Source organism: Glycine max, chromosome 18 (genome assembly GCF_000004515.6).
Source record: "Glycine max cultivar Williams 82 chromosome 18, Glycine_max_v4.0, whole genome shotgun sequence".
Lineage (NCBI taxonomy): Eukaryota > Viridiplantae > Streptophyta > Magnoliopsida > Fabales > Fabaceae > Glycine > Glycine max.
Window position 1 is genome coordinate 9,436,479 of NC_038254.2, and position 72,089 is coordinate 9,508,567.

Below are 72,089 nucleotides of genomic sequence, written 5' to 3' on the forward strand. Positions count from 1 at the left end.
ATTAGCAAGAGTTGAAATGATTTTCAGAAAATAGCATCTTTGGAAGGCTTACCTTGGTATAATATCTGCAACCCTCTGCACCCTTCGGTAACTAGGAGTAGCTTGAGGTTTGGATGGAATAGTTTATGAATGACAGCATCATCATATGGGTCCTCACCTTTTGTAAGAAAAGAAATCTCGTTTTCACCTATCTGATTTATATATTCAAATCAAAGGATTGGCAAAGCGATTATTAAGGAGTGTGTGGTTACCTTTTGGATCAATCTACTTTCTAATAACACAAATAATGCTTGTCAGTGTATGTGTCCTTATTTTGTGTATATTTGTACCAGTGTATATTTGGAATTATGTGCTCTTGATTTGATAATAATAATAATAATAATAATAATAATAATAATAATAATAATAATAATAATGTGAACATTGCATAGTCCCACACTAACAATTGCACTGATGACCCACCAAACCCTGTTTTTGGGAGGGAGAAGGCTACCATGTTTGTGGTTATTGCCAACACTGCGACGTCCTCGAGTAGAAATTTCTGGGGATATGCCGGCAGCATCACCACAGCTCCTTCTCTGGGACAGTTTTGGTGAGTTGGGGCGAGTCAGTGGCAGCTGCTATCAAAGGAAAGGGAATGAAGAGTTTTACTAACTGATTAATGATGGCTATTAGCAAATTTGGAAAGAACTAAATATGACATGATCATGACAGGGCAATTTTGCATTCATGATTTTGTCACTGAACTCAGACTAACTGATTATTATTCTTTTTTGAGAGATTCTCTTAGTATATTATATAAAAGAATAAAAACATAGTATATAAACCTGAGACTAAGTAAAGTTTAGCATGACTGAAGCTTGGACAAATGAAGACAATGATATAACACTGACTGTTAGGAATTAAATATGGGTTTTTAAGATTGAACTAATAAGTGAGATTTAAAGAAAAAATATTAAGGTTATTACTTGCTATGTGAATAAGCTATAAATTTTCATAGAAGAACACACAATAAAAGAAGTGTAACATCATCATGATTGGAAGAGAGTTATTGTTGCAATATAACCATTCTTCATCACCTGCTAATATCACCAGAATATAAGTGGTCTCTTCAAAACATCATAGCAGACTAAACTATTAAAATAGCATGACAATATAAGTACAAAGAAGGACACACCTCAAAGGCAATATTTTGATAACCATATACAAGAGTAGAACCAAAGGGGTTACTTGCTGAGCCTTGTGTTTGGATTGCAACTCGCCCACAATCCCCAAGTATTTCCTAAAAAACTCAATTAGAAACTATTATATGATATAAACTAATATTAATCATTATAAGAAATTCACATCAAATGCCAGTCACAATTTTCTTCTAACAAATTATAAGTAAAAATCATTATAAGTAATAATCATTATAAGTAAAAATCTTTCATCACTCCAAACTAAACACTGCAATGCAAATAAGAGATTGCTTACAATCTAAACCATAGACAACAAAGTTGCACTTAATGTAAGAATTGAAATCAGCATGACCAGGGAAGTTGGTGTGTAACACAAACTTCTTGATTTTGTGAGTCTGAAAATACAACAGACATGTGGGAGTTTCCATTATCAGTTGTGCTGTGGCACATTGTATAGAAACAAAAGCATGATGTAAGTTACAAACCTGTCCATCAAATAATATGTCCAGACCACAAGTAAAATAATTATAAAAGTAGTCTCCACAGAGAATTGCCGGTGGCCGAAGATCTGAAGCAGAATGAATAACCATTTGATCTACCTATAGAATTACAATTAAGAGTCAGACTTCGTACAAAGCCAAACTCATTCAAGTAGTTTACTAGCTTAAAATATTATGAAGTTGCTTTGTGCTCAAGGTAAAATTTAGACCTCCTTAAATTTTTTTGATGATTAGACCTCCTCCTTAAATAAATATATATTTGGACAAAAACAATACTTCTCCATGAAGAAAGTAACAAACAAGATTTTCTTTTGACTGTCCTTGTTGGAAAGCCACCTTAATTGTGGTACCTCTAGCCGCCCTTAGTTGCAGCCTCAACTTTAGGATGAAATCCTCAAATCTTTCTTCCAATTCCATTAGGCTATTAGAATTTTGATTGAAAATGACAAAAACATCATATAAGTATTAATCAATTTACAAGAAAAATGACTTATACCTACAGACAAAAACTGTCACTATAAATAAAAAATCCGTAGGTAAATGTATAATAGACTTTGTCCTACGGACGTTTCTTCCGTCAACTTTGAGGGGGTGTATAATGACGGCTAATTGTCTGTCACTATAGGTTTTACCTACTATGTATAGTGTGTAGGTAAAAGTCATTAACTTCTACTTACATCTCCTAACTGTAGGTAAAAGTCTTTAATATGTATCTATCATCTTCAATTGTAGGTAAATGTTTAGATCTTAGAAAGAGCTTAGAACATACATAATTGAATGTGGGCAGTGCAGCAACCCAACGATCCTTCTAGCTCCAACTCCAACTAGCTTTGCCAAGTAGTTCATAATTACCTAGGCCTTGGCTAGAGCAGGCCCCCCACTATTTTTCATAAGATATTCATATGATTTTAATTAGAACCAAGGTGAAACATGGTAATGTGACTACTACTCATGATTAAGATTAACCTACCTTGATGAGAGAAGGCATATGCCATGGTTCTTTCCCTCTTGACTGCTGCTTCTACTACTCATGAGGTTTGCCAATTGGATAGCACCATATTACTAAAGACACCAATAGCAATCACCTTTGCAAGCATCAAATGGAACTCAGCTCATCCACAAAGACACAAATTTCAATTCTTACTATAAAAATCATTGTCTATCTCTTTGTTGCTGGATATGTAAAATACTTAATTGTAATTTGTAAGTAATAACATACTGACAGACAACAGTTATTGTGTGTACAAACTTACTTGTGCTCTGATTCATCTTGTATGAATGCATGAAGTGCCTCAACTGCTAGGGAGAATGACATAATCAAAATAAATAGCAGTCTACACAAGCAGCAGAACAAGAAAATTCAAGATGTTAGTGCATATGATGTAATGTACCAAACAAGAGAAAATATTGAATTAAGTTTGCCATAGTTAATTCAAAACAATGTCATACATAATTCTTTTAGCCTCATACAAGCAGTCATTTAAAGACTCAACATTGTAAAATTCAAACCAGAATGTCATGTATTATCCCTTCTTTAACAAACTAAATTGCCTTGGTAAAATATATATATCTTTGGGCAACTCAATATAGTTAAACATGCCAATTCAGAATTTTTTTTTACCATTTATTATGCAATATCATTTAGCATTTTACAAGATTTTTATGAAAAATAGTTCTACATAAATATAAAAATTCTGTTTTGTGGATATTTACATTCGGGATAAAAATTACATGTCAAGTTGTCAAAAACCTCTCAAAAGGAATCAGACCTGATTTGTAATCAACTGTAACACTGAGAATCTCTACAACTTACTTTTACTTTGGTTCCAGCCAACATATATATCAGCCAATGGACCAGCATATATATCAGCCAACATATATATCAGCCAATAGACCAGCATCAATAGAACATAATAGGTTGGACTTAAGTGCCTAATATTTTAGTGAAGTTAAAATATTTAGATTATGAAAAATGTAAAGTTGATAAGTTTTTATTTTAAAAAAGTATTTGCTAATTATATAAACAAATTGAATCTGAACTTGAATATTTTAATAAGAAAGATTTCAGATTTGAGATGGAAAAGAATGTGACTAAAATAGGAGACATTGAAGATAGCAATTATAGATGCTTCACAACACTAACAAAGGTGCCTAAAAAAATACCAATACCAGGAGAGAGAAAAAACAAACATAAAGAAAGAAATAGTAATTAGCTCTACTCAGCAAGCAAATATCATAAAAGAATGAAATAGTTGTTTTCCATCATCAGTTATATATATCTATAGAACAAAATAAAAGAAATATATCAGTGAAAAAACCGCACTTGCTCCGACAATTTTTTTGTTCTGTACATTGTATCCATACACGATAATATAATTGATTAATAACAATGGATTTTCTTCCCAAAATTGGAATGACAGACATATATACATTGAATCGTGTTTCATTTGGCATTATATTATTTGAAAATTTTCAAATAAAATGGCACTGCAACTTGTAGGCTCCTGCAACTATATTTGCTAGAAAATTTGAGTGGAATAAAGATAACAATAACATTTTTTTTAGGGAAAGAGAACAAGAACATAAAATCATTTAATTGTAACTACATAATAAGCATAAGGTGAGAATATAATTGGTAAACGGGTCAGCTCATGCTGTTTAAGATTTGTTACAAGTGATCCGTATTTTAATTGGTCCACATTGTAACGGATTAGGCTAGAATACGAAATAAATTATTTTTATTTTCTTAATTTATGCCTGCTAGTATTCTTTATATTGATTATTACAAATATTTACTTATTTATTAACTCATATAAACTATTTTAATTTCGTTCTATCATTTTTCTATTTAGTCTGTCATATCCTCCTCATTTTCACATCTTTTTGTAAATATAAATTTTTAATATATAATAAAAAATAAAAATGTGGACAGACATGTGCTTGTCTCTCCACTAGTTTAATTGGAAAAAAAATCATTAGAGCAACAAAACTAATTAAATATAAAAATTAGACACCAATTTTAACAAACAGAACAAGATCGCAATACAAGCTGATTGTAATTTCTGATGTTTGGTTTTGTTTTTCTTTCGTCCAACTAAAAAAAAAAAACACAAGCGGATTGTAGCCAGCCTGGCCCACTAGTCTCCTATCGAAGTTTCAGTTGTTTTAAAACGACGACGCATATTTTAGAATTCTACCTTTCGTATTGATTCAAACTGTATACTATTTTAGACGAATGCTTATTACTTTGACGTTTAGCTCTCATTGAAGGTTTTACTTTTAAATCTTAATTTACAATTCAAACATTTATTAGTTAACATAGAAAATATGAGATTCAAATACATGCATGTTAATTACTTGAAAATCCTAACATTCAAATAATCCCAAATTTCCAAAGAAGGATACAGGTTTGACAACATCTCTAAATAATTATTTTAAAAGTGTCTAGTCATAAAACATAGTTTAGTTTGACACTAGTTTTAATTTAGCTTAAATTTAGTTCGGCAAAAAATTAAACCAATTTAAATTGAAAAAAATATGTATAATTAAATGAATGATTTCTTTAAGTATATTTTCCCCAATATCAATGAATGTTTCGCTCTTTATTATTAGAAGATATTTATTAGTTCAACAAATAATGTGAGCAACAACCCAAGATTCACTCATTTCATTCTTCTCTATTTTCGCCACCAATAATTCCAATTGCAAAAAGGCAACTTGGCATGCACAGACTCACACAAACATACATATTTGGAAACAGCAAGGTGGCAGTTTTGTAAATTAAAAGTGAAAACTGAAAAGGAAAAAAAAGTAAACAAAATGAACTCAATAGCCTTTGGTTTGAAATATCTAAAGAAAAAAAAGAAACAAAATAACATCTGATTACCAATATTTGTTGGATTAAATAAAGAGTCTAACCGGTATAGTTCTGAGTTTCTATACACATTGGTGAGGTTGACCTTAAGAGATGCTTCTATGCCTGCTGATGTAACTTCCAACATCCAGGTTGCAGGATTATAACCTTCTTTGATCTTAGGAACTCCTTGAATAGCCTACATCAATCATGCACTATAGTGAATATGCTAAATTCCCAATGCTACAGAAGCATCATATGTTATATGTGTTAATCTTGTTTACACTAAATTCGCCTCATAGCACTGAATCAGATCAGAACAGTGGTGGCCTAATGGACCAGCATATATTTGCTCCCCTGCCAACTTCAAAAGTAACATCCATTAATGTAGTCTTACCGGCACCACTTGCACCCATCAGAGTTGTTAGTACTCTTGGCCTAAAGACACCACTAACACCCTTCAAAAGTTCTCGACATTCCTCAAAAACTCCTTGCTTTTTCATTTCCTACAATCAAATAAACACTCAAATATATTTTAAATATAATCAATACCATACAAATAGAAAGATTACATCTTTTAAAAAAATGTGTAAAGTACCTTTGGCATGTCTAAAGAATATTTGATCTCATCAAATGTGAGAGATAGAGGTTGAAAAGGAAGAATCATACCTTCCTTCCACTTCTGTTAGCTTTATCATCACTAACTCTTCCAGAAAAAGATCTGGATGATAAGTTTGCTTCTTCTACAATCTTTGTTTCAAAATCATCATCAGATTCAATTGGTTATGAACATAATAAAAAAGCTCAAGCTAAAAATTTAGAAACTATAACTAGAGCTCAAGGACTCACCAAAAGAGATTTTTCCATTTGGTAACTGAATCAACTCTTCAGCTGTTGAAGCATTTCTCTCAATCAATTTCTCAATTAATTAAGGATATTATAAGATAAAAATAATTAATGCATCAGACTTTTAGAAAAGAATCTTATAAAAAAAAGGACAAACAATTGAGTAAAAATAATCTTATACATAAGAAAGGAGGTAGTATATTAAGATCTCAACTAGAAATAAAGTTAATATAATCCTTATAAAACTAAGCCAATCCTAGAAGCCAGTTTTTTTGAGATTGATTAATCCATAAACTCATTCTAAGAGCACAATCCATTTTTGTCTTTGTGAACATAAAATAAATCAAGAATATCATGCAAGCGATAGATATTTTAACCATAAAAAGTTGCTACCCAAGAAGCTTGGCCAATTAGAAATCAATGTCAATATTATTGACAAAGTAAAACATCAACAATACAATTATTATAACTCCGCAAATGTTGATCTACAAATAATGTCTCACCAGTCACCATGTTTTACCGTTTGTCATTCTGTTTATAATCTCACATGGTACGCTAGTCATGATGCAGGGATTATTTCTCCTGAACACGATCTTGCATCTCTACTTTTACAGTTTAGTTACCAACTCGTTTATCTCTTTAAATCAAAATAAATTGCACTAAGTCAAAACACTAAAAAAATTGCAACATGAAATACAGAAATACCCGATAAACTCATGCATATTGAAGAACATGCTAAATAAGTTCTAGGATTAGCAAGTTAATGAAGATTCAAAATTTTATGTAATATATTGAAAAACAACTCTTATTGTACAAAAGGAATCCCGCATTCTGGACTGCATTGAATGGTCGGAAAAAATATAACCACTGAAATACATCTTCCCAGGAAATCCAATTTTCCAGCATTCTGCTGCAAATTATCTGCAGTCGGCAACAGAATAGATGGACACTATTGGGCTAAACTTCTAAGCTTGCAGGGATATTAGCTTAAAATGCTTACAATTAGTAGACCAAGGAATTATGATTTAGGCTTTTTTGGGGTATCCGAGCTTGATGGTTCAGCTTTCCTCTTAATTCCCAGAAAATGCTCTACCTGAATCAATTAAAAAAAAAAAGATTTTAACAGAAAAATGCAAAGCTATTCCACGAAAGCACTTTTTATAAAGCTTAAACACATCCTAAATTACCTTTCGATCACCAAGCATAGGTGTCAAGCCCCCAGGAAGATCCTTCTCAACAGTTGCAAAACCACTTTTTGGGTTGCCAATAAAAAAACAGTCACATACATTGGTATATCAACTAAACAAAAGGAAAGAAGAGAAGATAGAAGAAACTACACCGAGCCATGCTTGCTATATTTATTCAATTCTTTTGATATTTTCAAAGACTTGCACAATTTAGTACAAAACCTATAATTTTTACTGGCATAATATCATAAGGAGAAAAAAAGGTTTTGTTATGCAACTCCTAACACAATACAATGTTCCTACTTCCACAGTAGTTATAATCTGGATAGGAATGCAAAATGGCCAACCCCAAATGCTATGAAGGATCACAAAGCAGCTACTATACTTAAGATGGTGAATACAGTGCAAAAGGTCACCCACCTTGGCCACAATCAGCATCATATGACAGTCCTATGGCGGCCAAACCTAAGCAGTTTTAACATTTTTAACATTAAACATAATTACTTACTTCTTAGCATGCCAAAATCACTTTTTGCCATAATCAATTTAAATTTTTTTTAAAATAGGTTCTGAATGCTGCCATAAATCAACTCTCTTACATCATCTTTGGTCAATTTCCTTCTCTCAAATTCAAACTCAAGTTTTGAAATGGGTTGAGTGGATGGTTCACAGTCATGTTCGCCAAGCCAGTGAAGTAAGGATCAGATAATGCCTGATATCACAAACATGACAGAAATAATGAAATATACTCTTAGGTAATTATCAATGAAATTATATATAGGTGATAGGAGATCAACCTCTTCAGCTGATGGAAGGTCTTTAGGATCATTAGGTAACTTTCCTTCTCCAACATAAGTATAACATGCAAGAGTTTTGAAATACTCCAACTGTATGCTTTGAACGTTGTCGTTGTTTCCACATACAAAAACTCCTCAGAAACACTAATAAATTGAATTCTTTTTTCAACGAATAAAGAAACGCAATGACATCGATTCAGAATAATGACTTACACAAAAACTTCGGTAAAAGCACGCGAGAAGACGCAAATTGAAATCCGTGTAATTTGAAAATCGAAAGGAGGCGCTCTTGCTCGTCGATTTCCTCGAAATGTCAGTGCCAGCGATCCTAATCCCAATCCTCGTCGCCACCGCCGACGCGGACGCGATCGTCAGCGGCGGCGTTCCCGAGGGACTTCCAGTAGGAATCGACTCGGTTGGCGACCTCGGAGAACTGGTGCAGCACGGAGTCCTAGCCGCTGCGTTTGGCGCCGGCACTGCGGTCGTCGGAGGAGGAAGAGGCGAGGCAGCAATAGGGGGGTTACGATGGGAACGAGAGGAGCAAGGGCGTCCGTTGTGCGGGGAACGGAACGGAAAGCTTCTGCGTCGGGAAGGTGAGCGTTGGTGCGGAAATGGAAGAAGAAGCCATGAGAGAGAGAATGAAAGAATGGATATGCTTGTTGTTGAAGAAGAAGGAGATTGGGAATATACTATGTGTGTAGAGAATGTGAAGTGAAGGCGATGGAACATGAGGCTGGGAACTTGACTGTGAAAATTTGAGGGATGGATCTTCTTAGTGCCTCAATAGATTTTTTATTTTTTATTTTTTCTAGACAAAGGGGATAAGGATGAAATGAAAATTTTTATTCTTACCTTATCTTTCCTTCTCTTTATGAATCAATGTCATGTAACTTCCTTTTATTTTTATTGATCGGTTTGGGTTGCCATTCAAAAAGGTGAAATAGGTGGCACTAAACAAATTATTTTTTATCAATGTCATGTAACTTTCCTTTTATTTTTAGTCTTAAATGGATTATGTCAAAGAACATACATAAATAATTTGAAGTGTAGTTCTATTAGTCTTTCTTTAGTATATTAATAATTATTTTAATATGATAAAATAATTATTTTATTATGATAAAATAATTATTTTAATATGAGAAAAATAGTGAAAATATTGTATATTATCGAGTTTCTGATTAACTTTCTTAAAATAATTATTTTAATATGTATTTGTTTTATTGTATTTTACTTACACTATTGTTTGTAGGTAGAAACTTTTTAAATTTTATCTACACCAATGTACTGTAAGTACAAGTTTTATAGAATTTTATCAACACCAAATAATCGTAGGTATAAATTTTTTTAAATTTTATCAATACTAAGCATTTGTAAGTAGAAGTTATTTTGAGTTTTACCTACACTAAATAATAGTAAGTACAAATTTTTTAATTTTACCTATAACAAACAAGTGTAGGTATAAGTATTTTTTGACTTTTACCTACACTAATTTATGTGTGTAGGCAAAAGCCTCCATAGATATATGTCATTTTTCTTGTAGTGCTGCAAGTATCTAAGTCTGTAAATGTGTATCGGTATAAAAGAAAACTTATATTTATGTATAAGAGTTTTTGTTTTCTTCTATTGATTGTTTAGCAGAAATTGATTTTGCATGTTAATCATAGTAAAAGAAGAAATTCCCATGCTCCATAGTCTTTGAAAACACACAACTAACTACCTTTTCTTTCTTGATAAAAATAACTCAAATTTTGAGCTCGATTGAATTCTTGAATATGGCATTTGAATGTGTCCAAGTCTAACCACTAAATTTATATTAGGTGGAGAATTAAGGAAAATAATAGAATCCAATAGCATAGTCATGAGATACATAAAATTTGATTCCCTTTAAGAGTCACTTTGTAGGTTTTGGTGATTAAAGTAACACATTTAATACTAAATTTATTTTCTCTCCCAATGCTTTTTTGGGTTAAATTTATTATTAAAGTAACAATTTTGCTTTATTAAACTAGAGGTACTTTTTTTTGCTTGTTTTTTTTTTTCAGCTTATATCATAATTAGATATCTTTTATTAAAATATGGTAATAATTTCATTTGTAAATAATAAATATTTTAATTAATTTTTTTTCCAAAAAAATGAATTGCTCATCTGATTTGTTGATTAGTATTATTGAAGACACAGATTAATTCACATACCAAATCTTCCATTATTTTAAACACAAAGGACAACTCAAATTTTCAAACTTAATTTTGTTTAATTCGGAACCACTTGTTCTGGTGGGAAACAAAATAGATCCAGTGTTGACCTTATTCATGTAAAAATCACATTGACTTGAATTTGTAAATTATCGATCAATAGAATTAAAATTTCCACAGAAAGTGAAAAGTGGTTCTGGGAAAAACAAGATAAAAGAAACATAAAATTAAAGCATTATTACGAACTTTACTTACCAGGAAAATTGTAGGGAAAAAACAAGAATAATGCAATGATACAACAACAAACTTACATCTTTTGTATCAGTAAAAACAGACAAAAGAATTGCAATTCCATAAAAGTACAATTAATTTCTACAAGAAGAAAAATTGTGGCATATACGGATGCCTTTTGATCAAAGTAGGACCTGATGCTAGACAAATTGCTGGGAGTTTAATTACAAAATGCTATTTTGTTTCCACTTTGTTTGTTAAGTTTATAAGTTTGAATAGAAAATTGTAAAAACAAATTCATTATTTTATGTTTTCACTATTTTCTATTTGAAAACAGGAACTCTGGAAATAAGGTGACCTCTAATTAACCCTCCATCTTTTCGTTCTTATTTTTTTCTTACTATAAACTGACCCAACCCAAGTTATATTCGGATATCCAAATAATTTTGACACGAAGGAATCAAATAGGATATATTTTTTGGTACATGGAAATGGAATCAAATAGGATAAACATGTTTCTGATCTATACTAAATGCTCAAAATTTGAGTTAGGTCCCCAATACGTTTTTTCTTTGCATTTGATTCTTATATTGATATTTGAAAATTTTTATTTTAGGTCTCCATTGTTAGCATTCCTCCATCAAGTGATGTGTCCATTAAATATGATTTGTAGTTATTTTTAAAATTGTTAGTATTTATTTTGAAACTAAAATTACAATTTGGCAAATTTTTTATGAAAATATTCTTGGACTTTGGCTGTGGGTTTAAATAATAATAGGCCCATTGTTTTCCTATCCCTGAAAATACATTTACTTCCTACACTTGATTTTTTGCTTTATGTACCTTTAAAGGACAAAAATACCCCTAATCTTGTTCACCGACACCCGATACCAGAGAAAATCTGCAATGCCTGCTCCGCTGCCATGTCCAAGGGCTACGACGGCAAAATGCTCAACGACTTCAAGAATTGCCTCGTCTTGGAGCTCAACAATAGCAAAATGGTCATATTCAATGTCAGGAACTTGATGAAGGTGTAAAACATGCCAGCATTCCAGAAACCCCTTCCGAAAATATTGAATTTTCCGAAAATATTGAATTTTTTTAACATTCTGTAAATGTGTTTTTAAAATTATGATTTTACCATTTCGAAAAGAGATTTCCAAAAATTATGACCTAATTCTAAAAACTCTTTTCCAGAATGACAAATTCCAATTCTAGAAACATCTTTCTGGAATGTTGAAAAAAAACAAAACTATTCTGGTGTAACGTGGAGACTAATTAGAAGTATGCAGACATAGTAATTTCATACCATACAACAATTTCTATACTTATACCACTGACATTTGGTGGACAAACATACCTAATTAGCAAAAGGGTAAGTTGACCCAGTCTTTGATATTCTTTTCTAGTTAAATTAAAGTTTTATTTCAATAATCAACATAATAAAAGTTCATTATCAAAGTAAAACTCTAGTTTGCATTCAAGACAAACATACGTTATCAAAGTTTTGCATTCAGTTTCTATTTAGATGCATCATGTTTGCACCAAGTTATGAGAAATTCTCTTTCACGTATTTTAATACTTTTTCCATTGAAATTTGTATTCTATTTCTGAATAAGGAGAGAAACTAACTCCGTATAACTTCTTTGCCTTTTATAATGTTTCCTTCCTCATTTTAATTTTAATAAAATTTCCTCTGCTTGTGGTTTCTCTTGTAGGCTTCCATTCATTCTATGCACCAAAATCATGGTAACAAAATTAAATAAAACAAAGGATCAATTTATAGATATGATTTCCAATTCCAGGATCTTGATCATTTTATTCTTTTATTTTCTGTGGTTATACTCAAGTTATGAAATGTATATTGATCTTCAATCTTTGCCTATCCCTTAATGACTAATTCTGCAAATGCTTTTACTCTATTATGCCCAATTACCATTTACTATAACGTTACCATTTTCTTCCATTATTTTAAACAAAAAGGACCCGTTCAATTTTCAAACTTAATTTTGTTTAATTCGGAACCACTTATTTTGGTGGGGAAAAAATAGAACGAATGCTGACCCTTTTTGTGTAAAATTCACATTGAATTAAACATGTAAATTGTCAGTGGAATTAAAATTTCCACAGAAGGTGAAAAGTGATTCTGGAAAAAAAAAAAGATAAAAAGAAACTTGAAATTAAAGCATTATTAGTAACTTTACTTACCAGGAAAATAGTACGGTAAAGAACAAGAATGCAATGATACAACAAATTTACATTTTTAGTATGAGTACAAACATACAAAAGAATTGCAGTTCCACGAACCAATTAAGTGTTGGATGATCACTGCATGAAAAAAAAATACAATGAATTTCTAGAAATACAAACAAAAAAAAAAGTGAATATGGGGATGTCTTTTGATCTAAGTAGAACCTGAGGCCACACAAATTGTTGGCAGTTTGATCTTATGTGAAGTGAAGTCTCTGATGTCAAATTGATCAACTGCTAATCATACTAACAACAGCTGAATTAATTATGCTCCTGATATGTTGCTCCAAACTCTCCTCTCCACGCTCGATTAAGTGATCATCATCCCAAATAAATAAATTTTACGTTGCTATAGATGTTTTCAGCTAAATACGATGCATTGAATAGGGAACCTCTTTATGAGATAGAATTGTACCTCTGCAACAGCTGCTTCAAGCTCAGCTTCTGTTAGTTTAACAAGTAGTTTTTTCCTGAATTCTGAACAGCTTCAGCTGTATCTCAAAGTTGAATCTCAAGCTCTAGTTCTCCCTTTTCCATAATTTTGATTCCCCTTTTCTTTCAACCCTCAACACAGAAAGCTCAGCAGAAAGAGATTTGGCAACGCAGGCATGATCTTTTTTGAGGCTTTTGCTGTTGCCTTCTTCACCTCTTTTCACTATAGCATCATGCTTAGCAACCAAGTCATCATATTTTTCTAGTAGATCAGTGTAGTGTTCTACAATTCTAGAATGTCCCACAACTGCTCTCTAGATCTTTAGTGCATCATTCATCTCTATTGTGCATTTCTTCTATAACTTAGTTCCATCTCCAACCTCTCTATCTCTTTGGACTAACTCTTCAGGGACTTCTTTAATTTCACAATCTTCCTCTATAATACATCATACATGGTAAATAACCATTTCAGGAAATTCCCCTCAGAATCAAAACATACATTTGGAATTTATCCATCACTCCATTAGGATTTCCTGCTTTTTCAGTTGTTTCAAACCAGGATTTCAAGCTATCTTGGACCTCAGTGGAATCATGAGTAGATATTTTGGTCAGGCAAGATGCACAATGGACTTCATCACTGGAAGGTTTCTGTTGTATTGTTTTATTTTTCTCATCAGATTCAGCATTTTCAATATCTCGACATGGTGTCAAAGTTAAGCGAGCGAAGGGGAAGGAAGTTGAAGATATGTTCAATGCTGAGTTCTGCTGGTGATAGTCAAGAATCTGCAATTTCTTCTGAAGGCTTGCTGGCAAGGACTCAGCCTTGCTAGACTGTTATGAGGGATGCGCGTGCTCACGGTTTTCATATGGTTTTCGTAACATATTGTTGTTACTAAAAGTTGAACTCTCCACATTGTTCCTGCTTGCAAGATAACTGGAGGAAATAGCCATACTTGTGGTTTGAGTTTTCCTAGCACAACTGTGGTATGTCAAGTATTGGAGATTGTTTGCATGAACTGACTGAAATATGGCTACCACTGAATGTAGATTTAGACAGTTCTCCTTGAGGGGTTATTCAAAGTTTTTTTCTCAGCATAGCTTGACCCTTTCAATTTCATCACCACTACTGGTGGTCTCTGCATCACAATTTTCCTCAACAGAATAAAACTGGACACAATCTGCACTGACAGATATGTCACTTGATTTCCATCTGATGAAATATCCAATTCATGGTTTTAAATATCAGTCTGCAACCACAATTGTGGCTGCAACGTCAAGGTATTCTGATCAATTGCAACGGCATCATGATCGCAATTACGGCCGCATCAGTCACATTTTCCCGCAATGTAAAGGTTTTCTGACTCACGACAATGAAATTTAAAACCATGATCATAATAAAAGGTAGTAAGAGGATTTGTAGGAGGATGGAGTAGGAGGATATAACATTACTCAACTGTTCTTTGTCATCCTCATTGACATTTACATGCTCATCAGTATCATTATCAATGTTAGGTTGGAGAAGAAAACGGTTTAAGCCGAATCTAAACTAATTCGAGCTTTTCCATATATTTTTTTATTGGTAAATGTTAGTTTGTTTTATTATAAATGTCAGATGGAGGAACTCACCTACAACTTCTCCCCTCTATTCTTCCTTCACCATTCTCTAACCAAACACAAGATGGAAGAAACACATTAGTAAAAAAAAATACAAGACGTTGAAATCATGTTATGGCTATGTAGTTTTTGTGTGGCCATTAATTAAACTAGATATTGATCCATGCATTTCATGGGTAAAAAAAGTCATACTTGATAGGGTCCGGAAATATTACGTTGAACTATATTTATAAAAAAATGTTGAATTGATATATTTTAAAATTGTGAAATATTTGTTGAAATAGGAAATAATGATATTATCTGTGATGGGTTCTCAACTGCAAATATGATAGGGTCTCGAAATTTTAACCCTATTTACGAAGGAATTCTTGAGTTAGAATAAAAAGTTGTAGCCATAAAGGTTATAAACCTTTGAAGAAAAGGAGCTTATAGAGTTTCACTGTTGAATGCAAGAACCTTAAAAATATTAAACACATACGGTTGATATATTACTCCAATTTTGATTTGCAACCTCAAAAGGGGCCAGAACATAAAAGAACAACTTGGTAGCAATTCAATTTTCAAACTAAATATGCTGAAACAACCTATCACCTGTAATATAACATCCCATTTTTTTCATAAAATAAATTAAAAATGATTTTATTTAAAACAAAATAGAATTTTAAGAAAATAATGAGTTTTTTGTAATTGAATAAATAAGAGAAATAGTTTTATTAATTAAAATAATAGTTTTAAGGTAAATAAAATAAATATGTTTAGAAAACAAAATATTTTTTATTCATTTGACAGGAAGTAAAATAGATTTTTATATATAAAATGATAAAATAAAAAAATAGAGTAAATAATAGGCCTAGAGTACCCTAAATATAAATAAAGGCGTAATAGGTCACTTTTTAGATTTACCACACATTCCTACGCTCTCTCTTCCTCTCAAATCCATTTTCCCTATTTTCTTTCCCAAAATTCTCTTTTTTTCGCATACACTCAAACTTGTCTTAGTAAAACGATGATTCCGCACTTGTCAATCGTTGGATCATCGTGAAATTTGAGCACAAGGTTCAAAACTTATTTTCGCACACACCCACCATTGAACTTTTCGAGATAGTGTCTGTGGTGGAAGAAATGTCCCTCACATTGAGCTTTCTTTTTTCTCGCATACACCCAAACTTGTCACAGTAAAACTACGATCCTAGATTAGTTAACCGTTGGATCATTGTGAAATTTGGACACCACCTTAGAAACTCATTTTGCACATTCTCATCATCAGGATTGGCGAAATAATGTTTTTTCAGAGAGAAATTAGTCTCGCACATTGACAATGAAATAAAGACCAAAATCTCTTTAATTTCCTTCTCTGTAACGCTTAAAAATCCTAGCAGAACAATCAAAGAAAAAACTTGAGGAATCTTAGACAATCGCTAGAGATGTTGCTATCGCTGCTGGACTAAACACGTGAGCCAGCTTAGAGCTAAAGGATGAGTTTATCGTAATTGGGGTTAGAATGAATATGTGTAGGGATGCTTAGGGAATCAAATCGGAGTTTATTTTGGGATGTTTATTGTACTGAAATTCTTCCTATATGATTATGTGAAATTGTGTTGAGGGGTTTTACTCCCCATGTTGTGAGAAACATTTTTGTATAATTTGTTTGTATTTTAGACAAGAATTACTGGATTGGTGTGATAAATTGTTATAATAAGATCATAACATTATTGTTGAGATTGAGCATAAGTGCAAAGTTGAACATGTGTTAATTTTTAAAATACATGTAAACATGTGATGATAGATTGTGACGCTCTGATATGTTAAAATTGTGGACATGAAATTTGATTGTGAATAAGTGTTTGGTTAACACTTGATGTGACAATACTTGTGTTGTGAATTATACAATAACCCGACTGGTGTTTACCTTGAGAAAAGTGTTTATGCACTATGTTAAAGGAAAAGTGTAGGATTCTTAGTTAGGAACCTAAAGTGTTAAATTATAGCGCTATGTGTTAAACGTGTTTGAAACACGAGTGTGAGGTTGTGAGTATTGTGTAATTCATTAGCAGTGTTTGCGTCCAAAAATTATTTTAGGGGTTGAACTTGAATCAGGAAGGTGAGACCCTAACGGATTCTTCGGAGTCTAGATCTTGGGGTAAAGACACTTAGTTTGAGTGCTCCTTTAAGCCTATATTGATCCCGTATGGTTGGAGTATTCTTGCAAAAAATAGTGATTTTGGCTGATCACCTTATGATTTTACTCAGTGAGAGTGACCTAACATACCCATTGTGTGGTGTGTTATGTACTCTTAAGCGCTATAGTGTGATTTTTCACTGACATAGTACCACATTGCATATAAGCTTGAGTCTTGGTATAATTGTTGCATAACGCTTGCTAATTGTTTATTATGAAATTGATGAGTGTTATTACATCTTGACCCGAGTGTGTGATTCATGTGTAATGTGATTGATGATTGAAAAATGAATTTTAAATGACAAAGTGGTAAAGTGACGTGAATTGTATTAAGTTGAGTTATGTTATAAATACTTCTATAATTTATTTTGATCGTGTCTTTGTTTATTTGTATTTTTTTAGAAATGTGATAACTCACTCGCTGTGTGCAGATGACTTTAAAGAATTTCGTGCTAGAGGACGCCGAGACACAATGCTCTGATAGGATGTGACATTGGGGATGAATTTTATTTTAATTGCATAATGTTATTTTATTTTAGTTTACCTCAGTGATTTAATAAAATTTCTTTTGTAAACTTTGATATTCTGTTGTGAGCCAGATATATTTTTAATAAGTTTTATTTGGTAATAATGAAGTGAATGTGAATCTTTTACCCTTGTGAATTTATTATTATGTATTTTTATATATTTTATTTATTTATATATATATCAAAGTAAATGGTATCACATATATGTTTTCATTTAAAGCTAAGAACATTTATATGCCAAATGTAGACAAAATCTAATATTAATATCTTTTTATATCTATTTCAATCTCAAGAGACAAATTTGAAAATATAGAAATAAATAAAAACGAAAAGTTTCCATCAATGAATTACGTTCAAATTCAGTTGGCTACTTGTGCTAATAATGTCAACGAAGATACCTTGGATCCAAAAGAAACTCCTTAGGAATGTAGTTGATGCCAACTCGGAGATCTGTAGTAGCTTCAAGATCAATGATTTTGAATGTACGAGTCTCTGATCCCAATGGTTTAAAAAATTGTGACCTTAATTTGGATTAAGGATCTTTTTGCATTGGATAAAGTTAAGCAATCTTAAAATTCTTTACCTTCAAACAAAGTAATGTTCTGTGACTTTATATCCCTATGCACAATACCAGTAGACCGAAGACCATCCAATGCAAATAAGAATAAAATATGCCTCATGATTATTTCAATGATTCTATTTTTTCTTTCCAATCCTTTGGGACTTAAACCTCACCCAAAATTAATGTTTCAACCTGAAATTTGTGGCACCATCATTTGGTATGATATGAAGACTTTAGGCAATCATGATTTATACCATGGGAGAATAAAATTCAAATAGAATGCAAGAACAATGTGCTTCATTACAGAAACTTAGTGAAGAATAGTTGAAGATTATGAAACATTTCAACACAAATTTATATTTGAAAATGGATGTATTATGTAACTCCACCCCCTAACTTTCTCACACAAGGAAAGAGGGCATAAAATCAGTTTGGATAAATCTCTCAATAAAAACTTAAATAAAAACAAAATAAAATGAATCAAAATTCTCACATAAGTCAAAATCAATTTTGATATATGGTCAAGTTTTAAAATTGAAAAGCTCCCATAATCTAGAAGCTAGCTAATCTGTTGGTTTTGTGGAGGAAATTATAAAAAACAGAGGAGAGAAGAGAGACAATACGTATGCAGAGGAAATAGAATTATTCTATTCTAATTCAAATTGTTCTCAGTAGCGATACAATAAATAGCAAAAGATAAACTAATTAGATAACAAGATATTAGCAAAACAGAATATTAAAACTATCTTGCTCCTTAAAGATAGGAACCACTTATTAATTGGGCTAATCCATTAAAACTGTCTTACTCCTAAAATATAGGAAATCAACTTATTTACTAAATCCTATTTTAAAAATTAAAAAATAAAATATTATGCAGTTACAAAAGTATATCTTCAACACTCCTCCTTGCTTTTGGAACTGCAAACTCCAATTCTTTGAGTTCAAGTTTGTTGATAGGTAGTGACTTTGTAAACATGTCAGCCAATTGATCTTTAGACTTGCAGTAAATTAAGTTCACTTCTCCACTTTGTTGCATCTTTATCAAATAATAAACCTTGATGTTGAAATGTTTAGTCTTCCCATGACACACGGGATTGTTTGCAACAATAATGGCTACTAGATTGTCAACAAAAATTTCAGTTTTGTTCTTTTGAGAAAATAGAATGTTTGGCCTTGTTGTAGTGAGATACATTGGACATCCAATCAAACTCCCATAATATCCTTCATCAATGTTATCAACACCTTCTTCTTTGCTAAACTTCTCCTTTTGATTCATTGGAGTGCTAACAGATTTGCATTCCTCCATTTGAAACTTCTTCAAATTTTCAGGCAGCGGAAATATTTCATAATCCTCTTCCACAGCATCCCATAAATCCAAAGACTCCATGTAGGATTGCATTTTCACTTTCCAAAGATCATAATTCATCCCATCAAGTCAGCTAGGGTGGCATCCCCTTCAAACCGCCTTATAAGCCAGTATATATTCAGCCGCTTTCTTTGAAGGGATCTGCAAACATTATGTGAGAACTTTTGTATTTGTGATGACTGAAACTAAATTGTTAAATGATGTGATGAAAATCTCTTTGGTTTCCCATACAAGTACAACAATGATACCCAAAATTCGTAAGGTAGTATTAGTTTTAATAGAGCAACACCTCAACAAAACCATAAACAAAATTCACACAGCTGTTTGCAAATCTCAGTGAGAACATATATGAACAAAATGGTACTATGTTGCAAAACGGATTGAGAAGAAAATGCAGTAACTGTTGAGCAATGTCAACCTAATTAATTTTAAAAAAAATTTAATGACAGCCTAGTAACTGACAAGTAGCATTTGTTTCAGACTTTAAACACCTTGGAAGACTGATATGGAACACTTTTAATGACAGTTTAATAACAGCCTGAGTAACCGGTGTCTCTAAATTTAAAATGATGAAATGAGAAGAGTGTGCCACGTAAGCAAAAAGGATGTAATGGAAGAATCTCAACTTTCCGATGGCATCTTTAATACAAGTTTTTTATATAGGTTTCTTAATCATTTTTTTTAGTTCCCGAAACACATTTTGTGATACTTGTACTATCATGTCACTCCTAAAAAATTCATATAAAATTTTACTTCAATACTAAGAAATCACAAGAAACTTCAAAAAATCCACACATTTATATTTTTTTTTTATATTATAACTTAATTATTGTTCAAATAAAACGGGTATATATCAGGGATTAAAAATATATTTAAGTCTGAAATAATTAATTCATTTTTTAAAAGCAAATTACTATTTCCACCCACCACCTACCATCATTTAAAACAAAAAACATCACCGAATGCTAAAACCTTCCTTCCCCTTCCCCAATGTTAAAACTTCATTTTTCTTTCATAAACAAAAAAATCACCCACCATCATAAAAAAAACTCCACATCTTCCATTCCTTCTTCTTCCTTTTCTATTTTCTCCCCCCCCCCCCCTGTCATTTTGTATTCCTTTGGCCTTTTCTTTTCCTTCTTCCTTTTCCTTCTTCTTCGTTTCACAACCACCCTTTACCGCTTCCCCTTGAGCCATCGAGGTCGCTCCCTCGTTCAACCACAGTTTCCCCTCAAGTCACCAGTGTTACTCCCTCGCAACCACGACAACCCCTCGAGCCACCATCGCTGCTCTCTCGTGCAACCATCGTCAATGACGATAGAGGCAGTAGTCTGTTCATGGTCACTATTCGTACTCTTTAATTTGGTTTGTATTTTATTTTGAGTTGAGATTGCATTGAGTGATTTAATTTTTTTGGAAAAAATGCAATTTTTTTTGTGAAATTTCATCTTTGCGTTTGCTTCATCGGTTTAATGTGATTTGTTGGAAGTGTTCATGTTCTTCCTTTGCTTCATCTCTGCAAATTTACCCTCTTAATTTAGTTAATGGTTGGAGAGTACGAATTTTATGAAAATTATGATATTTTATTGATCAGAAACGGTTTCTTATATAAGGAATGCACCATCTGCTGAAGAAACCAGTCATGTCCAGTCACTTTGCTCTAATGTCGAGGAACTTGAAAGAAATCGTTCCTTAAATTAAGAAACCCACAAAGCACCTCCGGTTGGAGATGCTCTTAAAGTAGGAGGTGGCAATGTCACAACTTGTGTCTTAGAATTATATTTTATACATAGATGACAAAAACTTAAGAGTCAAATTAAATTATTACATTTCATGTTGATGTCATACCAATTGCATCTTTCTCATTAAGAAAAAAATAAATATATTTTTAATTCTTATAATTTAGTATTTTTTAATCCTTACAAATTATATTTATTTTATTTTTTCCTTAAAGTTTTTAAAATAATTCTTTGAACCATAAAAAGTGTTATTTAAATCACTTAAAGGATGAAAAACAAAACAAACATAATTTGCAAGGACTAAAATAAAAAATTACAAATAAAAAAGGAAAAAATTACTAAATTAAATTATAGGGACTACTAAAGATATTTAAAAAAAAATCATATATTCAATCTTTTGATATTTCAGTAACAAGAGGAAGAAAAAATAACATGCACCTTGCATGTGTAATAAGGATTGAAACGAGGGATGAGATTTCAACAACATATGGGTAAACAATTGGATATGTTAATTTGGGTTAAAATTGGGAATGAAAAAGTTGGATTAGTGTAGAGGGGAGATGAGATGTAGTAGAAGATAGAAATATAGAAAAATGACTCGTACATGAATATGTTGATGTGGCAAAAATAATATTGCAATCTCATAATGCATAGTTGTGTGCCTTAGGATTTATATATTTTTAATTTTGTATCCGTGCATCTATTTTTTTTGTAATATTTTAAAATTTTACACATTATTGTAAATTTATGAAAATTAGTTCCATAATTATTATGTCTCTTTTGATAAAATTAAATAAGTTAATATTCATTTTTTTACAGAAGTTAATATTCGTTTACTCTTTTAGTAATTTCAATCATCTTATTTTTGTTGGTTTGATGCATATAAATATGTTTTATTTACTTTCAAGTGCATGTAGTTTTCCAATAGTTTTTGAAATTAAAAAAAATGATAAATATAAAGGTAATTGAATTTTTCATGTTAGAGCAAATTAATTAAGTGAATAACACAAATCTTTCTTCATTTTAAAACATTACTTTTAGCTTCCTGATTTATTTTAGGAAGTTACATGATAAATTTTATGAAATTCTAAATATTAATTATATTTTTTAATACCTATATCAAAACCTTAAATATCATAAAAGTGAATTCGAGGGAGTATTAGAAGAAAAAAATTTTAAACCCGAGTGCATAAATTTATATATATATATATATATATATATATATATATATATATATATATATATATGTATGATTGTTTCCTTTGAAAAGTATTTCTGATTTTTAATAAAAGAAATTGATTTACCAAAGTTAGAGCCTAAAAATATGGAGTCAAATGAAAAATCAAAATGAAATATTTATACCTCCAAGACATATACTCTCCGACGAACACCGTTTTTTAATTAATTTTAATTGGTACTACTAACGCTGACAAATACAATTAGCTTTCTTTAATCACATTCAGATTAGCTAGATCACAAATTCAAAGGTTGCTATAGTAAGACAAAAATAAAAGGAGGGAAAATCACAACTTACTCAAAAAGAAGTGAAATTTTATTTCTCTCCTATTCCAAACTAAATAAAGTAGAAATCTTACTACGGAGAAAGATATACTATTTATTTATTATTCATGATAATCATATGTTTAAAAATAATATTGGTTTCTTATAATTAATAATTTAGGAAATCTTAGAGTTTTACACATACTTCCATAACAACTTTATTAGCATTAGCCTGAGTGTAAAATATCCTTTTTAATTGTCATTTTTTTGGGAAAAAAATAATTTTATATATATAACGTGTTCAAAATAACATTAGTTATACTTTTGTCTATTATATTCTAATTTTCACCTAATTCTTAATTAATTTATACATATGTATTTATTATGGTGTATAAATAAAAAAGAAATAAAATAAGAAATTTTATAATTATTTTATTAGAATGAAGAAAATTTATTGTATTTTTAAAAACAAATAGAAAGGAAGCAAAAGGAGTATTTTTCTATTGGTAAATGACAATCACAATCGCATTGGTTAAGCGCGTACAATTAAAGAATGACTAAGCTAAAGTCAAACTCTTCTTGATCTTGAAGGACAGTTTAGATTCCTCCCATCTTAGTCTCAACACTCACCAATAGCAGAAACTAGATCTAGACTAAGATGGCGAACTTACTGGAAATTGTAGCGCCCTTCGCTGTTGATTATTTGCAAACACCCTTGAAGAAAGCTGTGAAGTCAGTCATGGAGGTTCCAAAAGATGTGGCAGACATGAAAGACAAACTTGATGGGATTCAAGCCATCATTCATGATGTAGATAAGATGGCAGCAGCTGAAGAAGGCAACTCACATGATGGTCTCAAAGCAAAGCTGAAGCAGCTGGTGGAAACATCCTTTTGCATGGAAGATATCGTTGATGAATGCATGATCCATGAGGAAAAGCAACTTGGTGATGATCCTGGATGTAAAGCTTTACCTTGTAAGGCTATTGATTTCGTCAAAACTACGGCCTCTCGTCTTCAATTTGCATACATGAATGAGGACGTGAAATCCGAATTTCGTGGAATCAAGGAGAGGAATGGAAGTGAAGATAGCTCCCAAATCCAATCTTCTGGAGGAAACCAAAACATCACGTTCCATAACCTTCGAATGGCTCCTCTGTATCTTAAGGAGGCTGAGGTTTTGGGCTTTGACGGCCCTGGAGATACATTGGAAAAATGGTTGAAAGAGGGGCGAGAAGAGCGCACTGTAATCTCTGTGGTAGGAATGGGAGGACTTGGAAAAACTACTCTTGTCAAGAAAGTTTTTGACAAAGTCCGGACACATTTCACTCTCCATGCATGGATCACAGTATCTCAATCCTACACCGCAGAAGGACTGTTGAGGGATATGTTGCTCGAGTTTGTAGAAGAAGAAAAAAGAGGGGATTATTCTTCAATGGATAAAAAATCATTGATAGATCAAGTGAGAAAGCACTTGCACCACAAGAGGTATGTTGTTGTGTTTGATGACGTGTGGAATACTCTTTTTTGGCAAGAAATGGAGTTTGCTTTAATTGATGATGAAAATGGAAGTAGGATATTAATCACAACCAGAAATCAGGATGCTGTTAATTCCTGTAAGAGATCTGCTGCTATTCAAGTGCATGAGCTGAAACCTTTAACTCTTGAAAAATCATTGGAATTGTTTTATACAAAGGCATTTGGATCTGACTTTAATGGACGTTGTCCAAGCAATCTTAAGGACATATCCACTGAAATTGTTAAAAAGTGTCAAGGCTTACCACTAGCAATTGTGGTCATTGGTGGTCTTTTATTCGACAAAAAAAGAGAAATACTTAAATGGCAGAGGTTTTATCAAAATCTAAGTTGCGAACTAGGGAAAAATCCCAGTTTAAATCCTGTGAAAAGGATTTTGGGTTTCAGTTATCATGATTTGCCTTACAATCTCAAACCATGCTTCTTGTATTTCGGAATATATCCAGAAGATTACAAAGTTGAACGCGGGACATTGATTCTACAATGGATAGCTGAGGGGTTTGTTAAATCTGAAGCAACAGAAACTTTAGAGGAAGTGGCAGAAAAATATTTAAATGAGTTGATCCAAAGAAGTTTGGTTCAAGTATCTTCATTTACTAAGGGTGGCAAAATTAAATACTGTGGTGTTCATGACCTAGTACATGAAATTATCCGTGAGAAAAATGAAGATTTAAGCTTTTGCCATTCTGCAAGTGAGCGTGAGAACTCGCCAAGAAGTGGGATGATTCGTCGCCTAACAATAGCATCCGATTCCAACAATTTGGTGGGAAGTGTTGGAAACTCAAACATTCGATCACTTCATGTTTTTAGTGATGAAGAATTATCAGAATCCTCGGTGAAGAGAATGCCTACAAACTACAGGTTATTAAGGGTACTTCATTTTGAACGCAATTCACTGTATAATTATGTTCCGCTCACGGAAAATTTTGGGGATTTATCCCTTTTGACGTACTTAAGCTTCAGAAATTCAAAGATAGTAGATCTTCCAAAATCAATAGGCGTGTTGCACAACCTAGAAACATTGGATCTAAGAGAATCTCGTGTGCTTGTGATGCCAAGAGAGTTCTACAAGCTTAAAAAGTTAAGACACCTTTTAGGGTTTCGGCTTCCAATAGAGGGTAGCATTGGAGATCTAACGTCCCTAGAAACACTGTGTGAAGTGAAAGCAAACCATGATACAGAAGAAGTAATGAAAGGGTTGGAAAGACTTGCACAATTAAGGGTGTTGGGCTTGACCCTTGTTCCGTCACATCACAAAAGTTCTCTGTGCTCCTTGATAAACAAGATGCAACGCCTGGACAAGTTATACATTACTACTCCAAGGTCATTACTTAGGCGCATTGATTTGCAATTTGATGTATGTGCACCTGTGCTTCAGAAGGTTCGCATTGTAGGGGGCTTAAAGGAGTTCCCAAACTGGGTTGCCAAGCTCCCAAATCTTGTTACGTTGTCCTTGACACGCACCCGTTTGACTGTTGATCCATTGCCACTACTTACGGACTTACCATATTTGTCGTCCCTCTTTATTAATCGTAGTGCATACGATGGTGAAGTTTTGCAGTTCCCAAACAGGGGGTTTCAGAACCTTAAGCAAATACTACTGAATCGCTTGTATGGTTTGAAATCCATCGTTATTGAAGATGGAGCATTGCCTTCTCTCGAAAAGTTCAAGTTAGTCAGAATTCCCGAACTGAAGGAGGTGCCTTCTGGTCTCTACAAGTTACCAAAGCTTGAGGTTTTCCATGCTATTCATATGTCACCTGAATTTCAAGAAAACTTTAATCTCAACAGAGGACAACGTCAATGGATAATAGAATGACGGTGGAAATGAAAAAGGTCAGACTTTCAAAGTGTAGGTGTTTTCTTTATTCTTATGCTGAATATAATTGTTATTGCTATTGTCAACTGTTTAGATTTCAACCTTTAAGTTTTATTTGATTCCGAAAGTAATTTCTCTGTTTTTTTGCTTCTCATACCCTCTCTTTAATTTGGAATATATGCATTTTTTGTTGTTGTTTATTCTGCATGTTCCATCATTACTCATAATATACATGTTTTTGAATTGGTAGGCCCTGGGATTTAAGTTTCACGTACTTCTAATTCTCCATGTGGACTGTGACAACAACAGCGTTGAATCATCATTAAAACTGCCTTGGAATTCATCATTGCTCCTTCAAGTCCCCAGATAAACAGAATATGCATGTGAACCTATCTTAGTTTCTTTAGCAAAGTGATGTAAAACTTCTGAAAAAAGCGGAGTGATTTACCACATTTCGCTTTTTTATTAGTTCCTTGTTAGATGTATTATGTTTGCACCATGTTACGAGAATTTCTCTTTCAAGGATTGTAAGACCTTGTTCATTGTAATCTTTTTTCTGTTTCGGAATAAGGAGAAAAACTAATTCTGTATAACTTGTTTGCTTTTTATAATGTTTCCTTATTCATTCTAATTATATTTTATTTAGATAAAATTTCTTCTGTTTGTGGTTTCTCGTGGATGCTTCCATTCACTACACCAAAATCATGGCAACGAATCAATCATACCCCGCGCGTGCATATATATATATATATATATGATTTGAAATTTCAGGATCTTGATCATTTTATTTTTTTTGTTGAATCGATCATTTTATTTTAATAAATAACATAATATGTCACATAGAGATCAATTATTTATACCATAAGCAAATAATAAGAAAAATTTACTTATTTTTTTTTTAAAATGATAGAAAACCAAACATTTTGATGAAAAATAAACAATAGAAGAAATTTACTTATATGTTTAAATTTTGAAAAAATTAACATGATAGAAAATGAAATAAAAATTAAAAAACAGTATTATCCAATTTGCTAGCTTAAATGTGTTGTATACTTTCAGGAATTCTAAGTGATCACAATGGCATTGTGACTGCAATTACAGCTGCATCAGTCACATCTTCTGGACCATGAGTCACCACATAAGGAGACCTGATACCATACTCTAACCCAAAACCTTAATACTCAGGTTTATGGGTCTTCTCCTCACTTGTATGGTGTTCAACCTTTTCACTTCTACCCGATGTGGGACTGTGTGGCCATTAATCAAACTAGATATTGATCCGTGCGTTACATGGGTAAAAAAAATAATACATGATAGGGTCTGAAAATATTAGGTTGGATTATGTTTAAAAAATGTAGAATTAATATATTTTAAAATTGTGAAAAGTTTGTTGAAATAGGAAATAATGATAGTATCCGTGATGGGTTTTCAACTGCAAACATGCTAGGGTCTGAAAATTTTAACCCTGCTTACAAGGGAATTTGAGTTAAAATAAAAAGTTGTATCCATAAAGGTCATAAACCCTGTTGAATGCAAGAAACTTAAAAATATTAAAAAATCTTAAACACATATACGGTTGATATATTACTCCAATTTTGATTTGCAACCTCAAAACCACTTGGTAGCAATTCAATTTTCAAACCAAATATGCAGAAGCAACCTATCACCTGTATATGTTTTCATTTAAAACTAAGAACATTTATATGGCAAATGTAGACTAAATCTAATATTAGTATCTTTTTATATCTATTTCAATCTCTTCAAGAGACAAATTTGAAAATATGGAAATAAATAAAAACGAAAAGCTTCCATCAATGAATTACGTTCAAAGTCAGTTGGCTACTTGTGTTAATAATGTCAAAGAAGATACCTTGGATCCAAAAGAAACTCCTTAGGAATGCAGTTGATGCCGACTCGGAGATCTGTAGCAGCTCCAAGATCAATGATGTTGAATATATGAGACTCTGATCCCAATGGTTTAAAAAAATGTGAGCTTAATTTGGATTAGGGATCTTTTTGCATTGGATAAAGTTATGCAATCTTTAAATTGTTTACCTTCAAACAAACTAATGTTCTGTGGCTTGATATCCCTATGCACAATACCAGTAGAGTGAAGACCATCCAATGCACATGATTATTTCAATGATTCTATTTTCTCTTTCCAATCCTTTGGGTAAGTCTTAAAACCTCATCCAAAATTAATGTTTCAACCTGAAATTTGTGGCACCATCATTTGGTCTGATCTGAAGACTTTAAGCAATCATGATTTATGATATGCCCAGAGAACTAAAAGTCTGGTTTCGAGGACCAGAGAACCTCCAAGAAGAAAGGTAAGGAAAATGGAAATTTCATTCATGTCTGTGCTTGATTACTACAAGTATATTTATAGCAATTTCTAAGTAACAAAATTTGTAATTTTGTGCCTAAGGAATATTATATTCCGTTATGCCTGCCTCTACAAGACCCGACAAGCATCAAGCAAAGGGGTTCTCATGATTTTGCTGATGAAATACCCACTTCACCCTTCAGACAAAGTCCTAGCCTTGAGGTAAGTGGGCTTCTTCACTGCTCTCTTGGTTTTCTCTGCTTTGTGCACCTGTGTTGTGGATGTTGCTACTCCTTGAGTGACTTCAATTGCTTCTGCCTGTGTCTCTGTCTCAGCTTGAGTCCTGTCTTCTTCCTTCCTATCAATTTACCATGGGAGAATAAAATTCAAATAGAATGTAAGAACAATGTGCTTCATTACGGAAACTTGGTGAATAGTTGAAGATTATAGAACATTTTAACACCAATTTATATTTGAAAATAGATGTATTATGTAACTGCACCCCCTAACTTCCTCACACAAGGAAAGAGGGTATAAAATCAGTTTGGATAAATCTCTCAACAAAAACTTAAATAAAAACAAAATAAAATGAATCAAACTTCTCACATAAATTAAAATCAATTCTGATATATGGTCAGGTTTTAAAATTGAAAAGCTCCCATAATCTAGAAGCTAATCAAAATTGGGTAATACTTTCTTTCTTAAATGCAGGACAACTGATATAAACTTTATTAGAAAATTTAAGGCCAGAATAATATAAAACCCAACAATTTATTAAACACAACCAGGCTGATTAAATATAGTACCAACATTATATGGAAACTGTCTGCTCTGCATCAAGTCAGCTAGGGTGGCATCCCCTTCAAACAGCCTTATAAGCCAGTATATACTCAGCCGCTTTCTTTGAAGAGATCTGCAAACATTATGTGAGAACTTTTGTATTTGTCGTGACTGAAACTAAATTGCTAAATGATGTGATGCGAATCTCTTTTGTTTCCCCATACAAGTACAACTATGATACCCAAAATTCGTAAGGTAATATTAGTTTTAATAAAGCAACACCTCAACAAAACAATAAACAAAATTCGCACAGTTGTTTGCAAACCTCAGTGAGAACATATATGAACAAAATGGATAAGTAGAGAATGCATTAACTATTGAGCAATGTCAACCCAATTAATTTAAAAAAGGTAAATGACAGTTTAGTAACTGATAAGTAGCATTTGTTTCAGACTTTAAACACCTTGGAAGACTGATATGGAACACTTTTAATGACAGTTTAATAACAGCCTGAGTAACCAGTGTCTCGGAATTTGAAATGGTGAAATGAGAAGAGTGTGCCACCTAAGCAAAAAGGATGAAATACAAGAATCTCTGCTTTCTGAAAATCGCAGATGGCAATGTCACAGCTTGTGTCTCAGAATTTATTTATTATAAATAGATGACATACAAAAGCTTAAGAATCAAATGAAATTATTATACACTCCGGAGTTGATGTTATAGCAGTTGCATCTTTCACATTAAGAAAAAAAAATTAAATATATTTTTAATTCTTGTAATTTAATATTTTTTAATCCTTACAAATTATATTTTTAAAATTTTCATAATGTACACATTATTGTAAATTTATGAAAATTAATTCCATAACTTTTATGTCTCTTTTGATAAAATTAAAAAAGTTAATATTCATTTTTTTTACAAAACTTAATATTCGTTTACTCTTTTGGTAATTTCAATCTTTTGTTAGTTTGTTGCATATAAATATGTTTTCTTTACTTTGAAGTGCATGTAGTTTTCAAATAATTTATGAAATAAAAAAGATGAGAAATATAAAGGTAATTGAATTTTTCATGTTAGAGTAAATTACACAAATTTTTATCCTTTCAGCATATTACTTTTAGCTCCTTGATTTATTTTAGGGAATTACATTGGTAAATTACAATCACAATCGCATTGGTTAAGCGTGTACAATTAAAGAATGACCTAGGCAAAGTCAAACTCTTGTTCATGTTGAAGGACACAGTTTAGATTCCTCTCATCTCACTCTCAACACATACCAATAGCAGAAACTAGATCTAGACTAAGATGGAGAAATTGCAGGAAATTGCAGCGTCCTTGGCTGTTGATTATTTGCTTCCACCCTTGAAGAAAGCTGTGAACTCAGTCATGGAGGTTCCAAAAGATGTTGCAGACATGAAAGACAAACTTGATGGGATTCAAGCCATCATTCATGATGTAGATAAGATGGCAGCAGCTGAAGAAGGCAAGTCACGTGACGAAATCAAAGCAAAGGTGAAGCAGCTTGTGAAAACATCTTTTCGCATGGAAGATATCATTGATGAATACACCATCCATGAGGAAAAGGAGCTTGGTGAGGATCCTGGATGTGCAGCTTTACCTTGTAAGGCTATTGATTTCGTCAAAACTACGGCTTCTCTTCTTCAGTTTGCATACATGAATGAGGATGTTAAATCAGAATTTCGTAGGATCAACGAGAGGAATGGAAATGAGGATACCTCACAAATGAAATCTTTTGGAGGAAACCAAAACACGTTTGACAACCTTCGAATGGCTCCTCTGTATCTTAAGGAGGCTAAGGTTGTGGGCTTTGACGGCCCTAGAGATACATTGGAAAAATGGTTGAAAGAGGGGCGAAAAAAGCGCACTGTAATCTCTGTGGTAGGAATGGGAGAACTCGGAAAAACTACTCTTGCCAAGAAAGTTTTTGGCAAAGTCAGGACACATTTCACCCTCCATGCATGGATCACAGTGTCTCAATCCTACACCATAGAAGGACAGTTGAGGGATTTGTTGCTCAAGTTTGTAGAAGAAGAAAAAAGAGTGGATCATTCTCAGAGTGATTATTCTACAATGGATAAAAAATCATTGATAGATCAAGTGAGAAATCGGTTGCGCCACAAGAGGTATGTTGTTGTGTTTGATGACGTCTGGAATAACTGTTTTTGGCAACAAATGGAGTTTGCTTTAATTGATAATGAAAATGGAAGTACGATATTGATCACAACCAGAAATCAGGATGTTGTTAATTCCTGTAAGAGATCTGCTGTTATTCAAGTGCATGAGCTGCAACCTTTAACACTTGAAAAATCATTGGAATTGTTTTACACAAAGGCATTTGGATCTGAATTTGATGGACATTATCCAAGCAATCTTAAGGACATATACACTGAAATTGTTAAAAAGTGTCATGGTTTACCACTAGCAATTGTGGTCATTGGTGGTCTTTTATTCGATGAAAAAAAAAATACTTAAATGGCAGAGGTTTTATCAGAATCTAAGTTCTGAACTAGGGAAAAATCCCAGTTTATCTCCTGTCAAAAAGATTTTGAATTTCAGTTATCATGATTTGCCTTACAATCTCAAACCATGCTTCTTGTATTTCGGAATATATCCAGAAGATTACGAAGTTGAACGTGGGAGACTGATTCCTCAATGGATAGCTGAGGGATTCGTCAAATCTGAAGCAACAAAAACTTTAGAGGAAGTGGCAGAAAAATATTTAAATGAGTTAATCCAAAGAAGTTTGGTTCAAGTATCTTCATTTACCAAGGGTGGAAAAATCAAAGGCTGTCGCGTTCATGACCTACTACATGAAATTATCCGTGAGAAAAATGAAGATTTAAGGTTTTGCCATTCTGCGAGTGAGCGTGAGAACTTGCCAAGAAGTGGAATGATTCGTCGCCTAACAATAGCATCCGGTTCCAACAATTTGATGGGAAGTGTTGTAAACTCAAGCATTCGATCACTTCATGTTTTTAGTGATGAAGAATTATCAGAATCCTTGGTGAAGAGAATGCCTACAAACTACAGGTTATTAAGGGTACTTCATTTTGAAGGCGATTCACTGTATAAGTATGTTCCGCTCACAGAAAATTTTTGGGATTTATCCCTTTTGACGTACTTAAGTTTGAAGAATTCAAAGATAGAAAATCTTCCAAAATCAATAGGCTTGTTGCACAACCTAGAAACATTGGATCTAAGACAGTTTGTTGTGCGTATGATGCCAAGAGAGTTCTACAAGCTTAAAAAGTCAAGGCATCTTCTAGCTCATGATAGGTTGTTTGGGTTATTTGGTGGGCTTCAAATGGAGGGTGGCATTGGAGTTCTAATGTCCCTACAAACACTACGTGACATGGATGCAGAAGAAGTAATGAAAGAGTTGGAAAGACTTACACAATTAAGGGTGTTGGGCTTGACCAATGTTCGTGAAGAATTCACAAGTTCTCTATGCTCCTTGATAAACAAGTTGCAACACCTGGAGAAGCTATACATTAATGCAAAATATATACTTGGGGTCAATGATTTGCAATTTGATGTATGTGCACCTGTACTTCAGAAGGTTCGCATTGTAGGGGTGTTAATGGAGTTCCCAAACTGGGTTGCCAAGCTCCAAAATCTTGTTACGTTGTCCTTGTTGCAGACCTGTTTGACTGATGATCCATTGCCACTTGTTGAAATTGCTACAAATTTCTAGAATATTCTTAAATATAATATGTATGAATATGGTAGAACAATCTAGAACTATAGTGTATATGAATATGGTAGAACAATCTAGAACTATAATGTGTATGAATATGGTAGAACAATCTAGAACTATAAGTGTATGTATAAGATAGAAGAATCTAGAACTATCATGATACTAATCTATCATGACAATTCTAGAAAGACCTAAAGTAATGTAGAAACATTCATCACTATGGAGAGGTTGGTGACTTGAGCCTATAAATAGGCAATTGGTATGTTGTAATTGACAATCCAAGAAATCAATGACATAGCCTTCTTTCTAAAACAATTCTCTAAAACTATCAACTATCAACTATCATCTAATCAACTATCAACAGTGGCATCAGAGCTACGTTCGGTCATACATTGGGCATAGTTATCTTACCTACCTACCATTCCAAAATCCTCCCAACTACTTCAAAAATTTCCTTTGTACTACTAACCCACTCCAATAATATTTTTTCTAAGCTATGGATAACACTACTCAATCGTCAACTATTTCTGTCCCTATCTTCAATGGTGAAAATTATGACTTCTGGCGTGTTAAAATGGAAACATATTTTTCATCTCAAGATTTATGGGACATAGTGGAAGAAGGCTTCACCATTCCCGCAAATACTTTAGCTCTTAATGCATCTCAAGAAAAAGAGTTGAAGAAAAATAAACAGAAAAATTCAAAGGTGTTGTTCACCTTGAACCAAGCGGTGACTGATCCAATTTTCCCAAGAATTATGGGAGCTAAGACTGCCAAAGAAGCGTGGAACACATTGCAGGAGGAGTTTCAAGGAAGTGTTAAGGTACGTGCCGTTAAACTTCAATCTCTAAGAAGAGATTTTAAACTATTGAAGATGAAGGAGTCTGAGACAGTTAAAGATTACTATTCTAAAGTTAAAGAAATAGTTAATCAAATGAGAGCTTTTGGGGAAGATATTCTTAACAAGAAAATTGTTGAGAAAATTCTAATTACTATGCCTCAAAAGTTTGACCAAATCGTGACAACGATTGAGGAAACCAAAGATCTGTCCATTCTATCAGAGACAGAACTTGTGGGCTCTCTTGAAGCATATGAGCAAAGACTGTATAGGCATAAAGAAGATACAATTGAAAATGCCTTCCAGTCAAAGTTTAAATTTCAGCCCCAAAACAAAGAAAATGGAGGAAAGAAAAATTATGGAGAAACTTCCAGAAGAAGAGAAGGTTCTAGGAATTTCCTTAAGAACAAAACAGATAAAAATCCTCCATGCAATATATGCAAAAGGCAAGGCCACGCAGAGAAAAATTGTTGGTTCCGTAATATGCCACAATGCAACCATTGCAAGAAGTTCGGACACGTAGAGAAAAATTGTCGCAACAAAAATAGGCATCAAGCCAATATCGCAGAGGAGCATGATCAAGAACAATGTACGTTCTACGCCACTCAAGACTCAATAAAAGAAAAGGGAGGAAGCTGGTACTTGGATAGTGGATGTAGCAATCACATGGCCAAGGATGAGACTATTTTCAAAAGCATTGACAAGTCGGTCAAATTCAAAGTTCAACTGGGAAATGGAAGTGTGGTTGAATCAAAAGGCAAAGGCACTGTCATGGTGGAGACAGATAAAGGTACGCGACTTATCCATGATGTCTTACTAGTTCCCAACCTAAAAGAAAATCTTCTAAGCATTGGCCAAATGATGGAGAGAGGCTACACACTTCACTTTGAAGGAGGTGTATGCAAAATCTTAGACAACAAAAATAAAAGGTCTGAGATAGCCCAAGTAAAGATGAATAAGAGCAATAGAAGCTTCCCTCTAAATTTAAAATATGCAACAAACATTGCCATGAAGGTACAAGTTGATGATTCATGGCTATGGCATCGAAGATTTGGCCATTTCAACACACATGCCTTGAAGTTGTTACATGAGAAGAACATGATGAGAGATCTTCCAAGCATAAAGGAGAACAATGAAGTGTGTGAAGGATGTCTCCTTGGTAAGCAACACCGATTTCCTTTCTCAACAAGTGGAGCATGGAGAGCAAAAGATCTATTAGAGCTGATACATACGGACACTTGTGGACCAATGAGGACGCCATCACATGGGAACAACAGGTACTTCATACTCTTCATTGATGACTTCTCTAGAATGACATGGGTATATTTTCTAAAAGAAAAATCAGAAGTCCTTGGAGTATTCAAAAATTTCAAGGCCCTTGTTGAAAATCAAAGTGGAAAACGGATAAAAGTACTAAGAAGTGATCGCGGCAAAGAGTACACCTCTCGCGAGTTTGAAAGATTTTGTGAGGATGAAGGCATTGAGTGACAACTTACAGTCGCATATTCTCCTCAACAAAATGGAGTGTCCGAGAGAAAGAATCGCACAGTTATGGAGATGGCTAGATCGATGCTCAAGGAGAAGGGACTACCTAACACATTCTGGGCTGAAGCAGTCTACACTGATGTTTACATACTCAACAGATGTCCAACTAAGTCTGTAAAAGACAAGACTCCAATTGAAGCTTGGAACGGGAAGAAGCCATCAGCAAAGCATCTAAGGGTCTTTGGATCTATATGCTACATTCATATTCCAGACGTGAAGAGCCACAAGCTTGAAGACAAGACTATACGAGGTATCTTCCTTGGGTATAGCAATATCTCTAAGGGCTACCGTGTCTACAACTTGCAAACTAAGAAACTCGTCATCAGCCGAGATGTTGAAGTTGATGAGTACGCTTCTTGGAATTGGGATGAAGAAAAAGTGGAGAAGAACGTTCTTATACCCACTCAACTACCTCAAGAAGAAGATGAGGAAGAAGACCCAGGTGAACCACCTTCACCTCCACCACAACAACAAGATCAAGAACTATCATCACCAAAGTCTACTCCAAGACGAGTAAGATCTTTGGTGGACATATATGAAACCTGTAACTTGGCCATACTTGAACCTGGAAGCTTTGAAGAAGCGTCAAAGAAGGAAGTATGGGTCAAGGCAATGGAAGAAGAGATACAGATGATCGAGAAAAACAACACATGGGAGTTAGTAAATCGTTCCCATGAAAAAGATATCATTGGGGTTAAGTGGGTCTATAAGACAAAGCTCAACCCTGATGGAACCATACAGAAACACAAGGCGAGGCTAGTAGCTAAGGGTTACTCACAGCAACCCGGAATTGACTATAATGAGACATTTGCACCAGTAGCTCGTCTTGATACCATAAGAGCTCTAATAGCTCTTGCGTCAGAAAAAGGATGGAGTATCCATCAACTAGATGTCAAATCCGCCTTCCTTAACAGCGTACTTGAAGAAGAGATCTATGTGGAGCAGCCACAAGGATTCGTGTCTGAAGGCAAAGAAAACAAAGTGTTAAGACTAAGAAAAGCACTCTACGGTTTGAAGCAAGCACCTCGAGCATGGTATAGAAGAATCGATCAGTATTTCATGGATCGAGGATTCAGGAGGAGCAAGAGAGAGCCTACACTTTACATCAAGTCTCAAGGGCAGTACACTCTCTTACTCTCTCTATATGTAGATGATCTTATCTACACGGGAAACAATACTAAGATGATGATGGAGTTTAAAGAAGACATGATGAAGACCTTTGAGATGACCGACCTTGGTTTGATGAGTTACTTCCTCGGCATAGAGGTAAGTCAGAGAAATGAAAGGATATTCATCTCGCAAAAGAAATACACATAAGGCTTACTTAAGAAATTCAAGATGTATGGTTGCAAACCTGTTGCTACTCCACTCATAACAAATGAGAAACTACAGAAGAATGATGAAGCACCAGAAGCTTATGCATCCAAATACCGAAGTCTAATTGGAAGCCTCCTATATTTAACAGCTACACGGCCTGACATAATGTATGCTACAAGTCTTTTATCAAGATTCATGCAAAGCCCAAGTCAAATACACTTTGGAGCACGAAAAAGAATTTTGAGGTATCTACAAGGAACAAAAGAGTTCGGTATATGGTATACTACCAAAACCAACTCAGAATTACTTGGCTACACCGACAGTGATTGGGCAGGTTCAGCAGATGACATGAAGAGTACCTCTGGCTATGCTTTCTCACTAGGATCGGGAATGCTCTCTTGGGCGTCGAAGAAGCAAGCTACAGTAGCACAATCAACAGCAGAAGCAGAGTACGTGGCAGCTGCTAAAGCAATGAGTCAAGCTATATGGCTTCGTAGGATACTTGAAGACATGGGAGAAAAACAAGATGAGCCTACTAAAATCAACTGCGACAACAAATCAGCATTTGCAATGGCGAAGAATCCAGTTCATCACAACAGAACAAAACACATAGCAATCAAGTATCACTTTATCAGAGAAGCTAAAACAACTAAAGAGATCAAACTCGACTACTGCAGAACAGAAGATCAAATTGCAGACATATTCACAAAGGCTTTGCTGAGACCAAGATTTGAAGAATTACGAGCTATGCTCGGAGTCACAGAAATTTGCATCAAGGTGGAGTGTTGAAATTACTACAAATTTCTAGAATATTCTTAAATATAATATGTATGAATATGGTAGAACAATCTAGAACTATAGTGTGTATGAATATGGTAGAACAATCTAGAACTATAGTGTGTATGAATATGGTAGAACAATCTAGAACTATAATGTGTATGAATATGGTAGAACAATCTAGAACTATAAGTGTATGTATAAGATAGAAGAATCTAGAACTATCATGATACTAATATATCATAAAAACTCTAGAAAGACCTAAAGTAATGTAGAAACATTCACCACCATTGAGAGGTTGGTGACTTGAGCCTATAAATAGGCAATTGGTATGTTGTAAATGACAATCCAAGAAATCAATGACATAGCCTTCTTTCTAAAACAATTCTCTAAAACTATCAACTATTAACTATCATCTAATCAACTATCAACACCACTACTTAAAGATCTACCAAATTTGTCGTCGCTCTGTCTCCTCAAGTTTTCATACATTGGTGAAATTTTGCAGTTCCCAAACAGGGGATTTCAAAACCTAAAGCAAATACTACTGAATCGCTTGATTAGTTTGAAATCCATCGTAATTGAAGATGGAGCATTGCCTTCTCTTGAAAAGTTAAAGTTAGTTGATATTCCCCGACTGAAGAAGGTGCCTTCCGGTCTCAGCAAGTTACCAAAGCTTGAGGTTTTCCATGTTATTGATATGTCAGATGAATTTAAAGAAAACTTTCATCTCAACAGAGGACAACATCAATGGAGAATAGGTGTGCTTTTATTCTTATGCTGAATATAAATGTTATTGCTATTGTCAACTGTTTGGCCTTCAAAATATAAGTTTTATTTGATTCCTAAAGTAATTTGGAGTGTATGCATTTTTTTTGTTGGTGATTCTGCGTGTTCCTTTTCATCATTATTCATCATATATGTGTTTTTGAATTGGTAGGCCATGGGATTTTAGTGTCATGGACTTCAAATTCTCCATGTGGACTTTCACAACAATGGCACTGAATCATCATGAAACCTGCCTTGGAATTCAGCATTGCTCCTTCAAGTCCCCAAATAAACAGAATATGTGGTATGGACCTATCTTAATTTCATTAGCAAAGTGATATAAAACTTCTGAGTAAAGGGGAGTGATTTAAGACATTTAGGTTTTTGATTCAGTTCCTTCTTTAGATGTATCATGGTGGTACCATGTTATAAGAATTTCTCTTTCACGGATTGTAAGACCTTTTTGGCTTTTTCATTGTAATCTCTGTTTTCTATATCTGAATAAGGGGAAAAATAATCAATCATTCAGCTGATATAGTACTTGAAAAAAAATTAACAATGTGATATTTTCCTAATGCGACTATATGATATAGATATTGTTTCAAATTTCAGGATCTTGATCATTTTATTTTGTAAAGTTGCCTTTTCTCAAATTCTAAAATGAATAATGCTCTCTGGTCTTTTAACTGTCCTTTAATGATCAATGACTCATACTGCAAATGCTTTTACCAATTCTCAATTATCATTACTTTTTTATTGTTTTTTTTCCTAAGTAAAACCTCTTTTAAAAGTGTAACCAGTAATCAGCTAAGTTGAAGAGAATTACAAACCTTTTAGTTTAGAGTCTCATGGATACAATTTGTTCCATTCTTTTAAACACGACAAAAAAAGGACCACATTGAATTTTCAAACTTAATTTCATTTAGTTTACGACCACTATTTTTTTGGGGGAAAACAATAAATCGAGTGTTGACTCATTTTTCTGTAAAAAAATCATATTAAATTATAGGATCTAACTACGATAAAATATCACAAGGTGAAGCACTCCTCCCAATCTGTAATAGCGAATTACTCTTTTTTTTAACATATAGAAGTAGGTTATTCACTTTTTTTTAAGATCATTCTCTCTCCACTCCAACCTCTCACATTTTCCTTCCTTTCGCATGCTGGAAAAACTAAAAATCCTATTCTGGTAAACATTAGACTTGGGTAAATAAGTAGATAAGTTCAACTTGTTAAAGACTTGTTTGTACTGACTTATATTTTTCCTCTAGTTAAATGTATTGACACACAAAGATAAAAAATAAAAATATGAAAAAAATATAAAATTATTGTTTTACGGTAGAATATTTTTAGGGCATGTTAAAATAGAATTTGAGAAAACAAATATAAAAAAAATAAAATTGTCAGTAAAACAAATTTCCACAGATGGTGAAAAGTGATTCTGAAAAGAAAAAATGAAACTTGAAATGAAAGCATTATTTTGGAGCTTCAATTATCAGGAAAATTGTAGGGTAAAGTACAAGAAAATTTTGATTTTTGTAACTGTATACCCTTTCATGGATGCTGCTGAACAAATTCTAAGAGTTAAAAACTAACAAGTGCAAACATTAATTATTTAAATAGGTATAGTTGGTTATATATACATTCATTATCACCTCAAAATAAAATTTGTACAAATCAATGGCCATAAATATGATTGTAATTAAAAATACATATATGGTGACACATAATAATAAAAGATGAGGCTAGGTATTGTACATAAGTATGACATGACGTTCATCTCATCAATTTTGACGCAAAATTCTTAAGATTAAAATAGAAAATATTGAATATGCATGCATCAGTAACTTAGAAATTCTATACAAGTTAACTAACACATAGTAAATGAAAAAAAAAAACTTTGCATAAGAAAAACCTAATTAATTACAAATACTAAAATATTATGTATTTTATCAAACAATTGTATTAAAGGATAAACTTGGAAAGGAAAAAAACTTTTTCTCACTCCGCCTTTGTTACTGTCAGTTTTCCCTTTATTTTGTCTCTCTTTTTCTTTCACACCATTGTTGACATTTCCCACCCCCCACTATTGTCACATTTCCTACCCCTTTTCACTAACACCTAATTAATCACAAATTCTTAGATATGATAGTTTTTAATTATACAAGTGAGACGGAAGGATAAATTTGGAAAATAAAAAAAAAATCATTTCTCACCTTTTCTCGACAACGTTCTTGTCATATTGTCCATATGCTCAAATGTTAACCTACCTTTTTTTCCCATCACTACACTATCCCTATTCCTCTCATTCTTTCTCACCCTTTCAATCTTCTGTCTCTTCTGCTCTATCTCACGCCTTTTTCCTTGTTATTATCTACCCTATTTTTCTCCATCCCCTCTTTTACCATCTCATTGAATAATTGGTCAACTTTACCACTCCTTCTCCCTCGCTTGTAAAAAGATTTCATCACTCTTTTAAAAAAATCCTTTGGGTATAATAGGTAATTTAAGCCAAAAAAGTAAATGAAGAAGCTGAGGTGCAAAATGGAGAAAATGGTGATGAATAGACTTATGATCCAACGATTTGGTGTTTGTTCAATGAACACAATTAGGGATGTTCAAAAAACTGGTTTGAATTGAACAGAATTGTAATCGAACTTAAATCGAATTGGTTTTTTTCTCGAACTAGTTCAAGAAAAAATGAGTGCACCATTTTATAAAACTAATTTGGTTAATCGGATTGTTTCAACAAAATCAGTTTGAAAAATAGTTCAAAAATCAGTTCGAAACTGATCTGACTCTTAGAATTAGTTTAAATTGTTTAAAAATTAGTTCAGTTTAGAACCAATTTTTTAAAACCAGTTCAATTTTGAATTAGTTTCTAAATTAGTTTGACTATTTAGATATAAAACTAAATCGGTTAAAACAATTCGAAACCAATTTGGTTCAATTTTCTTACCGAACTAGTTTTTGCACCCCCAAACGCAATCATGACCTGATGAAGATTGTGGGGTGTGAGGAATAGGGAGGGTTGTTTGGTTTGCATGATTTGAATTTAATGGGCGGTAAAGGGTTTGTCTGAAGGGTAAAGGAGATGGTAGGATAGATGAATAATAGTCATGAGATATGGATAGAGAGGGGAAACTGTAGGCTCGAGAGAAGAAGAAATGAGTGAATAGGCAAATTAGTCCCTGAGATTGTACCCATTTTGTATATTAGTCCTTAACTTAATGTTAAATTCAAAATAGTCCCTATCTTTGCATAAGTTTTGCAAAATAGTCCTTCCATTAAATTTTAAAGTAACACCGTTAGTGAGGTCAATTTTAGTGCCACGTGGACTATCCAACGTGGCACTAAAGGATGATGCGGCATGACACATGGACATGCCTCCTAAAACATGACACGTCATTTAATGATAACAAAACGAGTAAATAGACAATTTAGTCCATGACTTTGTACCCCTATTGCATATTAGTTCCTAACTTAATGAAAAATTCAAAATAGTCTCTATCTTTTGCATAAGTATTACAAAATGTTAGTTTGTTTGTTTCATTATAAATGTCAGATGGAGGAACTCACCTACAACTTCTCCCCTCTATTCTTCCTTCACCATTCTCTAACCAAACACAAGATGGAAGAAACACATTAGTAAAAAAAAATACAAGACGTTGAAATCATGTTATGGCTATGTAGTTTTTGTGTGGCCATTAATTAAACTAGATATTGATCCATGCATTTCATGTGTAAAAAAAATCATACTTGATAGGGTCAGGAAATATTACGTTGAACTATATTTTAAAAAAATTGTTGAATTGATATATTTTAAAATTGTGAAATACTTGTTGAAATAGGAAATAATGACATTATCTGTGATGGGTTCTCAACTGCAAATATGATAGGGTCTCGAAATTTTAACCCTATTTACGAAGGAATTCTTGAGTTAGAATAAAAAGTTGTAGCCATAAAGGTCATAAACCTTTGAAGAAAAGGAGATTATAGAGTTTCACTGTTGAATGCAAGAACCTTAAAAATATTAAGCACATACGGTTGGTATATTACTCCAATTTTGATTTGCAACCTCAAAAGGGGCCAGAACATAAAAGAACAACTTGGTAGCAATTCAATTTTCAAACTAAATATGCTGAAACAACCTATCACCTGTACTATAACATTCCAATTTTTTTAATAAAATAAATTAAAAATAATTTTATTTAAAACAAATAGAATTTTAAGAACATAATGAGCTTTTTGTAATTGAATAAATAAGAGTAATAGTTTTAAGGTAAATAAAATAAATATATGCTTAGAAAACAAAATATTTTTTATTCATTTGACAGGAAGTAAAATAGATTTTTTTATATTAAATGATAAAAAAAGAAAAATAGAGTAAATAATAGGCCTAGATCGAGTACCCTAAATATAAATGGAGACGTAGTAGGTCACTTTTTAGATTTACCACACGTTCCTACGCTTTCTCTTCCTCTCAAATCCATTTTTCCTATTTCCTTTCCCAAAATTCTCTTTTTTTTTCGCATACACTCAAACTTGTCTCAGTAAAACGACGATTCCGCACTTGTCAATCGTTGGATCATCGTGAAATTTGAACACAAGGTTCAAAACTTATTTTTGCACACACCCACCATTGAACTTTTCGAGATAGTGTCTACGATGGAAGAAATGTCCCTCACATTGAGCTTTCTTTTTCTCGCATACACCCAAACTTTTCCCAGTAAAACTATGATCCTATATTCGTTAACCGTTGGATCATCGTGATATTTGGACACCACCTTAGGAACTCATTTTGCACATTCTCATCATCAAGATTGGTGAAATAATGTTTTTTCAGAGAGAAATTAGTCTTGCACATTGACAATGAAATAGAGGCCAAAATCTCTTTAATTTCCTCCTCTGTAACGCTTAAAAATTATAGTAGAACAATCAAAGAAAAAACTTGAGGAATCTTAGACAACCGCTGGAGATGCTGCTATTGCTGCTGGACTAGACACGTGAGCCAGCTTAGAGGTAAATGATGAGTTTATCGCAATTGGGGTTAGAATGAATATGTGTAGGGATGCTTAGGGAATCAAATCGGAGTTTATTTTGGAATGTTTATTGTACTGAAATTCTTCCTATATGATTATGTGAAATTGTGTTGAGGGGTTTTACTCTCCATGTTGTGAGAAATATTTTTGTATAATTTGTTTGTATTTTAGACAAGAATTACTGGATTGGTGTGATAAATTATTATAATAAGATTATAACATTATTGTTGAGATTGAGCATATGTGCAAAGTTGAACATGTGTTAATTTTTAAAATACATGTAAACATGTGATGGTAGATTGTGACGATGTGATATGTTAAAATTGTGGACATGAAATTTGATTGTGAATAAGTATTTGGTTAATAGTTGATGTGACAATACTTGTGTTGTGAATTATACAATAACCCGACTGGTGTTTACCTTGGGAAAAGTGTTTATGCACTATGTTAAAGGGAAAGTGTAGGATTCCTAGTTAGGAACCTAAATTATAGCACTATGTGTTAAACGTGTTTGAAACACGAGTGTGAGGTTGTGGATATTGTATAATTCATGAGCAGTGTTTGCGTGCAAAAATTATTTTAGGGGTTGAACTTGAATCAGGAAGGTGAGACCCTAACGGATTCTTCGGAGTCTAGACCTTGGGGTAAAGACACTCAGTTTGAATGCTCCTTTAAGCCTATGATGATCCCGTATGGTTGGAGCATTCTCGCAAAAAATAGTGATTTTAACTAATCACCTTATGATTTTACTCAGTGAGAGTGACCTAACATACCCATTGTGTGGTGTGTCTTGTTATGTACTCCTAAGCGCTCCAGTGTGATTTTTCACCGACATAGTACCACATTGCATATAAGCTTGAGTCTTGGTATAATTGTTGCATAGCGCTTACTAATTGTTTATTATGAAATTGATGAGTATTATTACATCTTGACCCGAGTATGTGATTCATGTGTAATGTGATTGATGATTGAAAAATAAATTTTAAATGACAAAGTGGTGAAGTGACGTGAATTGTATTAAGTTGAGTTATGTTATAAATACTTCTATAATTTATATTGATCATGTCTTTTTTTATTTGTATTTTTTTAGAAATGTGATAACTCACTTCCTGTGTGCACATGACTTTAAAGAACTTCGTGCTAGAGGACGCTGAGACACAATGCTCTGATAGGATGTGACATTGAGGATGAGTTTTATTTTAATTGCATAATGTTATTTTATTTTAGTTTGCCTTAGTGATTTAACAAAATTTCTTTTGTAAACTATGATAGTCTTGTTCTGAGCCGGATATGCTTTTAATAAGTTTTATTTAATAATAATGAAGTGAATGTGAATCTTTTACCCTTGTGAATTTATTATTCTGTATTTTTATATATTTTATTTATTTATATGTATCTCAGAGTAAATGGTATCACATATATGTTTTCATTTAAAACTAAGAACATTCATATGTCAAATGTAGACACAATCTAATATTAGTATCTTTTTATATCTATTTCAATCTCAAGAGACGAATTTGAAAATATAGAAATAAATAAAAACGAAAAGTTTCCATCAATGAATTACGTTCAAATTCAGTTGGCTACTTGTGCTAATAATGTCAACGAAGATACCTTGGATCCAAAAGAAACTCCTTAGGAATGTAGTTGATGCCAACTCGGAGATCTGTAGTAGCTTCAAGATCAATGATTTTGAATGTATGAGTCTGTGATCCCAATGGTTTAAAAAATTGAGCTTAATTTGGATTAAGGATCTTTTTGCATTGGATAAAGTTAAGCAATCTTAAAATTCTTTACCTTCAAACAAAGTAATGTTCTATGACTTTATGTGGCTTTATATCCCTATGCACAATACCAGTAGACCGAAGACCATCCAATGCAAATAAGAATAAAATGTGCCTCATGATTATTTCAATGATTCTATTTTTTATTTCCAATCCTTTGGGACTTAAACCTCGCCCAAAATTAATGTTTCAACCTAAAATTTGTGGCACCATCATTTGGTATGATATGAAGACTTTAGGCAATCATGATTTATACCATGTGATGAGAATCCTGAAACTGGCCAAATACAGGCTAAAGGCCCAAGTGGAGAAGGATAAAGCCCCCGAGTGGAGAAGGATTAAGGCCCAAATGGAGAAGAATGAAGGCCCAGAGGCATAGACGCTATCAAGACTATTAATTGTTGCTGAAGGCCCAAACTAATTTGAAGGCTTAAGTCAAATATGTTTTTTAGTTATAATTTTTATTTATTGTAATTTTGGCCCAAACTATTTAGAAGGCCAATGTCTATTTTTATCTTTTGTTCAGATACACTATAAGTATTGGTTTTTGTTTTCAATAAAGCAAACTCTTGGCATTTGATAAAATTTGGTGAGAGTTTCTCTCTGGGTTCCTTGTTGAACCAATTATCAGACTTATCAAGGTAATCCTTGTGGCGTTTACCCTGACTTATCTTCCTTCACCGGAAGTGGCGTCAACCCTGACTTATCTTCCTTCACTGGAAGTAGCGTCATCCAAAAAACTCTACAGCCTATATCAAGCGATCCGCTGCTAGTCAGGTTCACATCATCTGGTATCAGAGCTTCGGCTCTTGATACAGGTTCTATCCTATCCTATCCTTTTTTTTTCTTTGTAATTTATCTAGGTTCGTGTTTTTGTCCTTGTTCTATTATTTGCGTTCTTGTTTACATCTTGTTTCGTTCTTGTTTGCGTCTTGTGTTCTGTTATTTGCGTTCTTATTCTTGTTCTTGTTTCTCGTGTCTTTCACACTTTGTGTCAAAAAAAAAGTTGCAGAAATTTTGTAAAAAAAAAGTGGGTGTTTGATCTTTGAACACGAAATTGAGGCATTTAGAGGTGTTTTTTTTTTTAAAAGAAAATCGTGGATCAAATCCCCTTATCTAGATTCTCCTCTGAATTCTGAGCGTTTTGATATATAGTGAGCCTCAAACGGGCAACCGTAGCAAAAGTTATGAGCATTTGAAGTTTACTTGTCATATCTGTTATCTTATCTGTTATCCTATCTGTTATCTTATTTTTTATCATATATGTTATCCAAATTAAATCTAATTTGTTATCCAAATTTGATCTGTTATCCAAATCAAATCAAATCAAAATTTGTTATCCAAATCAGATTTGTTGTCCAAATAAAATCAAGTTTAATCTGTTATCCAAATCAAATTCAATCTGCTATCCAAATCAAGTCTAATCTGTTATCCAAATCAAATCTAAATCCAAATCAAATCTAATCTGTTAACCAAAATCAAATCTAATTTGTTATCCAAATTAAATCTGCTACACAGTCTGTGATAATTAAACTGTCTTTCCTGTTATATACCTTGTGTGTCTAATTTGATTCATCCAGGAACTTAAGAGGGAGTGAGTGGTAAAAGGCAAGAGTGAAAACATCACACAAAAGCCTATATTGAGAGCATCAAACACGAGTGAACTACCATCAAAGAGAGAAACACGTGAGGAGAGTGTGGTGAGGTCCTGAATTTTTTTTAAATTACTACAAAATTCTTTGTTCCTTAATCATGGCAGGAGCTGGTGACAATGGTGGTGTATATCATCAACTGGATGGATCTCAACGCTTATTACTGGACGTGATGACTACACAAATGCAACGTTTGTTGAACCGTAACAAAAAAGAGCTCTACAGGCGAATAGTCAAATCTTTCTTGTTTATTCTTAAACCTTTATCTCCTAGAGAAGTGTATGATGACCAAATCAAAATGAGAGAAAAGAGAGAACAAGAGAAAGAAAATAGTGAGGCACCACCACAGAGGAATAGGAAAAAGAAGAGTGATACACCCGAGGGAAAGAGTGATACACATAAGAGAGAGAGTGATACACATGAGAGAAAATTTAATTATTTTGCAGAGGTGAGTGAAGTGAGGAAAGTGTTACCTGCTCATGAACCACTCTATCTACAGTATTGCAAAGACAGTAAAATTTCTACTGATAATTCTAATGAGTTTACTATTTCTATTTCTCCTAGTGTTCAACCCTTATTGCAGGAATTTAAAAATTTCTTTCCTAAGGAGACTCCTCATGGACTGCCACCTTCAAGAGGCATAGAACATCAAGTTGATCTCCTTCCTAGAATTTCATTGCCTAACAGGCTAACTTACAACAGCAAGCCCCTAGAGACTCAGCATAAGGATGCACAGGCCAAAGTTGAGTATGTGAAAAGATTGTATGACCAAGTGAAGGTGCAAATTGCAAAGAAGAATGAAAGCTATGCCAAGCAAGCCCACAAGAAAAGGAAGGAAGTGGTACTTGAACTCGGTGATGATCCTGGACATTTGAGGGCAAATGTTTTCCAAGAAGGAGGGAATGATGAGAATCCTGAAACTGGCCAAATACAGGCTAAAGGCACAAGTGGAGAAGGATAAAGCCCCCGAGTGGAGAAGAATGAAGGCCCAAATGGAGAAGAATGAAGGCCCAGAGGCATAGACGCTATCAAGACTATTAATTGTTGCTGAAGGCACAAACTAATTTGAAGGCTTAAGTCAAATATGTTTTTTAGTTATAATTTTTATTTATTGTAATTTTGGCCCAAACTATTTAGAAGGCCCATGTCTATTTTAATCTTTTGTTCAGATACACTATAAATATTGGTTTTTGTTTTCAATAAAGGAAACTTTTGTCATTTGATAAAATTTGATGAGAGTTTCTCTCTGGGTTCCTTGTTGAACCAATTATCAGACTTATCAAGGTAATCCTTGTGGCGTCTACCCTGACTTATCTTCCTTCACAGGAAGTGGCGTCAACCCTGACTTATCTTCCTTCACTGAAGTAGCGTCATCCAAAAAACTCTACAGCCTGTATCAAGCGATCCGCTCCTAGTCAGGTTCACATCACCATGGGAGAATAAAATTCAAATAGAATGCAAGAACAATGTGCTTCATTAAAGAAACTTAGTGAAGAATAGTTGAAGATTATGAAACATTTCAACACAAATTTATATTTGAAAATGGATGTATTATGTAACTCCACCCCCTAACTTTCTCACACAAGGAAAGAGGGCACAAAATCAGTTTGGATAAATCTCTCAATAAAAACTTAAATAAAATGAATCAAAATTCTCACATAAGTTAAACTTAATTTTGATATATGGTCAAGTTTTAAATTGAAAAGCTCCCATAATCTAGAAGCTAATCCAAATTGGGTAATACTTTCCTTCTCAAATGCAGGACAACTGATATAACTTTATTAGAAAATTTAAGGCCTAAATAATATAAAACCCAACAGTTTATCAAATACAACCAAGCTGATTAAATACAGTACCAACATTATATGGAAACCATCTGCTCTGCATCAAGTCAACTAGGGTGGCATCCCCTTCAAACCGCCTTATAAGCCAGTATATATTCAGCCACTTTCTTTGAAGAGATCTGCAAACATTATGTGAGAATTTTTGTATTTGTGATGACTGAATCTAAATTGTTAAATGATGTGATGAAAATGTCTTTGGTTTCCCCATACAAGTACAACAATGATACCCAAAATTCGTAAGGTAGTATTAGTTTTAATAGAGCAACACCTCAACAAAACCATAAACAAAATTCACACAGCTGTTTGCAAATCTCAATGAGAACATATATGAACAAAATGGTACTATGTTGCAAAACGGATTGAGAAGAAAAGGCAGTAACTGTTGAGCAATGTCAACCCAATTAATTTAAAAAAATTTAATGACAGCCTAGTAACTGATAAGTAGCATTTGTTTCAGACTTTAAACACCTTAGAAGACTGATATGGAACACTTTTAATGACAGTTTAATAACAGTCTGAGTAACCGGTGTCTCTAAATTTAAAATGATGAAATGAGAAGAGTGTGCCACGTAAGCAAAAAGGATGTAATGGAAGAATCTCAACTTTCCCATGGCATCTTTAATACAAGTTTTTTATATAGGTTTCTTAATCATTTTTTTTTAGTTCTTGAAACACTTTTTGTGATACTTGCACTATCATGTCACTCCTAAAAAATTCATACAAAATTTTACTTCAATACTAAGAAATCACAAGAAACTTAAAAAATTCCACACATTCATATTTTTTTAAATTATAACTTAATTATTATTCAAATAAAACAGGTATATATCAAGGATTAAAAATATATTTAAGTCTGAAATAATTAATTCATTTTTGAAAAATAAATTACTATTTTCCACCCACCACCTACCATCATTTAAAACAAAACACATCACTGAATTCTAGAACCTTCCTTCCCCTTCCCCAATGTTAAAACTTCATTTTTCTTTCATAAACAAAAAAATCACCCACCATCATAAAAAAACTCCACATCTTCCATTCCTTCTTCTTCCTTTTCTATTTTCTCCCCCCTGTCATTTTGTATTCCTTTGGCCTATTCTTTTTCTTCTTCCTTTTCCTTCTTATTCGTTTCACAACCACCCTTCACCGCTTCCCCTTGAGCCATCAAGGTCGCTCCCTCATTCAACCACAGTTTCCCCTCAAGCCACCAGTGTTACTCCCTCGCAACCATGACAACCTCTCGAGCCACCATCGCTGCTCTCTCGTGCAACCATCATCAATGACGATGGAGGCAGTAGTCTGTTCATGGTCACAATTCGTGCTCTTTAATTTGGTTTGTATTTTATTCTGAGTTGAGATTGCATTGAGTGATTTGATTTGTTTGGAAAAAATGTAATTTTTTTTGTGAAATTTCATCTTTGCGTTTGCTTCATCGATTTAATATGATTTGTTGGAAGTGTTCATGTTCTTCCTTTGCTTCATCTCTACAAATTTACCCTCTTAATTTAGTTAATGGTTGGAGAGTACGAATTTTATGATAATTATGATTTTTTGTTGATAAGAAACAGTTTCTTATATAAGGAATGCACCATCTGTTGAAGAAACCAATCATGCCCAATCACTTTGCTCTAATGTCGAGGAACTTGGAAGAAATTGTTCCTTAGACTAAGAAACCCACAAAGCACCTCCGGTTGGAGATGCTCTTAAAGTAGGAGGTGACAATGTCACAACTTGTGTCTCAGAATTTATATTTTATAAATAGATGACAAAAACTTAAGAGTCAAATTAAATTATTACATTTCATGTTGATGTTATACCTGTTCCATCTTTCTCATTAAGAAAAAAATAAATATATTTTTAATTCTTATAATTTAGTATTTTTTAATCCTTACAAATTATATTTATTTTATTTTTTTCCTTAAAGTTTTTTAAATAGTTCTTTGAACCATAAAAAAATGTTATTTAAATCACTTAAAGGATGAAAAACAAAACAAACATAATTTGCAAGGATTAAAATAAAAAAATTACAAATAAAAAAGGAAAAAAAATACTGAATTAAATTATAGGGACTACAAAAGATATTTTAAAAAAATCATATATTCAATCTTTTGATATTGCAGTAACAAGAGGAAGAAAAAATAGCATGCACCTTGCATGTGTAATAAGGATTGAAACGAGGGATGAGATTTCAACAACATAGGGGTAAACAATTGGATATGTTAATTTGGGTTAAAATTGGGAATGAAAAAGTTGGATTGGTGTAGAGGGGAGATGAGATGTAGTAGAAGATAGAAATATAGAAAAATGACTCATAAATGAATATGTTGATGTGGCAAAAATAATATTGCAATCTCATAATGCATAGTTGTGTGCCTTAGGATTTATATATTTTTAATTTTGTATCCGTGCATCTATTTTTTTTGTAATATTTTAAAAATTTACACATTATTGTAAATTTATGAAAATTAGTTCCATAATTATTATGTCTCTTTTGATAAAATTAAATAAGTTAATATTCATTTTTTTACAGAAATTAATATTCGTTTACTCTTTTAGTAATTTCAATCATCTTATTTTTGTTGGTTTGATGCATATAAATACGCTTTCTTTACTTTCAAGTGCATGTAGTTTTCCAATAGTTTTTGAAATTAAAAAAATGAGAAATATAAAGGTAATTGAATTTTTCATGTTAGAGCAAATTAATTAAGTGAATAACACAAATCTTTCTTCATTTTAAAACATTACTTTTAGCTTCCTGATTTATTTTAGGAAGTTACATGATAAATTTTATGAAATTCTAAATATTAATTATATTTTTTAATACCTATATAAAAACCTTAAATATCATAAAAGTGAACTCGAGGGAGTATTAGAAGAAAAATTGTTTAAACCCGAGTGCATAAATTTACTGATATATATATATATATATATATATATATGAATATGATTTACCAAAGTTAGAGCCTAAAAATATGGAGTCAAATGAAATATTTATACCTCCAAGACATATACTCTCCGACCAACACCGTTTTTTAATTAATTTTAATTGGTACTACTAACGCTGACAAATACAATTAGCCTTCTTTAATCACATTCAGATTAGCTAGATCACAAAGTCAAAGGTTGCTATAGTACGACAAAAATAAAGGGAGGGAAAATCACAACTTGCTTGCATAAACATCTAAGATATGGTGATGTGTCAAGGAAAGGAAGTAGGATATTAATCCCAACCCGGTAGAGGGATTGGGTGGTATATTTAAGATTGTAAGGATCAAATCCTGCCCATTGTTCCCCTAGTTCATACTATTTGAGTAGTGCAACAATGGCACATGAAATACAGCCACTTGGCAATCTTTTATTTATTTATATATTAGTCTTGGGTGGTAACAGTCATTTGGAAGGTAGCATAGAATGTAGCATGCCATGAAACCAAACAAATAAATATCGAAAACTTTGGTAAGCATCATTTGGAAGCCTGAATCTGCATTTCGGATTTAGAAAGTATTAACTTATATACGTTCCTATTCTATTTGCATGATATGGTGATGTGTCAAGGAAAGGGAAAATGCCCCTCAATTAACAAGCAACAATTTTCACAAAAATTAATAATATTTCCTATTCTTTTTCCTTGATTCAGAAAAATGATGTAGCATATCATATTGAAAAAAACCTTGATAACTTGTAAGGGCATGTTTGTATATATTGAAAATGTAATTGTGGTAGTGTGAATTCCAATGTTCTTTGAAAATGTATATTGGAGGGAACTAGTTACTTGAATGATTGCTAACATATCCCATTAAAACATTGTCCTTGTTTCTGTGGTTTCAATTCCACTTCATGTGATGCAGCGGCAGACCTGTTACGTGTATGTTGTGTTTGTATGTTAGGGACTGCCAACAAATTAGATTCTCAAATGCGGATCAGGAATTAGAAGAGTATTCTGTTTTCTCTTTTTGTTGGATAGGTAGACATAGTGTGTCTTAATTGAGATTAGTGTTCCACTATCATGTTAACCTGACTGTTTAAGCGGTGAATTCTGTATAGAAGTGTAGGGGTTGGTTCGATAGCTGCTCTTGCTGCCACTGTAGTTGTGATGTTGCTAAACATTCCTGTGGCATCATTGCAAGAAAAATTCCAAGGCAAGATAATGGAGTTCAAAGATAAAAGAATGAAGGCAACGTCTGAGATTCTGAACAGTATAAGAATTCTAAAACTGCAAGCATGGGAGATGAAGTTCCTATCAAAGATTATTCAGCTTAGGAAGACTGAGGAGACATGGCTAAAGAAATTTCTAGTTGGTACAGCAATTGTTAGATTTCTCTTCTATAACGCCCCAACTTTTATTGCTGTGGATACATTTGGTGCATGTGCTCTTATCGGAATCCCACTTGAATCAGGAAAGGTCTTATCAGCACTTGCAACATTCAGAATTCTTCAAATGCCCATATACAGTTTTCCTGACACCATTTCAATGATTGCACAAACTAAGGTTTCCCTTGAAAGGATTGCATCATTTCTTCGTCTAGATGAGTGGAAGACTGATGTAGTAGAGAAGCTTCCACAGGGTAGTTCTGATAAGGCAATTGAATTAGTAGATGGAAATTTCTCTTGGGATTTATCTTCCCCTTATCCAACATTGAAAAACGTAAATCTCACAGTTTTTCATGGTATGAGGGTTGCTGTATGTGGTAATGTTGGGTCAGGCAAGTCCAGTTTACTTTCTTGTATAATAGGGGAAGTACCAAAGATATCTGGGACCCTGAAGATATGTGGTACAAAGGCTTATGTTTCTGAATCACCATGGATACAGAGTGGCAAGATAGAAGACAACATATTATTTGGTAAAGAGATGGATAGGGAAAAGTATGATGAGGTGCTAGAAGCATGTTCCTTGACAAAAGACCTTGAGGTTCTACCATTTGGTGATCAGACCACTATCGAAGAGAAGGGAATCAATTTGAGTGGTGGACAGAAGCAAAGAGTGCAAATAGCCCGTGCTCTATACCAAGATTCTGATATATACCTGTATGATGATCCCTTCAGTGCATTGGATGCTCATACAGGATCCCATCTCTTTAAGGTACTATCTTACCTAAACTCTACTGTTTTGCTACAAAATATTGTTTACAGCTATAGCTTCACAGAAATGGATTCTACTTTCTTTTGTAATAGGCAATATACTTCCAACAGAATTACACTAGTTTTGTTATGTATATGGATGTATAGGATGCCATCTAATTTTCCATTTACACTACATTGTTTCCGGAGTGCTTGCTTGGCCTTTTAAAATCAAAAACTGTGATTTATATAACTCATCAAGTAGAGTTCTTATCCGATGCTGATCTAATAGTGGTGAGTGAATCATAGACTTCTCACTAAAGAATTCAAAAATCAGCATTTAGTCAATTTACTATTTTCTCAGTATTTTTCTCTTGCTTACCATTTATTTAGGTCATGAGAGAAGGAAGAATAACTCAATCAGGAAAATACAATGACATTCTCAGGTCAGGCACTGATTTTATGGAACTTGTAGGTGAACACAAAGCAGCTTTGAGAGAAGTCCTTTGAGAGAAGGCCAACATTTAAAACATCAACTACCACCAAGGAGGACACAAGTTCAGTAAGTTGTTTTGAACTTGACAAAAATGTGGTATATGATCAAATGATACGTCAGATGACATAGTTAAACCCAAAGGACAACTAGTTCAAGAAGAAGAACGGGAAAAGGGTAGAGTAGGGTTTAATGTCTACTGGAAATACATCACAACAGCTTATGGAGGAGCTCTTGTACCCATCATATTACTTTCAACGATACTCACTGTGGCTTTTCAGATTGCTAGCAATTATTGGATGATTTTGGCTACTCCTATCTCTGCAACTGCAGAACCTGATATTGGAAGCTTTAAACCTATGGTTGTCTATGTTGCTTTGTCAATTGGAAGTTCCATTTTCACCTTTGCCAAAGCATTTCTTGCTGTGATAGCTGGATACAAGACAACCACTGTGATCTTTAATAAAATGCATTTGTGCATTTTTCGAGCACCAATATCATATTTTGATGCCACCCCGAGTGGGCGAATCCTTAATAGAGTATGTCATACTATGTTGACAATTTTCATGGTTTAATTTTAAAAGACACCTTATTTACCTGATATTCTTAACAGGTTATTGCATTGTTTTGAAAGTTTGATTCCTCTATTTTTTGTATTTTTTTTTACAAATGACCTTATTGCTGGCTTCCACAGACCAAAGTGCACTAGATATAAACATTTCAAATCTAGTATGGGCAATTGTCTTCAATCTGGTTCAAATCTTGGGAAATATTGTTGTGATGTCTCAAGCTGCATGGGAGGTGTTTATAGTATTGTTTCCAATCATGGCAGCATGCATATGGTACCAGGTAGCTTTTTGGATAATGTCACCAAATGAATCTAATTTTGACTTTCATTCCTCCTATTTTATTTTCCAAGGCACGTGTTTAACGTGTATTTAAATTTTGTTACATAAGTTTTGAGAGGAATAAAATTGTAGGAACTGGATTAGGGGCAGTTATGACAGTTAGTTCTATACTAGAAACTGTAGGATGACCTTTATGTGTAGAAAATAGTTACAGGTAGTTATGTATTAAGGATATATTATCTAATAGTAGGTGTGTAATTAGGAAGTGTGAAATTATTTTCTGTTTGTGGACAAAGAATACTCTCTGTAGAAGACTATTGTCTCTGGAACAGCAACTGTATTGTTGTATTTGTGTAATAGGAGACTTTTGCCTCTGGGACAACATGTGTATTGCTGCATTGTCTGCGATTTAAGTGTTTGATATTATATTTTATTACTTTATCAACTGGTGTTCTATCAGCAAAATGAAACTCACTGATATTATTATGCCAATAATATCACTATATATGCTAACAGAGTGCTTCAATAAATGCAGCGATACTATTCTGCATCAGCAAGGGAGTTGGCACGATTAGTAGGTACATGCCAAGCTCCAGTAATACAACATTTTTCTGAAACAATTTCTGGATCAACAACCATAAGAAGCTTTGAGCAAGAATCAAGATTTAATGACATAAATATGAAATTGATAGACAGATATTCCCAGCCCAAATTATACAGTGCTACTGCAATTGAATGACTGAATTTCAGATTGGATATTTTATCCACTCTCACATTTGCCTCCTGTTTGGTTTTCTTGATATCTTTTCCAAATTCAATGACTGATCCTGGTGAGTACTTCAAACTACATACATTCACTAGTCATACTTGACTCCTTATGAAACTAAGCACAAAACTTGATTCCTTTTTTACTTCAAATGTGCTTTTTTTTAAGGTATCGCGAGATTGGCTGTGACATATGGACTTAATCTAAAAACCCATCATTCTCAAAGATGACACAGATACAACTAATAAGAAAATAGGTAATAACACTCCCAAGTCAGAAGAAAATTTTAATAACTTGATACAAAACACACAACAATCTAAATAGGAAGAAATAAGGCACATGAGCACAAGCCTCAAGTTTTTCTATTAGATAAAAACAGTAAAATCACTAGCAACACGAAGAAAGGGTTCAGGGATCAGGTAAACTCACCTTTCAAATTTTGAAGCCGCAAGCAAGCTGCCCTTCGTCCGTGTGTTGCTAATCGAGAAAGGCAAAATAAAAGCCCCTACCTACCAGCGAAACAAAAACCTTGTCTTGACAATGCCTTTCATTACACATTTTCAAGCAAGCAACACCAGGGCATGGGTACTTACCAGTTCATACAATCGGACTGCGGCACGACACACCTTGAACAGGGCTTAGTGATGGGTCACAGACTTCTGTTCGACAGGGCTTAGTGATGATGGGTCACAAACTTCTCTTTCAACGCTTGGTGAAGACAAGGGATGCTGGTAAAGACCAAAGGGGGCGCTGGGTGAAGAGTGGAAAGGGATGGCTGTAAAATCCCTAATTTGAGGGAAATAAAACAAAGGCGGTTCCTTATCCAAACCCGTCCTTGAACATTTTTTTATATTTACAAAAATGCCACCCAGCGAGTTACTAAGACGGTTATTTATAACCGCCTTAGAATTTACGTTGTAAAAAATTATTCTCAGCTTTGATAATTACAAGTTTGCCACCGCGCCACTATCTAAGGCGGTTCTGGATAACCGACTTAAATACTACGTCGTAATAAAACATTATTCTAGTAGTGTTGACAACAACAGCGTTGAATCATCATGAAAACTGCCTTGGAATTCAAGTCCCAAATAAACAGAATATGCATGTGAACCTATCTTAGTTTCTTTAGCAAAGTGATGTAAAACTTCTGAAAAAAGCCCAGTGATTTACCACATGTTGCTTTTTGATTAGTTCCTTCTTAGATGTATTATGTTTGCACCATGTTATGAGAATTTCTCTTTCAAGGATTGTAAGACCTTGTTCATTGTAATCTTTTTTCTTGTTCATTCTAATTATTTTTTATTTTGATAAAATTTCTTTTGCTTGTGGTTTCTCATGGATGCTTCCATTCACTACACCAAAATCATGGCAACAAAATTAAACAAAACAAATAATCAATCATACCTTGCGTGTGCATATATATATATATATATATATATATATATATATATATATATATATATATATATATATATATATATATATATATATATATATATATATATATATATATATATGATTTGAAATTTCAGAATCTTGATCATTTTATTTTTTTTGTTGAATTGGTCATTTTATTTTAATAAATAACATAATATGTCAGATAGAATCAATTATTTATACCATAAGTAAATAATATGAAAAATCTACTTATTTTTTAAATTTTTTTGAAAAAATGATAGAAAACCAAACATTTTGATGAAAAATAAACAATAGAAGAAATTTATTTATATGTTTAAATTTTGAAAAAATAACATGATAGAAAATGAAATAAGAATTCAAAAACAATATTATCCAATTCACCAATTTTCTAGCGTAATTATTTTGAATAATTTTAAATTACTACATTTTATGGTATGCTTTAAATGTGTTGTATACTTTCAGGACATAAAATGTTTTTAATTTTCATTTATTACTTACCATCATAATCACGGTTTTAAATATCAATCCACAACCACAATTGCGGCTGCAAAGTCAAGGTATTCTAACTGATAGCAATAGCATTGTGACCCGCATCACACATTTTCCCACAATACACTATCAAAAAAATAGCATTTTACATCGATAATAAAAGCCTTTCAAAGACGGTGAACGCCCGTCTTTAAAATTAATGATGTTGTAGAGGGTGGATCTTTCTACGACGGCCGTAAAAGGATCATCTTAGAAACACATGATAAAGCAAGTCGTGCTTACGACAGTAACGACGTAGAAAATAAAGTTTTCCACATCTCGGTCCTAGCATAACCGTCGTCGTAGAAACACGTGATTTCTAAGTCGGTACTAACGCAAGCACCAATGTAGAAAGCACTATTTTCTACATCGTTGCTAGCATAAGCACGACTTAGAAATCACATGTTCTACGATGGCAGTTACACTACGACCGATGTGGAAAGCTTTATTTTTTTAAGATGTTGCTGGCGTATGCAACGACTTAGAAAGGGCGTATTCCTACGTCGGTGCTTACGTCAGTCAACACCGACGTAGAAAGTTTAATATTAATTTAATATTATCAATTTATTCATATGTAAATTTATATTTTAAAATAATTATTTATAAATAAGTATCAATGAGTATTTAATTAGATTAATTATTAATAATGAACATAATAATATAATATTAAATTAACTAAAACCTATAGTTATCAGTAAAGTAATTATGAAAATTTAAGACCATATTATAGTCAAGTAATTAAGATAAATAATGATTATCAATAAAGATAATTATCAGTAAGTAATTAAAATGTAAGTTAATTACATTAATATTTAACAATAAAGATAATTATATAATACTAAATTAATAAAACCATAATATAAGCTGAAAATTTAAAAAACATTTTACTATATAATTTTTTACTAATTATGATAAGTCATATAATTTTCTTTCTATATATTATGGTTTTATTTAATTTAATATTATATAATTAACCAACATAATGATAAATAATGATTATCAATAAAGATAATTATTAATAAGTATTTTAAATGTATCTTAATTAGAAAATTAATTCAAAATATGATAAGTACATATAATTAGAAAGTTAATTCAAAATATGATGAGTACATATTATTAATAAGTATTTTAAATGTAACTTAATTAGAAAATTAATTCAAAATATGATAAGTACATATAATTCAAAATTAATTCATAATTATATAATATGAAATTAACTAAAACCATAATGATAGCTGAAAAATTAAAAATTATGATTGTCAACTAATTATGATAAGTACATATAATTTTTTTACTATATATTATGGTTTTAGTTAATTTAATATTATATAATTAAGCATCATAAGGATAAATAATGATTATGTATAATTATTTAAAAGTAACTTAATAAGATTAATAATTAACAATAAACATAATTATATAATATTAAATTAACTAAAACCTAAAAGAACATTCTAGAACCCCATTTTCAGTGGTGGAAATACAAAATTACTAAAAGAACATATAATATATAAGGTTAATTTACAAAATTAAGTGATGTGATATCTAGCATAGCAACAAACAATATAAACATTGTTCATGAAATATCTAGCATTCATAATGTATAACAAAGATCCTAGTCAACTTGCAAGGAACTAGTCTGTATGTACCTTGTTCAAAAAATCAAGAAAACCTTCTTCCAAAAATATTGTTTCAGCAGAACCTTGAGAATCTTCAGTTGACAAATAACCACCTCCTTTTGAACTCCCATCACTGGCACTACTACAAAATAGAGCATCTACATCGGTTAAAATGGAAGCTCTACGTCGGGCTAAGCACCGACATTGCTTCAGGTGTCGTTGTATTCCGACAACGTTTACGACGATCATCCCATACCCGTCTTAGTAATAAACGAAGACAACGTCATTTTCTGTCGCCGACAATGTCGTGGTAACCATGAAAGCAACGACGGGTATGGCGTAATGGCCGTCGTTGTCTTCAACAGTCCACGTCGTGCGCCTCGTTATACCCGGCGTTGTATTTATGATATCAACGTCGTCGTCAACCTAAGGCCGTCATTGTATTCATGAGAACAACGTCGTGCGACAAGGTTAGGCTGTCGTTGTTGGGCTCATGTTCAACGACAGTCAATAAGCTTTGTGATGCTGGCTGCCATGCTGCAAGCATGTCTGGCTTATCAGACAAAGATTTGGGTATCTTGTGACAGGCAAGAGTGACCCTAGCACCATGACTGCTAATTTACTATAATTTACAGGTAAATGCTGCAGCAGAAGTTATATATGACCTGTGGACCCCACTGGTAATTTAATATTTGGAGCAGTAATACATCCATCACTCAGTGGCCAAGTAAGTTAGGCTATGCAAACCTCTTCCTATTAATCGGCTTTCCTATAAATGAAATTTCATATGTTTACAAGGGTTGTAAACTTGAAATTGTTTTTATTCCAATAAAATAATAACAGTTGGATATGAGATGCATTGAGAAGGGTGACTTTAAGGAATATCCATGTAAAAAATCACGTACTTAAAATTTCAGACATTGATAACTGATTTAATGTTTGAGTTAAAGGACTTGTCATGTCATACAATTGATCCTCTATCTCCACTCTCTATAAATGTATTAAGAAAAACAAAGTTTTTATCTCTAAGAATAGTATCCTACTTAGAGTAAATCATCTAAGACTGAAAATCAATGTTTTTATCTCTAAGAAAAACAAAGTTTTTATCTCTAACAAAAACAAAGTTTTTATCTCTAAGATTAGTATCATACTTAGAATAGTATCTCTAAGACTGAAAATAATTCATCAGTTACAAGCAAAAACTTAGAGTAAATCATTCCCATGTACCTTTATGCGAAAATAAGGAGCTGCAGCATGCTCTAATGAAAACAAAATGCGTACGCTGAATGATGATTTCACAGGGTAAAGTTGTAAAACATGGACAAAAAACATAAGTTAGGTACTTAGGCATTAGAAAAGCATAGAAGAATGGAAAAAATCAAAATATTTTATACATATCATAATCAATACCTCGTTCCGTATACAAACGCTCTACCACATATCCAACTGCAGTGGTTGTTTCCTCAGCTATCTTCAGCGTTGGATGCAAAGAAACAAAGTCCCTAAAATGCACCAGAAAATTAAATAAAATTAATTTCTTTAATAGTTTTTCTTTGGATTGTTTAATTATCTTCAGTAAAAATGAGATTAAATAACTCCATCATATGTGATCATGCAATTTATAATTACAACCAATCATTTAAAAATATGTAACTGGAATTATATCAATCATGTGTGATAGGGATATAGAGTTGTTTATCTTCATTTTTACATGTGTAATGTCAGAGAACTCCATTTCTTAGCTATGTGAAATGGTTGATTTCAAATTGTAGCATTTTTAAGTAAATTTTTTATCTTCATACTATCATTGTACGTTGTAATCCTAAGTTCAATATATTCATGAAAAAATATTATATTTAAATATAACTTGCCTATTCTTTTAAAAAAATCATGAAATTTGAGGTGCATTTTAATTTACCAAATGTGTATTTGTGCAATATTTGACCAGAAAATTAGGGGAAAGGAATATTGTTGAGGAAGCCCAGTGATTAGGTTTCAGAAATACCCCCAATTTAACCAGTTTTACTGAAAATTAGGTTTCAGATAGAGCCCAATGATGAATTGGTCCATATAGTGAAGCCCACCTCATAGGATAAGACTACGTACATTGCTGTTAATTAAATTTAAAAATGGGATATTTGTTCATATTTTCAATTCAAGTATATCTGTACAACGAAATTGAAAACTGATCTACGTATACCATATTGGTATTTGTAAGTATAACTGAGTTCTTCAGTATTGAAGAAAACCTTTGATATGAAAAACAAACTAACTAACATTCAACATATGCAAATCTCATGAAGAGACATTAACTAGAGAATACATGTCACCCTGAAGTATATAAACAGACAAACATGACCAGTAAATAAATTATCAGGCACCATAACTTCAACACTCTAAGCTTACATACAAGAAAACTGAAGGCAAAAGTTGAGGACGGCAGCTGAAGTCCTCTGTCTGATATGGCCTTCAAGAATTGCCACAAAACTGCCTTAAACACGTTAAGTTCTGCAAAACCTCAATCTTCATGAAAGAAGCAGTTCAATCTAGGCTTTGTTTGAATAAACTTCCCCATAAACACTTATAAGAGAAAAAAAAAATAAGAAGAAAAAATAGATTAAGTTTCTTTCACAAGTTAAAATTAACTTACCACCTCCACTTTTCGGGAAGTTAAATAGGAGAACTTCTATAAAGTTGAAGATTTTAACCCATGGAACAAACTCAATATGTTTTACCTTATTTTCTTCTCTTATCAGTGCTTATGGGAAAGTACATCAAACATGGCGCTAATCCCAGCTTACATTTCATGAGTTCACGCAAATGCATCTAATAAAATTACATAAAAACAAAACATACATAGACAAATTCAGGGAACACATACAGTGGGAGACACAAAACCCGTATTGGCACCGGTCCCGAGAAGTGCAACCAACAGAAGAAGCGAGAGCAGGCCTGAGAAAACACAAAGTTAAATCCCCCCAACACATTTTTTTCTTATTCATGTCTAACAAAAGAGCCACGATGTCGTTATATTGCATAATACTACCTCCGTTCCTTTTTTTATAAGCATTTTTTTATTAAGTTATCAACAAATGTTCCCACTGGCAGAACACATCCCTTGGCTTCGCTGGATGTTCCCACTGGAAGAAGGGGCTTTTGCCAAGCATGGGCTTTAAAAATTTGTTGAATTTCAAATTTAAAGCATACTAATAACAGGAAGCATAAAGTACACACACAGAGAGTTGGATGAGCTTTGATTAAAGAAACTATGGGAGCCCAGGTAGATGTTACACTTGCAATGCCTAGCATAGGGGCTAAACCCTAAACACAGAATACGTATACCAAATGCGAAAGTAATACCAAACTTCTTCAACTCACCAATTGCAAGTGAACCCTTAATACTATGACTTATTCAAGCAATACAAAACAAAAAACCAAAAACATCTTACCTTGACGAACAGTTGCAAGTGGCAGTCAAAGGGGCACGACTTCGGCAACGTGGCGGTGGTGGGTCGAAAACGACGTTTGGAGGTCGGCAAACGCTACAATGTCAGGGAAAGGGCACAATGTGAGGGTGGTAAAGAGGGACACAGTCGGGAGCTTTTGGTTTCGTGACACAATACCTTCGTGGAGGTACACCCCAGGTATATAAATGACAGGCTTTACAACGGTGGATATGTTACACCGTCTTTGTAGGTTACTAGGTCAACGACGGTCTCTACTAAGACACCATCGTAGATGAGTTCGAAAATGCCCCTGCCCACGAGACAAAGACGCTGTTTCATACAAACGACGTCGTGCAGTACATCCAGCACATAAAATAGTTATATATTTACGTAAATGCCACCGCGCTCACTACAACGACAGGTTTCAGACGACCGACGTAGACTATACGATGTAAAATAGGGTTTTTGTAGTAGTGTGGGAAAAGTTAAGTGATGTGATTAAAATATTTTTTATCATGTTCATGCATCAATAAAGATAACTAATGCAACTCAAGCATACAACAGAACCCAAGCAGACCAATTATTTTGAAGAATCCAATTCACCAACACCTCATGAGGATTGAAGAAAAGAATATAATACATAAAAAAGAGAATTGAAGAAAAGAAAGAAAAAATTTAACAGTCAAGAGCATTGATTTCAAACCTTTGATAATGAGACAATCTGAACGTTAAGTGCTTCCAAAGTGATCCGCCTTTTCCTCCCATAAATGAAAAGTGTGCTCTTCCCTAATCCAGATGGAAAGAACAATAAATATAGGATTATAAGTAGTATATGATGCAGCATTTTATTTCAATAAGAAGAGATGCTATGCTGCTTGATTATTATAGTTTAAAGATCCAAACCAGAAAAGATCTATGTATTGTGTATTATAAACACAGTTGACAAATGAGTTTGAGATATATAAAAAAAAAGGTGTCTTTAGCTTATGTATAAAAATCAAATATTACTAAACTTGAAAGCATAGAATACCTTCTCTGTGGATGAACTACCCAACCAAAAGGTGTTTTCAGCTTCATGCCCAAACAACCTGCAAAATAAACTTTTTGCTCCACCAACTTGACCAGCCAAGTGACCAAATTTCCTCCATTTCAACTTCAAATATTTAGAACCAGTGGTTGCATGAGGAGTACTTACCATGTTGAACATTTCTAAATGCTTCATGTCAGCTTTATTATATTCCAAATGTCTATCTGCATGAACTATTTTTTTTAACTGATCCACTGCATTATTCTCTGCACTAATACTTCTGCAAACCTCTCTGTAGAGTCTATTAGCACTTGAAATCTGCATGCATGCTAAAGAGAGAGTTTCTTCTTAATTGCAACATATGGTAAAACTTAAATATCTATTATGTATTGGAGCAAAAGGAAATAAAAACTTCAGTTGTGCATAAACAAAAAAATGGAAACGGAAAATACAGCATACCTGGCTTTGAATCTTCTCTCATGCGGCAACAAAATGTTTTGGACCAGCAATATACCCAAGCCGCCAACCAGTCATTGGAAATGCATACAAGAACACAGTTGAAAACCATCATAATTCAGACCCGAGGCTGTCTACATTGCCATAATTTACAAAACAGTCTAGGAAATACAGAATTTACATCGAGATTAAAACAAAAACAAGGGATTAACAACACAAACACCAGCATGCCGAAAACAAAATGATAGGGATAGTAATACGGGACTGCAGGGAGTAAAGGGCTTGCAGGAAGCAAAAAGCATGAGACCCATGCAGCTGGTATAATCGTGAAGGAAGATATCATCGTGCTTTCTAGAAGATATGTAGGTAGTGGAATAAGGGAATATGGTTGTTAGGATATTCCATTTTATCTTTTCTGTTTTGCTTGTGGGGCCTTGTTCCCTGCATAACAACTATATATGTAGATGAATTAAGCGCTTTTGATATCGGAAAATATAACAGCAAGTTCTCCCTTAGTCTCTCTCTTCCTCTTCTTTTATGGAGGTTCCTAGCCCTCGAAGCTAGGTGGTTCACATTCTCAAGCTTGGTTCCTAACATTGGTGCTTTCATTGAGAGCCCATGGCTGTCTTCCCTGGCTGCCATACCAGCTCTTCTTCTCCTTTCCACACAGCCACCCACTCGCACCCATTTCCGCAGCACCCTTCACCTTCGTTGCCGCACAACCCCTCTTGGTCTGCGATGCTTCCCTTCACCGTCCATGGCTGCCACTCACCATACAAAGCTTCCATGGCTGCCTACAACCACCAACACTACTCATCGTCCGCCACCGAGGACCGCCTTGAGGTTGCCTTAGCCAAACTTACCCTCAGCCAACACAAACTCGCCGTTTCGATCGACACCTTAGCTACCACCATCGACAACCTTCTTCATCGACTGCCTTGCAATTCCACTCCACATTTCTCATCTTCCTTTCTGCCGCCGCCGCCTCCACCGCAGACTCCGCCGCCCCCTCCGCTGCTCAAGCCAACTCCATCACCCACGTGCACCGCATCCATAACTATACCACCTCCGCCAGCCACGACGCCTCCGCCGCCACCTCCACCAGCCACGACACCTCCGCCGCCACCAGTTCCGCCTGTGGTTCCCATACAGCCGCGACCCACAACTTGGCCAGACCCGCTTCCTAGGCCTGTTCTTCATCTGTCCGATCACATTCGCCCCACCATGCCCTTCACCAAGCTCTTCAGCAGAGTTCCTCCGCATGGGACTGCCATGGCCGTGTACACGCTTCCAGCAATGGCCGTTGCATTCTGCACAACTGCTAAACTATGTGCAATTCCCCGAAATAAACCGTGGGATCCCGGTATTATTTTTTGAAAGCAATGGTTTGAAGCCCCAACACCTTGAGGACAAGGTGTTTTTGATGCGGGCGGGAATGATAGGGATAGTAATACGGGACTGCAGGGAGTAAAGGGCTTGCAGGAAGCAAAAAGCATGAGACCCATGCAGCTGGTATAATCGTGAAGGAAGATATCATCGTGCTTTCTAGAAGATATGTAGGTAGTGGAATAAGGGAATATGGTTGTTAGGATATTCCATTTTATCTTTTCTGTTTTGCTTGTGGGGCCTTGTTCCCTGCATAACAACTATATATGTAGATGAATTAAGCGCTTTTGATATCGGAAAATATAACAACAAGTTCTCCCTTAGTCTCTCTCTTCCTCTTCTTTTATGGAGGTTCCTAGCCCTCGAAGCTAGGTGGTTCACATTCTCAAGCTTGGTTCCTAACACAAAATTTGTAGTAATTAGAATTTACACTACCACTAAGAGCACATATCATCATATCCCTACAGACCAACCTTTGAAAGTCCATTCACAATTAGAATTCTATTCCACATTCCTGGTAAAGATGCAAAGCTTGTATGAGTTGCCGGTGCATAAATTATGTGTTTATTATTTTCATTAGAGAGAACCTGTATAAAACAGCCATAGAGATCTTCAAAGGATCTATCATTGAGAAGAACAAATGCAGGCATCATGGATGCATGTCTGTACCAGAAGCCTGGGGTGCTTTGCTACAATTTGGGCTATCTCTTCAAGTAATTTCTTCGACTAGACACATCCTGTGGGGTTACACAGTGAACAAAGAATAAGCAGTCTGGATCTTTCGTTAAGGTTGGCTTCAAGCAGTTTGGGATCCAAAAGAAAGTTACTATATATGTGGCTTGGAAGAATCATAGCTGTAGCATGAGCCAATCTTGCCATTTCTAGGTAACTCACATAGAATGGAGCTGGAATAATAACCTGAAACATTCACAGCACAAGGTAAATGAAAACGACCACAACTTGCAAAAGGATAAATAGCATGTATGTAATAAGTTTTCCAAAACCACAAAAATAGCTGGAGTAAATTTTTGTTTGAAACCTGGTAAGAGAAAACCTTGTTGGACCTGTGTTTGTTTTTTGGAGGAAATTATAAAAAAAACAGAGGAGAGAAGAAAGACAATACGTATGCAGAGGAAATAGAATTATTCTATTCTAATTCCAATTGTTCTCAGCAGCGATACAATAAATAGCAAAAGATAAACTAATTAGATAACAAGATATTAACAAAACAGAATATTAAAACTAACTTGCTCCTTAAAGATAAGAACCACTTATTTGATTAGGCTAATCCATTAAAACTGTCTTACTCCTAAAATATAGGAAATCAACTTATTTACTAAATCCTATTTTAAAAATTGAAAAATAAAATATTATGCAGTTACAAAAGTATATCTTCAACAACCTAGTTGCTTTTGGAACTGCAAACTCCAATTCTTTGAGTTCAAGTTTGTTGATAGGTAGTGACTTTGTAAACATGTCAGCCAATTGCTCAGTCGCAGAACTTTTTGAACAAAAGCAGCCATGTCTAATTCAGACTGATTACAGAATGATATTATTACACTCGTTTCTCTTTTTGGCCACTAATTAGAGATCTTAAATTATTCAATTGCTTGCTTCTATATAATAAATTTATTTTAGATAGAAGCAATTATTAACCATATGCAGTAGATTTAGATATGCTAGACAAAAGCTCCTTTCTCATATAACCAGTTGAATTGCAATACTTGTCCTTTGCTGACCATATGCAGTACATTTAGATATCGTAAATCACATTACAATAATAAAAATTAGATGAAAGAAGAATGCATAGCAAGCAGCGCACCCATGAACTTCCTCTAAACCAAAACGCATTGACCGGAAGCATCCAGCAAGAAAAGAAACGTACATCGACTTCAATAAACTTTCAGAAAGCAAATCCTGGTAAATTCAGAGACAGTCAATGACATTAGCATCAGTAGTAAGCCTCAAAACAAAATAAGTCTACAAAACCTATGAAGTGAAACACAACATTACACTAAAACTACTTAGTTACCAAGTGAGGAAGACACTAACCATAGTTATTATATACGTGACATAGGAGACAGGTGACTAGAATAGGCATCAGCAATACTAGGACCTCCTCAGTCCAGCACATGTAAATTATTAATATTTTTGGATCAGCCAGTACAAGTAAATATAAAGTAATAGCAGTACCCTTTATTAGAGGATATTGAGACAATTGTCACATTCTAAGCCAGGATGGGTTGCTCCATGTCAATCAATTCCATGGTAATGTCCACCATGTCGGTGCCTATGGTTCTGCCCATGTGGCATTGTCTGGGTGACTACTTCAAGAACAGATGAGAAGAATCCCTGCAAGTGTATACGACATTTCAGATGACACTCAGTCATAAAAAAAAAAAGCTTCAAACTTTCGATAAAACAAATGTACCCATCAATGTCATTGTCCTCTATTGTTGCCTCCTGCTCCACACTGCATGGTTCCAAACACATGCAAAGATGAGCCCCCTTTCCACAAAAAACACATGCTAATGACGAAAATACCAATTGCAAATACAACGTGTATTGTGAACTGTTTTGGTGCATACCAAAATGAAATGAACACATTTCTATTTCTTTTGGCAGATAATGATAGTGACAGCAGCATAACTGTTTATAACACTTAAACCAAATACATGAAAAATACAAAGTCGATGTCCGCATCTCATTTAATTAAAGCTTTCTACATTGGATGGTTCTAAGTTTTAAAAAATAGGCTGCCCATTTTCGACGTAATGATGTCATCGTGTTGGTGTCTAGTGGCGTGCCATCAGCCAACCATTACACATTGTGAAAAACAAACAATTAATCATTTTCATTATTGTGAAGAAATAACATATCACCATTTGCTTTCAATGTTTTCGGAATAGAAAATTTATCAGAATTCAATCATTCTTCAACTCCGCGCTGATTATGTTTCACATCCAATGCATCACATAGAGTCACACTCATATCTTCCGTGTTGAACGTGACTCTACATTAAATGGAAAAAAAAATCTTGTTACGATTGTCCTTGAGACGCACCCATTTGACTGTTGATCCATTGCCACTACTTAAGGACCTACCATATTTGTCGTCCCTCTTTATTAATCGTAGTGCATACAATGGTGAAGTTTTGCAGTTCCCAAACGGGATTTCAGAACCTAAAGCAAATACTACTGGGAAGCCTTTTTATTTTGGAATCCATCGTTATTGAAGATGGATCATTGCCTTCTCTCGAAAAGTTCAAGTTAGTCGGAATTACCGAACTGAAGGAGGTGCCTTCTGGTCTCTACAAGTTATCAAAGCTTGAGGTTTTCCATGCTATCAATATGTCAGATGAATTTCAAGAAAACTTTAATCTCAACAGAGGACAAGGTCAATGGATAATAGAATGACGGTGGAAATGAAAAAGGTCAGACTTTCAAAGTGTAGGTGTTTTTTTTTATTCTTATGCTGAATATAATTGTTATTGCTATTGTCAACTGTTTAGATTTCAACCTATAAGTTTTATTTGATTCCGAAAGTAATTCCTCTGTTTTTTGCTTCTCATACCCACTCTTTAATTTGGAATATATGCATTTTTTGTTGTTGTTTATTCTGCATGTTCCATCATTACTCATAATATACATGTTTTTGAATTGGTAGGCCCTGGGATTTAAGTTTCACGTACTTCTAATTCTCCATGTGGACTGTGACAACAACAACGTTGATTCATCATTAAAACTGCCTTGGAATTCAACATTGCTCCTTCAAGTCCCCAAATAAACAGAATATGCATGTGAACCTATCTTAGTTTCTTTAGCAAAGTGATGTAAAACTTCTGAAAAAAGCGGATTGATTTACCACATTTCGCTTTTTTATTAGTTCCTTCTTAGATGTATTGCACTATGTTACGAGAATTTCTCTTTCAAGGATTGTAAGACCTTGTTCATTGTAATCTTTTTATCTGTTTCGGAATAAGGAGAAAAACTAATTCTGTATACCTTTGCTTTTTATAATGTTTCCTTGTTCATTCTAATTATATTTTATTTTCATAAAATTTCTTCTGCTTGTGGTTTCTCGTGGATGCTTCCATTCACTACACCAAAATCATGGCTCATGGCAACAAAATTAAACAAAACAAAGAATCAATCATATCCCCACGCGCGCTATATATATATATATATATATATATATATATATATATATATATATATATATATATATATATATATATGACTTGAAATTTCAGGATCTTGATCATTTTATTTTTTTGTTGAATCGATCTTTTTATTTTAATAAATAACATATGTTAGATAGAATCAATTATTTATACCATAAGTAAATAATAAGAAAATTTAACTTTTTTTTTTTGAAAAAAATGATAGAAAACCAAACATTTTGAGGAAAAATAAACAATAGAAGAAATTTACTTATGTGTTTAAATTTTGAAAAAATTAACATGATAGAAATTGAAATAAAAATTAAAAAACAGTATTATCCAATTCACCAATTTGCTAGCTTAATTATTTTGAATAATTCTAAATCCTCTTACTACCTTTTATGGTATGCTTTAAATGTGTTGTATACTTTCAGGACATAAAATGTTTTTACTTTTCGTTCATTACTTACCATCATAATCATGGTTTTAAATATCAGTCCGCAACCACAATTGCTGCTGCAACTTAAGGAATTCTAAGTGATCGCAATGGCATTGTGACTGCAATTACAGCTGCATCAGTCACATCTTCCCACATTATAAAGGTTTTTTTACTCACCACAACGTAATTTAAAACCATGATCATAATAAAAGGTAGTAGGAGGATTTGTAGGAAGATGGAATAGGAAGATATAACTTTGTCATCCTTATTGACATTTACATGCTCATCAGTTGACTATCAATGTTTGGTTAGAGAGGAAAACGCTTAAAGCCGACTCTAAACTGATTTGAGTTTTTCCACATTTTGTTTTATCACTAAATATTAATTTGTTAGTTAAGTTTTCTTATAAATGTCAATTGGAGAAATTTGAACCTACAACTTCTCCCCTCTCTTCTTCCTTTAACATTCTCCAAATACTGGGTCAATCTTATATCTCTTACCTTCAATTAAACAAGTTCTTTCTTGACCCTAGGTTCACTTCTGCTGGATTTGATTGAGTATATTTGCAATTGGTTCATTGTATATCTGTTTTAAAACACCAAACGCAAGAAGGAAGAAACACATTAGTAAAAAAAAATACAAGACGTTGAAATCATGTTATGGCTATGTAGTTTTTGTGTGGCCATTAATCAAACTAGATATTGATCCGCACGTTACATGGGTAAAAAAAAATAATACATGATAGGGTCTGGAGATATTACGTTGGATTATGTTTAAAAAAATGTAGAATTATTTTGAAATTTTAGGCATTTAAATTTTTCTAAAATTTTGAAATTTCTTATCGAAATACAAGGTTAATCACAATTTAATAACAGCCTGAGTAAGGTCTCTCAGAATTTGAAATGCTAACCTGAGAAGACAAGAGAAGAGTGTGGCACGTAAGCAAAAAAGGATGCAATGAAAGAATTGCCTTTTGAAAATAGGCGATTGCAATGTCACAGCTCTATTATATATTATAAATAGATAGATGAGTAAAACTTAAGAGTCAAATGAAATTATTACATTTCATGTTGATGTTATATCAGTTGCCTCTTTTGTAAAAAGAAATTAAATATATTTTTAATTCTTATAATTTAATATTCTTTTAATTTTTACAAATTATATTTAACATATCCAATTGTTTAACAAAACCAACATAATAGTTTTTTGTTGATTTGGTGCATATAAATATGTTTTTTTTACTTTCAATATATTCATTTACTCTTTTAAATATATTTGTTTACACTTTTAGTAATTTCAATCTTCTTATTTTTGTTGATTTGATGCATATAAATATGTTTTCTTTATTTTTAAGTGCATGTGGTTTTTTAATAGTTTATGTCTCTTCTTGGTGGAAGAATATTTCAAAACGTTCATGTATCTCCTATATAACTTTCATACTCTTTTTTACATAAAAGTTTCTGAAATTTCATTCTTGAACTCGCGACTCTTCTCTCACATCAATGATCTTCTTCAAAAAAAAAACACCATCTAAGTTTGTGGAGCATTGATCGGGTGTAAGCGTAAGAGGACACGTAGAACTGCACCCGCCAGTCTAGGAAGTAGTCGTCGATGTTAATCACGCGGCAGAGATGCTCACCAACATGGAAGGTCTGGGTCATGCCTTGCTCCGTTGTCTGAATGTTGTGGTCGAGTTAGTGGTATACGCCGTCATGTTTCAATTCTCCTCTGACTTTTCG

General features: G+C 33.4%; 3 protein-coding genes and 1 pseudogene across 4 annotated transcripts; all 4 read left to right on the top strand.

The window, feature by feature from the left end:
• The first annotated feature begins 23,544 nt into the window (after window positions 1–23,544).
• LOC100785955 (disease resistance protein RPM1) lies at window positions 23,545–26,894 on the top strand. Of its 2 annotated transcripts, none has more exons than XM_003553020.4 (2): window positions 23,545–26,326; window positions 26,560–26,894. In XM_003553020.4, exon 1 carries the CDS (start codon window positions 23,616–23,618, stop codon window positions 26,307–26,309), a length of 2,694 nt encoding a protein of 897 aa, XP_003553068.1. In that variant the 5' UTR covers window positions 23,545–23,615; the 3' UTR covers window positions 26,310–26,326; window positions 26,560–26,894. The 2 variants fall into 2 exon arrangements, with proteins under 2 accessions (XP_003553068.1, XP_014625909.1); XM_014770423.3 differs by having other exon boundaries at window positions 23,553–26,342.
• Window positions 26,895–30,720: 3,826 nt separating this feature from the next.
• Window positions 30,721–33,130, top strand: LOC102662760 (disease resistance protein RPM1). The gene is made up of 2 exons (XM_006603123.1): window positions 30,721–31,846; window positions 31,947–33,130. The coding sequence occupies exons 1-2, from the start codon at window positions 30,721–30,723 to the stop codon at window positions 33,128–33,130; spliced, it is 2,310 nt and encodes a 769-aa protein (XP_006603186.1).
• Window positions 33,131–36,854: 3,724 nt separating this feature from the next.
• Window positions 36,855–56,098, top strand: LOC100787010 (ABC transporter C family member 3-like; annotated as a pseudogene).
• Window positions 56,099–64,981: 8,883 nt separating this feature from the next.
• LOC121173921 (formin-like protein 5) lies at window positions 64,982–65,952 on the top strand. The gene is made up of 2 exons (XM_041011759.1): window positions 64,982–65,726; window positions 65,828–65,952. The coding sequence occupies exons 1-2, from the start codon at window positions 64,982–64,984 to the stop codon at window positions 65,950–65,952; spliced, it is 870 nt and encodes a 289-aa protein (XP_040867693.1).
• The last annotated feature ends 6,137 nt before the right edge of the window (window positions 65,953–72,089 follow it).

What these genes read in the sequence shown, in the direction of transcription:
- LOC102662760 (XM_006603123.1), top strand. Translation starts at nt 30,721, where the DNA reads ATGGAGAAATTGCAGGAAATTGCAGCGTCCTTGGCTGTTGATTATTTG. An exon ending in AATTGTTAAAAAGTGTCATG is followed by an intron (nt 31,847 to 31,946) that starts GTTTACCACTAG and finishes GTTCTGAACTAG; the next exon opens with GGAAAAATCCCAGTTTATCT.
- LOC100785955 (XM_003553020.4), top strand. Translation starts at nt 23,616, where the DNA reads ATGGCGAACTTACTGGAAATTGTAGCGCCCTTCGCTGTTGATTATTTG.
- LOC121173921 (XM_041011759.1), top strand. Translation starts at nt 64,982, where the DNA reads ATGGCTGTCTTCCCTGGCTGCCATACCAGCTCTTCTTCTCCTTTCCAC. An exon ending in AAATAAACCGTGGGATCCCG is followed by an intron (nt 65,727 to 65,827) that starts GTATTATTTTTT and finishes ACGGGACTGCAG; the next exon opens with GGAGTAAAGGGCTTGCAGGA.